Source organism: Symphalangus syndactylus, chromosome 7 (assembly GCF_028878055.3).
Source record: "Symphalangus syndactylus isolate Jambi chromosome 7, NHGRI_mSymSyn1-v2.1_pri, whole genome shotgun sequence".
Lineage (NCBI taxonomy): Eukaryota > Metazoa > Chordata > Mammalia > Primates > Hylobatidae > Symphalangus > Symphalangus syndactylus.
The window spans coordinates 11,173,944-11,246,032 of record NC_072429.2 but is presented as its reverse complement, the minus strand read 5'-3'; the positions used below and the strand labels follow the sequence as shown (position 1 = coordinate 11,246,032).

Genomic DNA, 72,089 nt, shown 5'->3' with positions numbered 1-72,089 from the left:
AGCCTCCAGAACTGCAAGACAATAAATTTCCGTTGCTTAATTCACTCAGTTCATGGTACTTTGTTAAGTCACCCTAGCAAACTAACACAAGGCTAGAAACAATGCTGCCTTGGACTGGGGTCATAGCACTGGAGGTGGTCAAAAAGCAGATGAATTCAAGGTTTTTTTGTTTTTTTTTTTTTTTTTGAGACACAGTTTTGCTCTGTTGCCCAGGCTGGAGTGCAGTGGCACTGTCTCGGCTCACTGGAATCTCCACATCTCCAGTTCAAGAAATTCTCCTGCTTCAGCTTCCCCAGTAGCTGGGATTACAGGTGCACACCACCATGCCCGGCTAATTTTTTGTATTTTTAGTAGAGACAGGGTTTCACCTTATTGGCCATGCTGGTCTAGAACTCCTGACCTCAAGTGATCTGTCCACCTTGGCCTCCCAAAGTGCTGAGCTTACAGGCGTGAGCCACCACATCCAGCCTCAAGGTACATTTTTGAAGGTGGAAATAATGGAAGTTTCTATTGGATTAGACATAGATTAAAATGGAAAGGGAGGAATTAAAGAGGAAATTCTCAAACTTGTGTATCATGCACTGTGTTCAACGCTTTCAAGGATTATTGCCTCATTTCATCTTCACCAAAGTCCCATGTATCAGTTGGGTCCCCTGGGATGCAGCCACTGAGACAGAATTAAGAATACAAGAAGTTTATTGGGGGTAATACCTGTGGATGATAAAAAGGAGAGGAAGCAGGATTGGGCAGGGAAAAGACTGCGATGCAGATGTGACAGAAGATTCAGCCATCCCGACCCAACAGGGATCTTCAGAGCAAAGATTTCCCATCACAAACATCGTGCATTGGCAGAAATAGGCCCTAGTGTTCCCACCATGCTTGGCCATTGGCTGGCAGGAACTGGAAACAGTGTGGCCTCTGCTCAAAAGTGAAGGTGGACCCTGAAGGCTCTGACAGCTAGAAGCTGTCAGCTAAATTCACTCCTAACAGTGAAACAGCAAGTTCTTATTTGAAGAGAGATCCAACCTGCTCACCATGCTCTGTAACGTACAATTTCTAAGCATATTTCTCAAATTAGGAAACGGAGGTTCAAAAATCAAACTTTGAAACGTTGCCTTGAGTGGGACAACACAGACTCTGGCTCTGCTCCTCTAACATCATGGTCTCTGCTGAATTATGGTGAGTACTTGTGGCAGAGACTGAAAGCTGGCTCACTCAGCACCCAGTCCAGTACCCTCGAAGCTTGCCTCACAGCACGATAGGGGATGAAGAGCTAAAAAAACAAAGTCGCAGATTCCTTTGCAGTGTGGGTGCAGGTGCGTGACCTGCTTTAGGCCTGTTTGATGTATCACTAGACTTGGTCATGACTGTCAGAAGTGAGAGGTAGGACTGTGGCAGCTAAGACGCTCACCTGGACAGCTCTGTGGCTGAGTCTCTAGACCCACAGGTGCTGAGTGGCAGGTGGTTAACAGCTGCATTGTTTTTGCCAAAACAACCCTTTATATGACTGACTGATTCTCCCAACTGTGCTGTGCCTGGTTCTTTAAACACTCCGGAGTTTTGCAAACTATCCAATATCCTTTAACAAATCACCTTCTGTTTACACTAGGAGGAAGGACCTCTGTTGTCTGCAATAGAAAGCCTTGAGATTCACGATACTGGCTAGAGTACACTGAACCATACAGACATAAATGCACTACTTAGCAGGGAAATTGAATTGCAATCCAAGTGCATTTTTCAAGCTCTGGCGTACTCCACTGCAGCATTTCTCCCAAATGAATCGAACACATTTTGGCCTTAGCCGCATGCAAACATGTCTAAAAAATCAAGTACCCACCTGGAAGGCAGTGTGTTGGTTAAAAGGGTCTCAGGTCTCCTAGAAATTGCTGTGCAAGAACCAGACTTTTTTCCAGTCGTATGCAAATTAACTATCAGCATCTTTAAACAAAGCAAAATACTAGCTGAAAAATCGAGGGCCTCAGCTACAACATAGAATAGGTGTTCACAGATTTTTGTTTAATACAAGGCCCTCTTAAAAAGTCCCATTTTTGTCTCTGATGTAATTCAAAGAATGTGTATGATTTTTTTCCTCCCTACCTGTCCATCAAAAGCAAATCAAAGGCCTTTTTCCTCAAGGAAGTTTCCACACTATGCAACAGCCAAGAATGTCAAGAGCTGATTTGCAGGCTGAGCTCAGTCACATTAGGGACTTCCTCCTATGCAAGTGGGGCTGTTGAAGGCAACAGTGAGATTAGTAAGGGTGATAGTCAAAAACCTGGACCCTCCTCACAGCCTGGCAAAACGACGCTGACTGAGTGGTGCAAGCTCTGCCTTCCCTGAGCCTCTCTGTCCTCCTCTGCAATCCTGCCTCAAGCGGTCATTTTCAGGATTGCACTGAAAATCTGACAAAGCAGGAAGCTGATACGGTCTACAGAGGTACTGAATAGAGGTAAACAGAAATTTCAGAGGCCACCTCTGCATGGAGAAGCCACAAGCAGAACCGCCCAGTGCACCACCACCTCGGACCACACCTCCCCAAGTCATCCAGTCCCCAGAGCCGCCTTTTTCTGTTGTTTTGTTTTCTCTTTAGAGATAGGATCTTTCTCTATTGCTCAGGCTGGAGTGCAGTGGCATGATTATGGCTCACTGCAGCCTTGAACTCCTGGGCTCAAGCCATCCTCCCACCTCAGCTTCCTAAGTAGCTAAGGCTACAGGCTCTCACCACCTTACCTGGCTAATTTCTTTCCTTCTTTTTTTTTTTTTCTTTTCATAGAGATAAGGTCTGGCTGTGTTGCCCAGGATGATCTCAAACCCCTGGACTCAAGTGATCCTCCCACCTTGACTTCCCAAAGTGCTGGGATTACAGGCATGAGCCACCGTACCTGGCAAAGCCTCTTGGCCAAAAGCCCCACTCCAGTGGCTCCCAAGGAGCTGGTCTCAAAAATCCTATCTGTTCAATGGATAAAAAAATCCAGCATCCTTATACAATGGAATACTACACGACAATGAAAAGGAACAATGCACTGATGCATGCACCAACGTGGAGGAATTTCACAGCCATTGTGATAAGCAGAACAAGACAGACACAAAAGACATGCTATAGGGATTCCATTCATTGGGCATGCTAGAAAAGGCTAAGCTAATTTAGAGTTACAGAAAGCAGACTAACGGTTGTTGGGGATGGGGGCTTGACTGCAAAGGGACACAAGGGAAACTTTTTTGGACACTGGATATATTCTAAATTTCAATTGTGATAGTAGATATGCAAATGTATATACCTTGGTCAAAACTCAATGAACTATACAACTTACCGTGAATTGTGCAGTGTGTGTTATATAAACTATGCCTCAATAAAGTCAACAAGAAGAATCCTGTCAGGATGACTAAGACTTTCTATGTGAAAACCCCCTTTCTATGTGTTCCTCTTTAAATACCTGCCCCCTTGTTCTCTCTGAGGGCATAGATAGTTCTGCTGCCAGTTAAACCTGAATTACAGTTATCCTCATCCCAAAATGTTGTCTGAGAAAAATATGTAGTCTCTGCACTTACTTTCTGTGTGACTTTGAGTGTAATACTTCACCTCTCTGTGACTCAGTTTCCACATGTGTACTATGGAAACAGCAGCACAAAGAGGGCTCAACAACACAGCTTACACAAGAGAGCCCAGCCCAGAGCTGGGCATATGCTGTGTGCTCAACAAAGCCTGGTTTCCTGTCTTCATGCCATCAGTTACGGCTCTTTAAATTGCATATAACAGAACATCTGGCCCAATTTATTCAGAGGCGAGACTAATGGCAGAAGAGCCCAGAGCTTGTACTGACTCTAGAAGGTCAGCATTGAGGCCAGGCTCTGGATTTCTCTCCCTCTCTCTGCCATGCACTTGGGCACGTCAGCATAATCCTCTGGCCCCATGTGGTGCACTCCCTCCCAGCAGCACCCACCTCTCCCTTTGAGCCTCCAGAGCTCTCTGCCTCCCGTGCCATCCTGGAGGCCCTCTCTCTGTCCCCAGTTGGGACACACACCTTTTGTCTTAGCCAAGAACTGCAGCTACGGGCATGTAACATGCTAGTAGGATTAAGCAAATCATCCTGGAGCTGAAATCTGGATTCTACACTCCCCAACCAAGTGGCTGCTACAAAATGGGGTACAAGTGACTGCTTCTCTCAGCAGAAGAAGGGGAGTAATGATATGGGAAGATAATCAACAAATGTCCATCCAACACTTTCTGTCTGTCCGGGAGTTCATCAGGAAACAGAAAATACAGAAGTTATTTTAATAGAGGATTGAATCTAAAGAATTGTTTGAACAGGTGACAGAACACTGAAGCCATCACAGCGTAGCAACTGCAGGAATCAGCTACCATTCCTAATATCAGGGGAATGAAGAGGAGAGGCTGGGATTATGAAATCAGAGAGACTCGGGGAAAAGAGAGCACTCTTTGGCTGGTGCTCCTGGCCCTGAGCTTAGAGGAGAGGCCCTTTGGTTCCAGGACCCAGAACCCTGAGGAGAGGTGCTGGGATCTCTAAAGGGGTGTAATGGGGCTGAATCAGGGTGTGTGGAAAAAACCTAGCTCTTGGATGAAGAAGCAAGGCTGGAGTGATGCCAACAAGAATAAGATGCAAACAGGAAGGGACCTGTCTCTCCTTCTGCTTTCAGTCTTTCCCCCCTCCCTAGGCCTGCATTAGGGCCAGCTGGCAAAGCACAAATGTGGCTTACAGAGTCGTAGAATCACAAAGCATTGTACAAAAAATTGAGTTTGGAGCAGAGAGACGATTACTTAACAACTAGCCCCCAAACTATTCCACAATCAGGGTATCAGTGAGGACATTTTCGCTGCAAGAAGTAGAAACTCCAACTTAATTAGCTTAAGCAATGAAAACATTTTCTTCCCCAGGAAGAGCTACTCCAGATTTGCTTAATAATTCCACTGTTCAACATTGCTGTTAAAGACAAGGTTCTTTCCATCTTGGAGGAGACGCTTCTTGGTTCTGGAACCCAGAACACTAAGGGGGAGTGCTGGGGTCCACACTGTGGATATGTGTGTGGATATATCACATATGTGGATATGCATATGGGCACCTCAGGAGGTTTGCTGTCATGCATATACATATATACTATATGTGTATATATATGCTGTATACATGTGTGTGTATAGAGAGAGGGAAAATTTATTTTATTTTTTAATTTTTATTTTTAGTTCTGCGGTACAAGTCCAGGATGTGCAGGTTTGTTACATAGGTAAATGTGTGCTGTGGTGATTTGCTGCACCTATCAAGCAAATTTATTACAAATATACTGACATAAAGGAAGTGTAGAGCAAAATTTACAAATGATAATAAATTATACAATACTCTTCATTCTAAGTTTCATGTAGGCAACTGGTTCTCACAGGATGCTTTCATTGATTTTTGCCAAACTCTTGGATTCTTTTTTTTTTTTTTTTTTTTTTTGAGACGGAGTCTCGCTCTGTCACCCAGGCTGGAGTGCAGTGGTGCAATCTCGGCTCACTACAAGCTCAGCCTCCCGGGTTCACGCCATTCTCCTGCCTCAGCCTCTCCGAGTAGCTGGGACTACAGGCGCCCGCCACCAAGCCCGGCTAATTTTTTTTTTGTATTTTTAGTAGAGACGAGGTTTCACCATGGTCTCGATCTCCTGACCTTGTGATCCGCCCGCCTCGGTCTCCCAAAGTGCTAGGATTACAAGCGTGAGCCACCGCGCCCGGCCTAAACTCTTGGATTCTTAGCCAACCTATGGTTGCAACTGATCAAGTTTAGTTCAGGCATGACCTTGCTTGATGTAGTAAGACAAACTGAAACCATAAAGAGGTATGTGTGAACTTCACTTATTAGCCAATAACATGAGCATCTCCCATAATTGGGCTAAAAAAAATAATCTCTATCTGGAGCCCTCCTTCCACCGGGGTGATTGAATGTTCATCTTAGTTAATTCAAAGTTTACCTATCTCCTCATTTTCTAGGGATTACATCCGATTTCCAGGACATAGTGGGAGGGCCCATGTGATCTTGCAACAGTTCAAAGAGCTCACTGTTGACATAGTTGCTCATCTGTCTGTCAGTACTTGTGTTTACACATCCCTCATTCCCGTCCGTGGGACGCTTTGGATCTGCTCATTCTGTTTCCATATCCCACACTGAGAGCCCAAGAATCTCCACAAAGCAAAGTCCCCATCTCCCAAGACTCATCAGCATGCTCTGTCAGGGAAGCAGGATGCAGATTCCTTCTCCCTGGAGCACATTAATATCTGAGTTTTCCACATTTTCCCTCTGCTCTCCTCTTCCTTCAGACTGATGAAATCATTTCCATTCTGTGGGAGCAGTAAATCCCTACATGCCTTAAATGCCCTGATCCAGTTTAGCTGAGAGTGCAAGGGAAACTGGCTCACTCTTTGAAGAAAAATAAAGCTGAATCCCTACCTCTCATACTGCATACAAACTCTAGACAGATTTTAGATTACATTTTACCTTCTAGATGAATGAAAGACCAAAATGTGAGGTGTAAATTATACAACTAAAGCATTAAACATTAGAGCAAACCTTTTAAGCCCAGTGTTGAGGGAGACCTTCTCTAATAAGACGTCAAAAGGCCAAAACAAAAGAAAAACAAATTGATGGATTTAATTACACCGATGTTCCAAATAATCTGTTCAACAAATGTACACTGTTGACAAAATTCACAGCAGGATGACAGGTTGGGGGAAGATATTCACAATGTTTTTGGCAGACTTGGAACACTTACAAAGATATAAAGAAAAGGAAAAAGAGGCAACAAATATAAAGAGGTGCTAATAAGTAGAGGAGAAGATTCTCAATTTTTTAATAACCAAAGAAATACAAATTAAAATGACAATATAGCACTTTATTCCCATCAGATTGGCAAAACTTAGAAAGAAGAATAACACCAAGTCTTGGTGAGACATGAAAAAAACAGGAGCATTTTTGACTCATCTGGAATGATATTCCAGAAATATCATTCTGGAAAGTCCTCTGGCAGTGCTATCTAAATTGGACATGCAGGTATCTACAGAAATTTCACCCTTGGATGTGTTTCTGGAGTCCTTATTAAACAAGACCATAATTGGCTATATGTTAATAAGTTTTTGCAGGGTTTATGTTACTGAGAAGTACCATAACACATCCTAGGTAGTAGATAAGTAAGATGCATCCTAGGTAGTAGATAAGTAAAACGTGGTGGCTCTACACCGGGGAATTTTATCAGGAGTTAGAAAGAACAAACTAGATCTATACAAAACAACATAAACAGATCCCAAGCACTCAGCAGTGAGTGACAAGTGAGAAAGCAAATGGGATCTCCAAAAGAACACCATTTTTATAACTTAAAACCATATGCCCAAAGCATTACATATTCTGCAAAGATGTTTTGTAACGTGTTAGAGCTGTTGCCTACAGAGGACAGGAAAACAGAAATGGAGGGCGGGAATAAAGTGAATGATTTCTTTCAAACATCTTGTCTCCATTCAGGCTTTCTCCATCCCCCTAAGGATTCAGATTTATTGGCCCTAGAGTTCTGAGTCTAGAGCCTTTCTTTCTGCCTTGATGCAGCTTATCATTGAGAAAATTAGCCCAGAACAGCTCAGTCATTGGATGAGGAAGGAGAGGAATAGCAAAGGGAGTTGGGCGTTGGATCAGCTAATCAGCTAACCAGCCAAAATCTCGATGTATCATCCCACCACGAATGTTTCAGGGTTCTTGGTGAGAGTTTTCAAATCCATAACAAAATAACCAGAAAAAGAATGTCTACTCTATGTTGCAATTTGCCTATGACTTGGGTGAGTCTGTTTCAAATGACCCTCCATGAGGACTGCCACATTCAGTTGTGCAGCCTGTGCACTGCACAAAGATGCTCCTGCCCAGGGGAGCAGGAGGAAGCTGGAATTCACCAGAGACTCTGTTTAGGAGCTGGGCCTGCCTGGGGCTCTTTCAATCATAGCCTGGGGCTCTTTCAATCATAGAGAGGAGCCTCAGGAAGTCTGCTGTAACTTGTCTGCCAGAAAGGGTAACCTTGCGAAATTCCTACGATGGTGCTGTATGTACTTGCTGGAGCCCTGACTTAGATTACCCTCAGTCTCCCCACGCCTCAGTCTGGTCAATATCCTTATCAGAAATTCACACTAGCTTCCTTTACAGTCTGCCTTTAGGACAGTCCTGAGGCAAATTTCACTCGTTCTTCCCTCTGCCTGGAATGCTCTTCCCCAGATAGCCACATGGCTCACTCTCTTCCTTCACTCAGGCCTCTGCTCCAAAATCACCTCAACAGAGAGGCCTTCCCTCCACATCTCCTCTAAAATAGGCCCCCATCCTGCCTTGCTCTCGCCTCTCATCCCACATTCTTCATCCTGCTTATCACCCACGGAATGTGTATGTATTCGTTTATTGCAAGCTTCTCAAAAGGAGGGACTCAGTCTCACTTACTAATTGGTGCCTGTCCTGCTCTGGCACAGAGTAGGTGCTCAGCAAATACATGTTAGATGAATGCATGGATTGGATCTAAACAGCAAGCAGAGTATGGTATTCCTCTCCAAAGAGTGCAGGAAATAGAACAGCAAGTGCTGAACGAGGGCAAAAAGAAATGTGAAGTATTACTTCTTCCTTAATTCTGCCCTATTACATATAATAAGATTAATTTGACTAATGAACCAGTTCCTTAAAACCCATAATGGAGTGGCTCAGTTTTCTTGGAATGATAAACATTGTCTTTAGCCTCTAGGAACTATTTCAAAGACATAATTGGCTTCTAAGCGATGCTTAGCACGCTTTATTTTTAAACAAAGAGCCAATTCATGATGTGTTCTTCAGATGCTTTGTATGTGAGGCTTGCTGGGCTTTCACTCTAAAACAAGAAATGCTGGCCAGGGGGATGTGAGAGGGGTAACATTAGGACAAATACCTAACGTAAATGACGAACTAATGGGTACAGCAAACCAACGTGGCACATGTATACATATTTAACAAACCTGCACGTTGTGCACATGTACCCTTGAACTTAAAGTATAATAAATAAATTAATTTTTTTAAAAAGTTTGTGCTTGAATGTTCTTGGCTGCTTTATTCATAATAGCCCCAAACTGGAAATACTGTAAAGGTCCAACAATTGAAAAACGGATACAAAAGGAAATGTGATATATAACAGAATTCTATGCCACAATGGGAAAAAAATCCAACACTGTGGATAAATCTCAAAAACATGCTGCGTGAAAGAAGCCAGACATATATACACACATAAGTGTAGCCGTATGATTCCATTTATATGAATAATAAATGTTTCAGAGCATGAATGAGTTCCAGAACAGGCAAAAGTATTAGCTTGGTGCAAACGTAATTGTGGTTTTTGCCATTGAAAGTAATGACAAACAACGCAATTACTCTTTTTTTGTTTGTTTTTTGGTTTTTGGTTTTTTTGAGACGGAGTCTCGCTCTGTCGCCCAGGCTGGGGTGCAGTGGTGCAATCTCGGCTCACTGCAAGCTCCGCCTCCCGGGTTCATGCCATTCTCCTGCCTCAGCCTCTCCGAGTAGCTGGGACTACAGGCGCCCGCCACCACGCCCGGCTAATTTTTTTGTATTTTTAGTAGAAACGGGGTTTCACCGTGGTCTCGATCTCCTGACCTCGTGATCCGCCCGCCTCAGCCTCCCAAAGTGCTGGGATTACAAGCGTGAGCCACCGCACCCGGCCCGCAATTACTCTTGGCTACTCCAGACAAGTGGTTAGGGAAGGCACCTCTGAGGAAGGTGACACTAATAACTGAAAATTAGTGTCAGAAATTATGGAAAGCCGGTGACAGAAAACAGGATAATGTGATGTCAGGAGTGCGGGTATCCTGACTGAGAAAGGGCAGGAGGGGACTTCTGCGTCTGAGTGGGAGGCAGGCGTCATTGGCCTCTACAGGAAAGGTCTGATGTTGCCTGGCATGTGACCTCAGCTCAGCCAATCAGATGCTCCTGCCCAGACACTGGAGACTCCATTCTGGTAGTGGCTGCAGCAACCAGTTTCAGGAGAGGAGTGACTTTCATCCAGTGTTCAGGGGTGGAGACCACAGAGTCCTCGCCACAATGGTTCCGTGGCATAATCTGGGCTGTGACAGTAACTGCAGGCACTTTTCAAGGAGCTGAGAATATAGCAGGGGATAAAGAAGACAGGATTCCTGCCCTTATGGTAGAAAATTCTAGCTGAAAACATAGAGAAGAAACAAATCAAAAATAAGTAAACAAGTTGATTTTTTGTTTAGTTTGTTTTTGGTTTTGTTTTGAGAAAGAATCTTGCTCTATTGCCCAGGGTGGAGTATAGTAGCGTGATCTCACCACACTTCAGCCTCAACCTCCCAGGCTCAAGTGATCCTCCCACCTCAGCCTCCCAACTAGCTGGGACTACAAGTGTGCCACACCATGCTCAGCTAATTTTTTAATTTTTTGTGGAGATAGGGTTTTACTATGTTGCCCAGGCTGGTCTTGAACTCCTGGGCTCAAGTGATCCTCCCACCTCAGCCTCCCAAAGCACTGGGATTACAGACATGAGCCACCATACCTGGCCTAAAGGAGGTAATTCTGAATAGCGACAGTATGACAAAAGAAATAAACAAGCAATGAGCTCCAGTGTGAGTGAGAGGGGCTACTCCAGGTAGGTGACCAGGGAAGACATCCCTGAAGAAGTGACATTGGACCTGAGAGCATTCCAGGCAGCGGGAACAGCATATGCAAAGGCCCTGTGGTAGGTAAAGTTGCCCTGTGGAGCCAGCATTACCATGAGCATGGGGAGCAGTGGTATATGGTAAAACTGGAGAACTGGAACAGGACAGATCATAAGGGTCCATAGGCCACAGTAAAGAGTTCAAATTTTATCATAAGTATAACTGGAAGCTGTTGATGATTTAAAAGCAGAGGGAGCATGATTTTATTTACCTTTCCAAGAGATCAGGGACTGAACACTTAGAGGCAAGAGTAGAAATGGAGATGTAAAATCAGGGGTAGATTAGTGTGACGGTTGCTTTTATGTGCCAGCCTGGCTAGTCTATAGAGTGAATTAATCAAACACCGATCTAGGTGTTGCTGCGAAGGAGTTTTGTAGATGTGGTTGATATCTACAACCAACTGACTTTAAACAAAAAAGATTACCCTCAGTAATGTGGGTGGACCTCATTCAATTGGTTGAAGGCCCTAAGAGGAAAACCTGATTTTCCCGGTGAAGTTCAGCCTCAAGACTACGGCATCAATTCTTGCCTGAGTTTCCAGCCTGCTGACCTGCCCTAGAGATTTCAGACTTGCCAATCACCACAATTATGTCAGCCAGTTTCTTAAAGTAAATCATTCTAGACAAATAGATGGAGAGAGAGAGATGGATGGAGATATAGTATATAGAGAGAGATATAGATATAGTGTATTGGTCCATTTCTCTAGAGAAGCCTGACTGATATAAGTAGTTAACCCCTCAGGGTTCCAGTGAAGACAAGAGAAGATATTTGTGCAAGTGGTTAGGGTATGTGTTGCCTGCCCTGCTCACAGTGGACACTCAGTTACTGGCATTCCTCTCCCTCCTTTCTGTTAGGCTCTGCTGAGTTTCTGGACCCAGAATCTCCAGGTCTTCCCACACCTGAGAAGAAACCACACTGAATCCAGTGTGCATGAGTGGGTAGTACAAAAAGACTTTTTTCGACAGGTGGGGTGGACGCTGACACACCTGCTCCATGAAATGTTCTACAGCCATTCAAACAAGAAAGGGCACCTTCCCCTAGGTCTTCCCTGACCTCGCTCCCTGTCACCCCCAGACCCCCTTCTTTGTTTACTTATAGGACTTACCACCTTCTAACATGCTATATATTCTACTTTTTTTTTGGAGACAGAGTTTTGCTCTTGTTGCCCAGGCTGGAGTGCAATGGTGTGATCTCAGCTGGCCACAACCTCCGCCTCCCAGGTTCAAGCGATTCTCCTGCCTCAGCCTCCCAAGTAGCTGGGATTACAGGCGTGCACCACCACACCTGGTTAATACTGTATTTTTAGTAGAGACGGGGTTTCTCCGTGTTAGTCAGGCTGGTCTCAAACTCCCAACTTCATGTGATCTGCCCGCCTTGGCCTCCCAAAGTGCGGGGATTACAGGCGTGATCCACCACGCCCGGCCTTATATATTCTACTTATTCATTGTGTTTATTGTCTGTCTTCATTTCCTACACAGTCAACTGCGTGAGGGCAAGGGGCTACATGTGTTCCATTCACTGTAGACTCCTTAGCACTTAGAATAACGACTTATGTAGAATCAGTCAGTGTTCAATAGGCATTTAGTGAATAAAAAGCATGAAAGAATGAATAATGAAGATTACGATGTGACTTGAGAACATGTTTATAAAATATAACTTTGAGTAAAGAAAGCAAAACATAAAACACATGGACCAGGATTCTCACCACATATTTAACAAACAAATACAGCATTCACTGGATGTCCTGCTAGACACTGGGGACAGAAAGTTGAATGACACCGAGTTTCTTGTTTGAAAGAGTTCATGGTCTAGAGAGAAGACAGGACTGTAAAACTATGCAGAGAGAGTTTATGAAGCCGCAGGAGCCATGAGGCTGGAACTCTAAGAAAAACAGCTCTCAATTATCAAGGCTCACCATTGACCAGGCACCCTGCTCATCTCTGCACATATGTAATCTCAGGTAGTGGTCACGATGGCCCCAGGTAAGTGTTAGTCTTACCCCATTTAGACATAAACCAATGCACAGCAAGATCAAGGAACTAATTTGTGTAGGGTCTCACACCCGATCCAGGCAGAGGTGGAATCAGAACCCAGGCAGACCCGTCTGCAGATCCTGTGTGCTTAAGCACTGTGCCACGTGCTTCTGGGCTTCTGCATACAGAGAGCTGAAACTCAAGCATGGGATGAACAGAAGTTTGATGGGTCAGAAAAGGAATGAAAATATTGGAAGGGAATACACTAAAAATCTAGCAGGGAGATTTCTGGGGAGTAGCATTGAGTGTACAGTTGTACTTTTCTGTACTTTCAAATTCATTTGATTACATATTTCTTTTATAATCAAAAACAACGTGGCGGCCAGGCGCAGAGGCTCATGCCTGTATTCCCAGCACTTTGGGAGGCTGAGGCAGGCAGATCACGAGGTCAAGAGATCGAGACCATCCTGGCCAACATGGTGAAACCCCGTCTCTACTAAAAATACAAAAATTAGCTGGGCATGGTGGCGTGCAACTGTAGTCCCAGCTACTCCGGAGGCTGAGGCAGGAGAATCACTTGAACCAGGGAGTCAGAGGTTGCAGTGAGCCGAGATCCCACCACTGCACTCCAGCCTGGCGACAGAGTGAGGCTCCAGGAAAACAAAAGAAAAAAAAAAAAAAAAAATCATGGCTAATATCATCTGGAATTTAAAGTTTTCATTAAAGAGTTCATTTAAACAAACAACAAAAAATATGGTTCTCACTTTTACACTGTTGGTGGGACTGTAAACTAGTTCAACCATTGTGGAAGTCAGTGTGGCGATTCCTCAGGGATCTAGAACTAGAAATACCATTTGACCCAGCCATCCCATTACTGGGTATATACCCAAAGGACTATAAATCATGCTGCTATAAAGACACATGCACACGTATGTTTATTGCGGCACTATTCACAATAGCAAAGAATTGGAACCAACCCAAATGTCCAACAACGATAGACTGGATTAAGAAAATGTGGCACATATACACCATGGAATACTATGCAGCCATAAAAAATGATGAGTTCGTGTCCTTTGTAGGGACATGGATGAAACTGGAAAACATCATTCTCAGTAAACTATCGCAAGGACAAAAAACCAAACATCGCATGTTCTCACTCATAGGTGGGAATTGAACAATGAGAACTCATGGACACAGGAAGGGGAGCATCACACTCCGGGGACTGTTGTGGGGTGGGGGGAGGGGGGAGGGACAGCATTAGGAGATACACCTAATGCTAAATGACGAGTTAATGGGTGCAGGAAATCAACATGGCACATGGATACATATGTAACAAACCTGCACATTGTGCACATGTACCCTAAAACCCTAAAGTATAATAAAAAAAAAAAAAAATATGGTTCTCATTGGATTACCTGTCCTGTCCTGATGAAAACTTCACTTTGTGATACATTCAGCAAGATCTTTCCTCAGCTCCCTGAACTTTTGCTATGCTCAGAAATGCCCCTAACCTTTGCTGATTTAAGCATTGTTTTGTTTTTGCTGTTCCCTGAATGGTCAAAGTCCGTATTAAAATGCAGGGGTTTTGCAACTTTTGTTGATGCAAGCCTAGCAAGAATTCCCAAGCATTCATTTTCTGAATCAAAGAGAAATGTCATTTTAGCTTTATGGAAGCTGTTTCTGAAAGGGTTGTAATTGAAACAATGACTGGAAATCATATAAACCCTTTCTTTCCACTTTTAATTCCCTCTCATTTTTCTTCCTTCATCCATCTGCTTTTCCCGCTTTTTCAAATCTGGTCGCACTAGCTCGGATGTCACCACCTCTATGAATATCTCCTCTCCCCAGTTAGTCAGGGATGGAAATTCAACTCACAAGAGCTTAAGATTTTAAAAAGAAGGAAAAAAGAAAAGGAAGGGAAAAGAGTTGGGGCAGGGGATGGGGGTTACTGACTCCCATAGCGGGAAGCCCAGGCGGTAGACCAGGAGGCAGATCTAGCCTCGGGCTTGGCTGAGTTTGGGGCCTGATATGATGTCATCTGACCTCTGTCTCTCTCACATCTTTTAGCCTGGCTTCACTTCCACAGCTCTAGCAGCCCTTAATCCACATTCTCTTAGATTAACTGTCCCAATATATGTGTGTGGTGGGGAAGGGAGGCGGGGAGGAGAGGTTACTTCTCTTCCCCAGCGCCTACATATAAATTCAGGGCAGAATTCTGTTTGGCCCAGCTTGGGCCATGTACCCATGATTGTGGCAGGCAGGAGGAGATCAAGTACCATGATTGATAATCGGACAAGATCAAATGAAATGCGGGAGGGGAATTCCCCAAGAGAAATTGAGATGCTGGAAAGACAAAAACTACACGTGACAGAATTTTTGAAGAAAAAAAAAATCCACAATTCTCCACGAGTCTATATGTCTACACCTGCTTACCGTGTTGCTTGGCAGCTCCTCTCATCAAAAGATAAAGTCTATTTCACCCTGAATAGGGGCTGGCCTTGTTGACCTGCTTTGACCAATAGGATGCCTTGGAAATGAAGGTTTGCAAGTTTCAAGCCTTGGCCTCCAGAGGCCTTGAGTGCATCTACTCTCTCCTTTCTCTGCCTTTGCCATGTGAACATGTCCAGGCCAGCCTACTGGAGGAATGAGAAATGGAGCAGAGCCATCCCGACCCAGTTATCCCAGCTGAGGCCCCAGACACATATGAGAGAGCACTGCCAAGATCGGCAATGCCACTGATGGCCCAAAGGTGACCACAGACACATGAGCAAGCTCTGCAGAGCCCAGCTCAGGTCAGCAGAACCTCCCAGCCAACCCATACACTCAAGAACGAAACTAAATGTTTACTGTTGCATAGTCCCAAGGTTTTGTGGTTGTCATATAGCATTACTGTGGCAACAGACAACTGATACATTTGTATCTACTAAACCTCTTCCACATGCCCATTCTGCAGGCAACTAGTCAATCCCTTCTCTGTGTTCTCATGGCTCTTAGTTATACAATATATTCCACATTCTACTGTTGCAAGTTTTCTATTGAATTGTTAACCATTTATTTTAAACAATTATTTACACGTTTATCTCCTTGCTCATAAGCTCTTTGGAGAAACTGGTTTTGGTTTTTTCTTTTGTAATTTCTTTTATAATTGTTAGTTTTCTTTTGTGTGTGTGAGAGAGAGAGAGACAGGGTCTCACTCTATCACCTAGGCTGGAGTGCAGTGGCACAATCTCAGCCTACTGCAACCTCCACATCCCAGGCTCTGGCAATCCTCCTACCTCAGCCTCCTGAGTAGCTGGGACCATACGCCACCATGCCCAGGTACTTTTTTGTATTTCTCGTAGAGATGGGGTTTTACCATGTTGTCCAGGCTTAAACTTCTGAGCTCAGGTGATCCACCCACTTCGGCCTCCCAAAGTGCTAAGATTATAGGCATGAGCCACAGTGCCCAGCCAAGAAGGGGCGATTTTATATATCTTTTTGAGCCGAGCACTTGGCACAGGGTATGGTACAGAGAAAAAGCTAGTTAAACATTCATAGGAATTTGGAGGATGAGGAATACCACTCAAAATATCTGGGACATATTGCTTAAGTTTTAGAAGTTTTGTTTTTCACGTTTGGATCATTAATCCACCTGGAGTTGAGTTTCATGTATTATACAAGTAGGGATTTGGCTATCCCGGTACTGCTTAATGAATATCTAACCTTTTTCCCCTGACCTGTGATGCCAACTCACAGCAGGTCTCTACATGTGCAGGTTTCTACATGGATGGCAACTCTATTTGGCTCTGCAAGGCTCTTTGTTGACCCCGGAGCAAACACACCACCTTTCTTACTTACCAATGTTTTATAACAAGTTTTGTATCTGTGGGACAAGCCACTCTGCCTTGCTCTTTTCTTAAAAGCTTGTTTGGCTATTTCTGGCTCTTTATTTTTTTCATATACATTTTGCAGTCCGCTTGTGCCGTTATAACACACACTCCACCATGCACACTAGTGTTGTCGAATTTTTTTTGTTGAATTGTCATAGGTCATTTGGGAGAGAATTTACATCTTTAAAAATGGAATCTTCCTATGTAATTTATGATGTAATTCACCATTTATTAGATTTCATTTGCCCTTTAAATATGCCCAGGTTACCCACCTGGTCCAAAACACCATGATTCCTCTCCTTGATAACCACAGCATCTCGCTAAACAGCCTCTCTGCCTGCACATCCCCTCCCACACAGTCTGTTCTCCGTAAAGAAGACAGAGTGCTGTTGTTGTTGCTGTTATTGTTGTTGTTGTTGTTGTTTAAGACATAAATCAGGTCGTGGCACTAAAGTCCTAAAATCGCCTTGTAGCGCCAGTCTTGCCAAGCTCCACACTTTAATTGGGTAAATGAGCGCGTGAATGGATGCTGGCTATGCCAAGGCCCTGGGAATAAAGAAATGATAAAGAAGCAGTCCCTTAAGGGAAACCCAAATGGAACATAGTGGCCCCAGCCCGCGCAGAGCCCCACACCACCGTGAGGATGGGCTTGGAGTTCCTCGTGGAGCCGGGGCGCGGTGGCTAAGCCAGAAGCGGAGAAGCGGGCGCGGGGCGGGGCCTGGACCCGGAGGGCGGGGCCCTGGGCCTCGTAGCTCCCGGGCCCGGACGCGCGCTCGCGGGCCCGCGCGAGGACGCGCTCCGGGGACGCGCGAGGACGCCGTGGCGGGAGAAGCGTTTCCGGTGGCGGCGGAGGCTGCACTGAGCGGGACCTGCGAGCAGCGCGGGCGGCAGCCCGGGGGAAGCGGTGAGTCGCGGGCGGCAGGCCCAGCCAGGTGGGTGGGAAACGCGCAGTGGGCCCGGCAGAGGCGCGCAGGCTCGGGCAGGCTCGGGCCGTGCACCCGCGGACCGGCTGCGGGGAGACCCCGGGCTCGGAGGTCGGAAGCCCCTTTGCGGACTAGGGATGCCTCGGGCCGGGGGGTCCCTGCACCTGGGGATCCCTGCCATCCTGCGGCCGGACAGCACCCCGCTTCCAGCATCCCGAAGCCCAGCATCCCGTGGGCCTCGTCCCCGGTGGGAAGGGCCCTCCGCCGCATCCCCGCGCGCCTGGCCGCGCTGTCTTCGGCGCCTGCGTGGCGAACTCGCCCCGGAGACACCAAGATGGCTGCCTCGGGGGCAGCGGCAGCCAGGTGGCCCGGTGCCTGGCCCAGCGCTCCGCTCTCTCGGCTTTGCCTCCTGGTGCTGGGGGTCGGAGGGGAGACCACCTGGTTCCTGCCCTAGAACTCGCAATCCAGTAGGGAGGTGATGTGCAAGGAAGTAGATTCTTGGAATAGTAGTTGGTCCTACAGGGACCTTGCGTTTTCACGCTTTTCTCCTGAACTTTCACATCTGTCACAGGTCTCTAACCTGCCCAGAATGACAATAAACAGTCTACTAAGTGCGTGCCAGGTGACTTAGGTCCATATACTTTTACACCCTTCCGGCCCTGCGAGGTACTGGGTGTTGGCTCTATAATCCAGATGAGAAAACTGGGGCTCAGAGAGGTTGAGTGCCCAAGGTCACACACCTGGCCATCCATAGTCCAAGGCCATCTGAGTCTCAGTCGTAAATGCTGCGTTCTCAAAGACGCTTTTCCTTGGCTATGCTGTCTAAAATTGCACCCCCCATCCCCACACACACCCTTTGTAACACAAACTCTGGGTTTTTTCTCTTTAGTGTCTTTTGTCACTAGTTGAAATTAAAGGTGTTTACTTGTTTTCTTCTCCTCATGTGAACAGGGCCTATTTTGTGTTGCTCAGCCTGTCTATCCCCTGCGCATAACAACTGCCTGCACCAAGAAGGTCCTCAGTGAATATTTGTTGACTGCCTGAATGAAAAAGCGTAGCTCTGCTTCACTCCAGAGCTTGGGCACTTAGCTGCTCCGTAGACAACTCTTTTCTGCGCCCCCATAGCTTTTTCCTTGTACATTTCTCACAGTCCTAGTCCCTCTTCTGCCCTGACTTCTAGGTTTTGACTTGGGTGCCTCTGGATTCTCCCTTCTTTGTCCATCCCCCTTTTACTGATCTGCTTCAATGTTCTAGGCATTGTTATAGGTGCCCAGGGAGGATGCAGGTAAATGAGGAGGTTTTGTAGCTCCTACTGCTTCAGACTTGATACAAAAGATGAGAGGGAACTGTTTGGGAGGATGAATGGGGTGGCTACCAAGAAGTTCTGGGACCTCAAGCAGGTCCTTTCTCTCCTCAGCACTGAGCAGGTGTCTTACTTTCAAAAATACAGTGTTTGGGCCGGGCGCAGTGGCTTACGCCTGTAATCCCAGCACCTTGGGTGGCCGAGGCGGGCGGATCACGAGATCAGGAGATCGAGACCATCCTGGCTAACCCGGTGAAACCCCGTCCCTACTAAAAATACAAAAAATTGGCTGGGCGTGGTTGCGGGCGCCTGTAGTCCCAGCTAGTCGGGAGGCTGAGGCAAGAGAATGGCGTGAACCCTGGAGGCGGAGCTTGCAGTGAGCCGAGATTGCTCCACTGCACTCCAGCCTGGGCGACAGAGCAAGACTCCGTCTTAAAAAAAAAAAAAAAATACAGTGTTTGGCAGGGAGGAGCTATCAGCTCCCATCTCAGCTCAGTACGTATTCAGAGGTTAGATTGAGGCTTTCAGGCCACATGGATGTTCAGAAAAGGGATGATATCTGTGGTTACAGTTGTCAGAGAGGAACATATATGGCAAGGGGTGTCATAATTCACGATCAGTGAAGTGTTTAGCATGTTCTTAATTTTCTGTAAAAGTTCTATGAAATCCCATGGGGATGGATACAGAAAGGCACCAACTGGCAGGGAATATCCCTTCCTGCTCCTCACTTCCTGCAGAGAAAGCTGAGAGGACAGCCAGGGCAGCAAAGGCGGTAAGAGCAGACCCGTCGTCAAACGTTGTTGTTCTGGAAGACTTACACTGAAGTCAGGCATCTGTATCCTGTTGTGTAGCAGTGGTGAGCTGCATTCAGTTAGAGTAGAACCATGAGTGTGACCAATTTTTCCTTTGTGGTTAAAGGTAAGAAATCAAAGTAGTGAATCCATTTTTTAAAAAGGGGGGAACAAAGGGCTGTTGTCCAGAAAGTGAAAAGTCATTAAATTAGACTGTATCAAACCTGCACTTAATTACACAAAGTTCAAAGTTACTAAGTTTTTCTTTAGCAGCTGTTAATTTGTAAAATAGTTCTATAGACTTTGGTATATGGCATCTCTGAGTTGATTCTTATAAATGGATGGTAAAACTTCATCCAAATATGTCTAAAATACTAGTTTGGTGGTGTTCATCATTTTTTGCAGGCTGATATCACCATCTCAAATAGAAATCAGTAGATTTTTTTTAACTGTAATAACATCACCCATCCTAAGATACTGCTTAAGAAATCCATGCCCATAGTTGATCTTGAGGACTAGAATATGAGCAATGGTTGTAATGTTACATCCGTGTTTTTGCTTTTTGTTGTTGTTGTTTGTTTGGTTTTTGAGATGGAGTCTCGCTCTGTGGCCCAGGCTGGAGTGCAGTGGCACGATCTCAGCTCACTGCAACCTCTGCCTCCCGGATTCAAGTGATTCTCCTGCCTGAACCTCCCGAGTAGCTGGGATTACAGGCGCGTGCCACCATGCCCGGCTAATTTTGTTGTATTTTTAGTAGAGACGGAGTTTCACAACGTTAGCCAGGATGGTCTCGATCTCCTGACCTCATGATCCGCCCACCTCAGCCTCCCAAAATGCTGGGATTACAGGTGTGAGCCACTGTGCCTGGCACATGGGTGTTTTAAAGTTAATAGAAGTGGGATCTGCATGGGAGGGGAGAACATGGCAGTGGGAAAGGCAAGGCCTTGATTCTCCATGTCTTCCTGATTCTAGGCAGGCCCCACATCTCCATGCAGAACTATCCTGAAACAGGGAAGCATATGCAACACAAATCCATTGCTGAGTGGAAATAGAATGAATCTAATGCTTTGCACAGAATTCAACTCTCTGATATATAATTCTATCTCCTGTGTGACCATGCCCATAAAAAAGGGATACTATATGCAGGTGACCAGCCCAACAGAAATCAGGGAATTTGGTTTTTAGGCTCCTTGAGTTAGTGTGATTGTCCTTGGCAGACACATCTTCTCTGGCCTCCAAAGAGTCAGAATTGAGTTTCAAAGTCAGATAGAACTGTGAAGGCTATGTCATCTTGGGCATGGTACTAAATTTCTCCAAGTGGCTCTATAAAACAGGGGAAAATATCTTGAAGGGCTGTCATAAGGATTTAGCAATCTAACAATGCATGGAAAGCCTAGTGTCTGAGTGCTCCATCATGTCCCCTGGACAGTGGACAGCAGTGACTGACGGGCTGTCTCACACCTGCCTGGCCCTAGCTAAACAAACTGGGTAATCAGACTCTTTCATAACTCTTTCAAAATACAGTAGTTTTAACCAACAGCTTTCCAGCTTAATAACGCAGTTATCATTGTTAATCTTTAGCCAAGATCAAAGGTCTTTGTACTAATTCCTAATAAAGCACATTCCCTGCTAACTTGTTTTCTACAAAATTTTGGAAAATTCTTTTTTTCTCCAGTAGTTAAGCATTTTCTTAGCATGCAGCTAAAAATTTGAAATAAAGTTTATCTTGGAGATAAATTCTTTTTCTTATATGTTTCTGATCATCTTCAGGAAGCTCAGGAGCCATTCCTGGCACCAGGAGCTGCATTTATGCACAGGACTGTGGCCAGTGAGGACAGGAGCTTCCACTCGTGGAAAGCCAGCTTGTTAATAATGATCCCACTTTTGTTTGGCACCTTAATGAAGATTAATAAAGGCCTCTTATACTCTTCAGTTTGCTGATCCTACCAACTCTATGAGCCAACTTTTATCTGTGTTTTATAGATGGCAGAAGTGAGGCTCAGAGATGTAAAGTAATTCACCCAGTCACATGTCTAGAAAGGAAATGACAGAATCAGGACTGAAATCTAGATTATATTTGCTTAAGTCCAGTTCTCATTCCATAGGTTATCAGGGTAGATGCCCAGGAAATTACGCCACAGGGCGGGGGGCCTCCATCAGCAGAAACCAGCCAGAAAAAAACAGCTGTGTTTGGTCTTTCCAAACCCAGGACCAAGCCAGTGTTGAGTACATAAGAGGCCTTCAGTGGATATGGAAGGCATAAGTTAATTTTGTTTGTGAATGAATAAATAAAAAGACTTTGAGAAATCTATTGGGATGAGGCTCCATGAAACTATAGTTACTCAAAACCTTAGTTAAAAGATTGAATTTAAACAGTTTTTAATTTCTCTGTGAAATTATTTCTGTCTCTTTTTAGGGGTAAAATAATTTTTCAACATATATCATCTCTAAAATAATCTGTTCACTTAAATGCAGTATAATGTCATAATTATTAACAGTTCCAGATAGCGAGCGTCATTGTGAGAATGTCTTTATGTGATAAAACCTTAAAGTCATTTTTCTTCTTAGCATAAGTGGCATCAGCCAAACACAGAATTTTTTTAAGTCCCACTTTTTTCTCATACCCCACCAAAATTTCTTAATACGGTTAAAATCCAAATATTTCTTTAAAATCATTCGTGAAAAAGATTCTTAGAATTAACACCTCAGTTGGCCAAGCACCAGGAAGCCACATTACAGCTATTGCAATACATGGAGACCGTCTGTCACCAATCATTTTCTTCTAGTGCATCTGTTCTAGCCCCTTTCTCTTCCCTCCACACCCCATTGCACCATTTCTTCAGTTCATGAAAACTGAGCTTGCTGGACATGAGAAACCTGCCAGTGTGGCGCTGTGTAAACCATAACATTTTGCTGCTGCCTTTCTGCAGTCCTGAAGCCAGCTAATAACTGCTCAGTAAGCGCCTCTTCCACAGCTTCCCTAGGTCCCTCTGTGTCTGTGGTGGGCTGGGTCCTGCTCCCCTGTCTCCTAGCCTCTCTGAGTGCCTGAAGGCACCACCCCAGCGCTTCTGCATAACTCTCAAAGCCTCAGGTGAACAGGGCAAAGAGAGCACGCTCCCCACTGACTGTCTCCTCACTCTCCCTGGCATCTTTCACTTGCTTCAGGTGCCGTGAAGCTGATGAACCCACACATTCTTGGAATGGAACACATTCTTTGGCGTCCTGTGCAGTCTGTCCCTCTGAGGGACATTCTTCATGATCCTTGCCGCATCTGCAGTGGGAACGCAAACATCTTGTTCTCCAAAACTTTCTTTTGAAGCATCTGTGGTTTCATGATTATTCACACCGTTCCCAGTGTCAGCACAAGGCTGTGCAGCATGACTTCCTCCAGCGCAGTCTGCAGAAATCCGGAGTCGAGAAGCCTCTGTCCTAGCACTGCCCCTATCCTAGGTCATGAAAGACTGTGATTGATGTTCAAGACACCTCTGTAACAAGATGTCTGATCTTTACCCGGTTTCAACCTTCCAGACAAGCCCAGGGGCCATAATTTGCCAGATGGATGGCTGCATAAGCCAGACCATAGAAAAACAAAGGCCGTTGCTGCACAGTCACCCCCACCCCAGGACCTCGTTCCCTCCCCACGATGGTGCCCGCGGCAGCCCCGCCCCACAACCGGCCCTGCTGACCCGTCAGTACCAGGTGTGCGGGGCACATGCCCTCAGCGCATCTCTGCCTTGCCCGGGGCCAGCAGGTGCACGCTGGAATGCTGCGGACCAACCAAGTGGCCCGGCCAGCCCTGACCCCGGCGGGTGGAAGGGGGTGCACCCTGGGGATCCCTTCATAGCGGCCAAGGCCTTAGGGATACCAGCATCTCGCTCCCTGAATAGACTCTAGACACAAAGTGAAGCCAGCCCAGGGCGCGCCTGGGAGCACCCTCCTCAGCCCAGGCCCCACGCATGAGGAGCGATCCATGTCAGCGCGCTTGCTAGACCCCACTGATTTTTAGAGACGGGTTTTACTGTGTTGCCCAGTTTGGTCTCCAACCTCCTAGGTTCAAGCAGTCCTTCCACCTCAGTCTCCCAAGTAGCTGGGATTACAGGCGCGCACCACCACGCTCAGTGCTGTTGACTTTAATGTGAATAGGAAATAGGTTTTGGTGTTTGTTTTTTTTAAGTGGGACTCCTGTTTTTTAAAAATGGATCAATTTATCTGGAGTGCAGGCTGCTCCTGTGCTTGAAGGTGGAAGTCAGTTCATGCGTGAAAGAAGTCTTGCCTAATTGAAACATGGCATCATGGTTAATAATTAAAATGTTATCTGATTTGAGATCAGCTGTTTTTATGAGAATGCTAATGTGGCATTCCTGATTAGTCTGTATGTTTGTTTGTTTGTTTTTAATTCTAGGGGCAGAGGAACACAGATTATCAAATCCAGTTGGTATTTCTTATGCCACTATAGTACAACTTGAAATCCTTTTTAAGTTGAGGAAACAGTGTTGTATTCATTTCCTATTGCTGTTATAACAAATTACTACATATTTAAGGAGCTTAAAACAACACAAATGTATTATCTCAGCGTTCTGGAGGTCGGAAGTCTAGAACAAGTGGGCCTTCCTTCAGGAAGCTCTAGGGCAGAGCCCCTTTCCCTGCCCTTTCCAGCCGCTAGGGGCTGCAGCTCACAGCCCAGCATCACTCCAACCTCTGCTTGTTCCCACATCTGTTTCTCTGGCTCTGCCTCTTCTACCTCCTTCCTTCCCTTATAGGGAGCCTTGTAATGACATTGGACCAACCAAATATTCCAGGATCATCTCCGCATCTCTCAAGATCCTTAACTTAATCATATCAGCAAAGTCCCTGCACCATGTAAGGTAACATATTCACAGTAGTAGGTGCTCAATAAATAGATATTAAAGATAGCAGTATTTTTTATTAGACCTTCTCACAGCTTCTGGGGATTAGAATGAGACATCTTTGGAAGCCATTATTCTCCCCATCACAGGTACATGCAGTAGGCGCTTCCAGTGCCAGGATTTTGGTGGGTTTAACTGGAGTGTGCAGATAAGTAGTTGGAGTCAAGAACTCCTGCTTCTTCCGTTGCTGGAAAGATGGGGTGGCTTTGAGTGACATCCCAGAATCTGATTCTTCTGTCTGAAAAATGTGTATAGGATGTCTGAATCACACTATTGTTATCAGAAATGAGGTAGAATATTCTCTAATGTGGCAAGCTTAGGCCAGCATCTAGCCCGATTCCTTGTATATAATGGAAATTCTTAAGATGTTAGGGTTGCCCTCTGCATCTCTCTCCTTTTTCCTTCCTACTAAGGAAGACATTTTTTGTGAGGCCTCCACAGCATTCTTATTCACTTGTACTGTAGAGTAACCTTAAGGTTATTGTAGTATAGAACTTCATAGTGTAAAGGTCAAGTTTTTATTTAAAGGAAACAAGGGGGGGCTTCCAAGATATCATTTCTCTGCAGACATCAATTGGTGTCATACTTCAAGAAAAATGGCTAGAAGAGAGTGGTGAGTGGAAAGCTGGCCAGTGCCCTGGAGGCTGGTCCTTGAGTTCTCCCAGACTTGTTTCTGCTACCAGCATCCGCCATGCAACCTGGGCAAGTTATTTCCCCTCTGGACCTCGGCTTCCACATAATAAGCACATTCGATAAATCATTTTTAAAAGCATCCAGCTCTTATACATGATAATACTTATATTTTATAGAGTAACCATATTTTTGGCTGGGTGCAGTGACTCACACCTGTAATCCCAGCATTTTGGGAGGCCAGGGTGGGCAGATCCACTTGAGCCCAGGAGTTCGAGACCAACCTGGGCAATATAGTGAAACCCTGTCTCTACAACCAGTACAAAAATTTAAAAAAACAAAAACTAGCTGGACATAGTGGCAGACGTCTGTAGTCCTAGCTACTCAGGAGGCTGAGGTGGGAGGATCACCTGAGCCAGGATGTCAAGGCTGCAGTGAGCTGTGATTGCACCACTGCACTCCAGCCTGGGTGACAGAGTAAGACCCTGTCTCAAAATAAATAAATAAATAATAAAGTAACCAATTCTAAAATGAGACCGTGATGGCAGCAACTTGCCCTAAAGGTTGCCTTATATTTAACAAATTAGGGATAGTTTGTTACTAGGAACTAGAATTCTATAAAAGCTACATATTAATTTTTGTTTTCATTATTTATGTTAAGCACAAAGGAAAAATAGTGATAGTGAGAATTATAGCTAAAAGGGAAGAGAGATTCCTTGGTATTCAATTTTCTGAGAAAAACCCATATCAGATCTCCACCGGGGAACATCACAGATCACCTAGGCCCGAGGGCAGGCACAGGAGGGTAGAGAAGGGTGCAGGGAAGGAAATGGCTCACGGCCTCACATACAGCCACAGCCTGGTGTCCGTCCAGCACGAGGTCCACACCCAGAGCGCATGCTGAGTCCCATGCCCAGCCGTATGCTGGACCTCCTGGATTAGAACCTCTAGAAGGAGGATAGTATTTGTCTTTATAAGAAGCTCTCCAGGTGATTTTGATGTGTTCCGTTGGTGCAGAACCATCAATCTACACCAGGAGCTTTGCAGGAATAAACGGTTTCCCAAGGAGGGGAGGTTTAACGTGTTGTTCCTCTTGCTACCACCATCATTGCCGTTAAATCCACCTCCTCCCGCTTCACTATCCAGAAATGGAAGTGACCAACTACCAAGGTGTCTTCCTTTTGGCCAGTCAGGCTACCAATAGATTTACCTCTCATCTTTCAGGATGCCACTCTCTCCTGGTTTTCCACCCACCAGTCACTCCCCAGCCCACTTTGCTGTGCCTTCAGTCCTTTCTGACCTCTTCACATCAGGGTCCTTGGATCTCTTCTCTATTTACCTTCGCTTCCCTGGTGATCTCATCACATCGCATGACTTTAAATATAATCTCTGTCTGACAACTCCCACGGATAATCTCCAGATTACACTTCTCCCCTGAACTTAGACCTACTTATTCTGCTGCCTGCTGGACATCTCCACTTGCTGCCTCCTAGGTGCCTCAGACTTACTCCGTGCAAATCTGAGCTTCCTGTCTTCTCCCTTGGCCCTCTCCTCCTCCAGTTTTTCCAACCAAATACCTTAGGAACCATGCTTTTTCTTTCTCTCACATCCCACATCTAAGATGTCAAGAAATCGTGCTGGCACCATTGAAGAAATACCCAGAATTCCAGTACCTCTTGCCACCTGCGCTGCCCCCCGGCTCTGTCTGGATCTCTGCAGTAACCTTGCCACTGGTTCCTCCTGTGTCCACTCTTATCTCCCCACTGTCTGTTCTCCACACAGTAGCCAGAGAGATCCTTTTAAATTGTGAGTCCGTTTATTGCAGTCCTCTGATCAGAACCTTCCAATGACTCCCATTTTTTGCAGAGTGAAATGCAAAGGCCTTACAGTGGCTACATGACCCATATCATCTGACTCCAACCTAAGCCATTACATCTCTTACCCCCCATCTCCCATCTCCCGCTTCCTCACTCCGCTCCAGCTCATGCCTTCTTGCTATTCTTTGAAGACACCAGATGCATTTCTTATTTATTTATTTATTTATTTTGAGATGGAGTTTCGCTCTTGTTGCCCAGGCTGGAGTGCAATGGCGCGATCTCGGCTCACCGCAACCTCCACCTCCCAGGTTCAAACAATTCTCCTGCCTCAGCCTCCCGAGTAGCTGGGATTACAGGCATGCACCACCATGCCTGGCTAATTTTGTATTTTTAGTAGAGACAGGGTTTCTCCATGTTGAGGCTGGTCTGGAACTCCTGACCTCAGGTGATCCTCCCGCCTCGGCCTCCCAAAGTGCTGGGATTACAGGCATGAGCCACCGCGCCCGGCCGACACCAGATGCATTTCTGCCTTAAGGTCTTGGCAATGCCTTTTCCCTCTGCCTGGAATGCTCTTCCCCCAGATATCCACATGATTCAATTCTTCACTTTCCTCTAATCTTGCTGCAGTATTACTTTCTCAATGAGACGTGCCTTGACTACCCTGGACATGATGGCAGACGCCTATAGTCCTAGCTACTCGGGAGGCTGAGGTGGGAGGATCACCTGAGCCCAGGACGTCAAGGCCCTGCCCATGATCCTTCTTATCCTGTTCTGGGGTATTTTTGCTTGTTGTTTGTTTGTTTTCCCTAACCATTTACTGCCTTCTAATATAATGAATAGTTTACCTATCTTTTGTGTTTTTTGTTTATTGCCTGTTTTCCTTTCACTCTGCCATCCCAGTGTCAGCACCAATAGGGCAGGAATTTTTGTCTTTGTTCACCAATGCAGCCCAAGAGTCTGTCATGTAGTAGGTGCTCAATAAATAGATATTAAAGATAGCAGCATTTTTAAGACCTTTTGGAAAAAAACAAAGCTAACAGATTTTTTTTCTCCTGAGTATTTATTCTGTTATGCATTTAAACTATGGTCTACTTGAAGGTAGGAATTGTATCTTTTATTGGCACATTCAGAAATGGGAGGAAATTAGGCCAGATTATCTGTCTTATTCAGTTGTATGATTATGTATGGCATTTATTTGATGACCTCTAAGAATAGAAACAAATGCTGAGTGATACACGTAATTGTAACTTCAAAATGTGGCTCATGGACAGGGGCCAGCGTGTGAACCCACCTGCCTGAATTCCCCTGCACGCCCTGCAGGTTGCTAAGATGCCTCAGCAGAGCCCAAGCCTCTGTAGACGAGTCTGAAGAGTGATGCTTTTCAGAATAGGAACTGGACTCTGCTTTTTGTAATACACTTGATATATTCTAATTCAAAATTTAGTCATGTCTCCATACAATGACATACATTTCTTGTATCCCCATGATGGTGGTAGCAAGAAGGAAGACACTACACAACACACTCAACTCCCCTCCTCGGGGAACTGTCTATTCCTGCGAAGCTGCTGGTGCAGATCGATGGTTCTGAACCAGTGGAACACATCAAAATCATCTGGAGAGCTTTTTAAAAAGACAAATGTTATCCTCCTTCTAGAGATTCTGACCCAGGAGGTCCAGCACAAGGCTGGGCATGGTATTGAGCCTGCACTCTGGGTGTGGACCTCATGCTGATGGGTACCAGGCTTTGGCTGTACATGAGACCATGAGCCATTTCCTTCCCCGCACCCTTCACTACCCTCCTGTGCCTGCCCTTGGGCCCAAGTGGACTGTGATGTTCCCCGGTGGAGATCTGATACAGATTTTTCTCAGAAAATCAAATACAAAGTAATCTGTCTTCCCTTCGGCCGGGCGCAGTGGCTCATGCTTGTAATCCCAGCACTTTGGGAGGCCAAGGCGGGCGGATCACGAGGTCAGGAGATCGAGACCACGGTGAAACCCCGTCTCTACTAAAAATACAAAAAAATTAGCCGGGCGTGGTGGTGGGCGCCTGTAGTCCCAGCTACTCGGAGAGGCTGAGGCAGGAGAATGGCGTGAATCCAGGAGGCAGAGCTTGCAGTGAGCCGAGATCGCGCCACTGCACTCCAGCCTGGGCGACAGAGCGAGACTCCGTCTCAAAAAAAAAAAAAAAAAAAAAAAAAACTGTAATTCTCACTATCACTACCACATCCCTGTTTCCTTGGAAACTACATAGTTAAGATGGACTTGCAATGTTGTGTCCAAAAGTTTCCTAATCTGAAACTCTGCACCTGGGCTGGAAATCCTGGCCAGCTTCCTATGTCAAGAGTGGGATGTTTCACTCTTCACGTTATGATTTCAGGTAGCAAAGTTTCTGACCCTCGTGATGACAGAACAAGGTTTCTCAGTGAGATAAGAAACAGTGGTCACAAAAAAAGAACTGTTAGGACACCGTATAGCTGCATTCTGACCTTGGGGAAATAGGCTTCCTGTTAGCTTTGTAGCTGGCCTTCTCTGTTTGTTACCCCAGCCTGCTCTAGGAATAGCCGGGCTGATTTTTACCCTCTCACGAGATTCCTCACATCTGCAGACCTAACATGCTCAGTTTTGATCCTGTGGTCCATGATATGTGTTAATTGGAGATTTTGAGAAAGTATACAAGAATGCCCAGCATTCACATCCGACATCTTAATATACCTCCAAACCTGTAAAGCACTAAGAAAGTAACTTAAGCCAGCCTGCCTGCCTGCCTGCCTGCCTGCCTGCCTTCCCTCCCTCCTTTCTTTCTCTTTCTTTTTCTTTCCTTCCTTCCTTCTTCTTTCTCTCTCTCTCTCTCTCTCTTTCTCTTTCTCTCTTTCTCTCTTTTCTCTCTCTCTCTTTCTCTTTCTCTTTCTTTTTCTTTCTTTCTTTCACACGGTCTCACTCTGTTGCCCAGGCTGGATTGAAGCAGCTTGGTCTCAGCTCGCTGTAGACTCCCTGCCTCGGGCTCCCGTGATTCTCCTGCCTCGGCCTGCCGGGTGGCTGGGATTGCGGGTGGGTGGCTGGGATTGCGGGCACGCACCACCACGCCTGGCTGGTTTTGGTATTTTTGGTAGAGGCGGGGTTTTGCCATGTTGGCCAGGCTGGTCTCCAGCTCCTGGCCTCGAGTGGTCTACCCGCTTCGGCCTCCCAAGGTGCTGGGACTGCAGATGGAGTCTCTCACTCGGTGCTCGGTGTTGCCCCGGCTGGAGTGCGGTGGCATGGTCTCGGCTCGCTGCAGCCTCCGCCTCCCAGCCGCCTGCCTTGGCCTCCCAGGGTGCTAGGATTGCAGCCTCTGCCCGGGCCGCCGCCCCGTCTGGGGGGTGGGGAGCATCTCTGCCTGGCCGCCCATCTGGGATTGTGAGGAGCACCTCTGCCCGGCCACCCATCGTCTGGGAGGTAAGGAGCGCCTCTGCCCGGCCGCCCCGTCTGGGAAGTGAGGAGCGCCCCTGCCCGGCCGCCTCGTCTGGGAAGTGAGGAGCGCCTCTGCCTGGCCGCCCATCGTATGGGATGTGAGGAGTGCCTCTGCCCGGCCACCCCGTCTGGGATGTGAGGAGCGCTTCTGCCCGGCCGCCCATCGTCTGGGATGTGAGGAGCGCCTCTGCCCCGCCACCATCCCGTCTGGGAAATGAGGAGCGCCTCTGCCCGGCCACCCATCGTCTGGGAGGTGAGGAGCACCTCTGCCCGGCTGCCCATCGTCTGGGAAGTGAGGAGCGCCTCTGCCCGGCCGCGCCGTCTGGGAAGTGAGGAGCGCCTCTGCCCGGCCGCCCCGTCTGGGAAGTGAGGAGCTCCTCTGCCCGGCCGCCCATCGTCTGGGAAGTGAGGAGCGCCTCTGCCCGGCCACCCCGTCTGGGAAGTGAGGAGCGCCTCTGCCCAGCCGCCCATAGTCTGGGAAGTGAGGAGCGCCTCTGCCCGGCCGCCCATAGTCTGGGATGTGAGGAGCGCCTCTGCCCGACCACCCATAGTCTGGGATGTGAGGAGCACCTCTGCCCGGCCGCCCCGTCTGGGAAGTGAGGAGCGCCTCTGCCCGGCCGCCCCGTCTGGGATGTGAGGAGCGCCTCTGCCTGGCCGCCCCTTCTGGGAAGTGAGGAGCGCCTCTGCCCGGCTGCCCCGTCTGGGAAGTGAGGAGCGCCTCTGCCCGGCCGCCCCGTCTGGGAAGTGAGGTGCGCCTCTGCCCGGCCGCCCCGTCTGGGAAGTGAGGAGTGCCTCTGCCCTGCCGCCCCCTCTGGGAAGTGAGGCGCGCCTCTGCCCTGCCGCCCCGTCTGGGAAGTGAGGAGTGCCTCTGCCCGGCCGCCCCGTCTGGGAAGTGAGGAGCGCCTCTGCCCGGCCGCCCATAGTCTGGGATGTGAGGAGCGCCTCTGCCCGGCCGCCCCGTCTGGGAAGTGAGGAGCGCCTCTGCCCGGCCGCCCCGTCTGGGAAGTGAGGAGCGCCTCTGCCCGGCCGCCCCGTCTGGGATGTGAGGAGCGCCTCTGCCCGGCCGCCCCTTCTGGGAAGTGAGGAGCGCCTCTGCCCAGCCGCCCTGTCTGGGATGTGAGGAGCGCCTCTGCCCGGCCGCCCCGTCTGGGAAGTGAGGAGCGCCTCTGCCCGGCCGCCCCGTCTGGGATGTGAGGAGCGCCTCTGCCCGGCCGCCCCTTCTGGGAAGTGAGGAGCGCCTCTGCCCGGCCGCCCTGTCTGGGATGTGAGGAGCGCCTCTGCCCGGCCGCCCCCTCTGGGAAGTGAGGCGCGCCTCTGCCCTGCCACCCCGTCTGGGAAGTGAGGAGCACCTCTGCCCGGCCGCCCCGTCTGGGAAGTGAGGAGCGCCTCTGCCCGGCCGCCCATAGTCTGGGATGTGAGGAGCGCCTCTGCCCGACCACCCATCGTCTGGGATGTGAGGAGCGCCTCTGACCAGCCGCCCCATCTGGGAAGTGAGGAGCGCCTCTGCCCGGCCGCCCATAGTCTGGGATGTGAGGAGCGCCTCTGCCCGGCCGCCCCGTCTGGGAAGTGAGGAGCGCCTCTGCCCGGCCGCCCCGTCTGGGATGTGAGGAGCGCCTCTGCCCGGCCGCCCCTTCTGGGAAGTGAGGAGCGCCTCTGCCCGGCCGCCCTGTCTGGGAAGTGAGGAGCGCCTCTGCCCAGCACCCATCGTCTGGGATGTGAGGAGCGCCTCTGCCCGGCCTCCCATCGTCTGGGAAGTGAGGAGCGCCTCTGCCTGGCCGCCCCATCTGGGAAGTGAGGAGCACCTCTGCCCGGCCGCCCATCGTCTGAGATGTGGGGGGCGCCTCTGCCCGGCCGCCCCGTCTGGGAGGTCTACCACAGAGGCCAGACGCAGTGTGGGGGCTGGACGTGGTGGCTCACACCTGTAGTCCCAGCACTCTGGGAGGCCGAGGCGGGTTGGTCACTTGAGGCTAGGAGTTCGAGACCAGCTTGGCCAACATGGCGAAACATATGAAAAATACAACAAACCAACCAACCAACCAACCCAGCAACAACAAAACAGGTCTACCCTGGAGTCATACTCTAATTTTTTCTATTTTCCTCCCTTTCTGATCCTTTATCCCACTTTCTTTTTCCTCCTCTTCCTTCTCCTTCTTCTTTGTCAAAGACATAGAGGATTGAGTTATTATCATTGATCCATACAAAGTCCCTCTCTCGTTTATTTTCTTTCATTCCCACCCATTTCTATTCCCGCTCTTCCCATGTGCAACCTTCCTAATATGTTTGATATGCATCTTTTTGTTTGTATGTATTTTTAGAAAATGTTTATTGTTTTGTGTGGAAAAAAAGAAAAAAATTAATAAAAAAAAAAAAAAAAAAGAAAATAACTTAAGGAAAAGTGACCTGAAAAGAGAATTAAAATTAAAACTGCTATTAGAAATGTAGGGAAGGGAAACAGGTATAAGGAAGCAATGATTTGAAGCCTTTATAGTGGTTAAAATCCTTTGGCCTGCTAATATCATGCAAAGAGAGCTAGTCTGAGGAAATCACTAGCTATAAGGACAAAGATGCATAGACAAGGATAAGCATTATATGTCATGGTGAAAAACCAAAAACCACTTAAACATTAAAGGTGTAGTTATATATCCAAAATGAACAGCGGCCACAAGGATGCTCATGAAATAAGTGTAAAAAAATCAGGATCTTAAAATATACAGTATAATATCAACTAATTTTTTTCAATTGTATAATAACATGTATAGAAAATGTCTATAAGGAAATGTACCAAAACAGTAACGATGATTTCAGAGTGCCTGGATTATGGGAGATTTTGTTTCTTTATTCTTTATTTTCTATAATAAGCTTGTATTTTTCGGAATACCACAGTAAGCATCTATTACAACAATACAAGGCAGTTCTAAAATAAACATGTATTACTCAGAGAAAGAAATTAATTACTTTTGGAAAAAAAGTAATGGCTCTTTAGCCAGAAAATAAAAATGTTATGAGGATAATTACATGCTACAGAGTTATTCCTATTCATGGGACTGTGCAAATGTGTTTTTCCCGCTATGTTCCTGGTAGATTGGAGAACATAATTTTTAATTTTTGATTGGTGGTTTATTCAAGGCTGAATGAATCTGCATCCTTTTTAGTTGTGTAATTTTTAGCATTTAAACCTTTTTTTAATCATTAGTCATTTCTCCTAGTAGGAATAACAACTTTAGTAGGCGTTTGACGTTGGTTGTTTCACTCAGAAAAATGGGTTCAAACTTCAGACCTTGTTACTGTTACTATTTTTAAACTTTTTTTTTTTTTTTTTTTTTTTTAGAGACATGGTCTTGCTTTGTCACCCAGGCTGGAGTGCAGTGGCATGATGATAGCTCACCACCACCTCCAACTCTTGGGCTCAAGCGATCCCCACACCCCACTGCCACCTCAGCCTCCTGAGTAGCTGGAACTATAGGCATGCACCACCATGCCCGGATAAGTGTTTAAAATTTTTTGTAGAGATGGGGTCTTGCTGTGATGTCCAGGCTGGTCTCAAACACCTGGGCTCAAGGGATCTTCCCTCTTCGACCTCCCAAAGTGCTGGGAATGTAGGTGTGAGCCACCGCACCCATCCTAAAACTTTTCATACCTTTATTTTCTCCAGAGTAATTCTAGATATCCAACAAGTAAATATTAAAATACTATGTACTTATAAAGAGAAATATGTAGGAAACTATTGAAATTTAGTTAAGATCAATTGAGATTTATAGACAAACTTAGCTTTGAATTTAGGTGGCCTTTTTGCCATTTATAGCAAAATTCTTTTTATAAATAGGAAGAGTATGTAAATCTTTACTTGAAAATTTAAGGTGACCGTAAAGTTTCTAAATATGTAGTGACATTGTAAGCCTTACGCGAACTTGCCTTTCTGACTCTTTGCAGTCCGGGACCATGTCTGGAGAACTACCACCAAACATTAACATCAAGGAACCTCGATGGGATCAAAGCACTTTCATTGGACGAGCCAATCATTTCTTCACTGTAACTGACCCCAGGAACATTCTGTTAACCAACGAACAACTAGAGAGTGCGAGAAAAATAGTACATGATTACAGGTAACATTAATTATTGTTTTTTGGTTTAATGTATAAATAGATCATCATGTTAGGCTGCTATCTTTAAACCTTCACTTAGTGATTTTACAACTTTTTTTTTTTGCAATGGAATTCTTTTGACCAAAAAAAAAAGAAAAGGAAGAAAAGAGTAAAAAGACCTGTTCTATCCCCCATTGCTCGCCCTTAACACAGATATCTAGGGTTCATATTAACCTGACAATGAGAGTCATCCCTCTTAGTTGTAGATACCAATCCCTTTTTCCTGGCAGCTTGCCTCTGTTCTCCGATAGCACCACCACCTCCGCTCCGACAGCCACAACCCCTCCATGCATTTTTCTGTCTCTGGACAGAAACAGCATTATGCAAAAACAAGTTGCCAAGAATCGGGTAGGTTGGTTCCTTCAGAGTTATAGGCCCAGGAAGTAAAATCCTGTAGGTAGGAGCTCAGATGGGAAGGGTGCTGGTGGCAATGCCTACAGGGAATGCAGATGTGGGATGCACACCATTAGCTGAGAGAACCATGCAGGAGGGAGGAGAAGATGCTACCGGTGTAGAGATATTCCAAGGCAGCAGTTGGCCACTTTTTCTGTAAAAGATCATATGGGAACTATTTCAGCCTTTGTGGGTCTCTGTCACATATTATTCTTAATTTTTTATTTGTGTTTTTTTGTTGTTGTTGTTTAACAATCCTTTTAAAAAATGTAAAAACCACTGGGCGCGGTGGCTCACGCCTGTAATCCCAGCACTTTGGGAGGCTGAGGCGGGTGGATCACGAGGTCAGGAGATCGAGACCATCCTGGCTAACATGGTGAAACCTCGTCTCTACTAAAAATACAAAAAATTAGCCAGGCGTGGTGGCAGACGCCTGTAGTCCCAGTTACTCGGGAGGCTGAGGCAGGAGAAGAGTGTGAACCCGGGAGGCGGAGCTGGCAGTGAGCCGAGACCGCACCACTGCACCCCAGCCCGGGCAACAGAGTGAGACTCCATCTCAAAAAAAAAAAAAAAAATGTAAATACCACTCTTACCTGGCAGGGCACACAGGCCACGACCAGTGGTTTGCTGACTCCCGCACTGGGGGAAAGTCAATCGAAAGCTGGGGATTGGATCGTTAGAAGCTTTGTGCCTAAACGTGCCCAGAAGTGATACATCAGAAGCAGGTCCTTAACCATCATCTAGGTAGAGAGAGAACCAACGACAGTCAATAAACACTGAGTCTGGCCAAGTTCTGCCGTGTGCCAATGTGTGTAAAGAGGGAAAACTATACAAGCAGCAGATATACAAGCAGCAGAACACCCTGGAGCCTTACGAGAAAGCAGTGAAGATAGGCAAAAGCCGTAGAAAGCGGAGAGGCTGAGATGAGAAGACAACTACGTGGTTGAAAAGAAGATGGCATAAGGAAGACTGCCAAGAACATACAAATGTAATCGAAATTGAAATGTTTACTGGAGGCAGTGGTAAAGGACCAACCTCAGAAATCGCACGTAAGAAAAAGTAGAATTACCGATGGAGAGAATGAACCTGAGAAGCTTCCCGGGGTGAAGACCAGAGGTCGGCAAACTTTTCCCATAAAGGGCCAGACGACAAGTATTTTAGGCTTTACAGGCCGTGCATTCTTTGTCACATATTCTTGTTTGTTTTTACAACCCTCTAAAACCATAAAAGCTATTCTGAGCTCACAGGCATAGAGAAACAGGCCAGGCCATGGACTGGTGTTTGCCAATCCCTGATACAGATGGAAAAGAAGGGTATGAAAAAGACTCTATAAGAGGAAAAGAGAATGGAGACTGAAGATAAAATTAATTGGTGCTCCTAAAAGAGAAACTAGAAAAAATGCAAATAAGCAATATTAAATATATTTCATAGCAACAGAAAGTAAAATGGAATTTTCCTCAGGTGAGGAAAACCGTTTCTCTAATTAAAGAGACCTGCCCTATTTCAAGCAGAGACACCCACACATGGCAATTTTTTTCCTTTTGTGTTTTCTATAAACTTTTAAAACTTCCAAAAGCATCTATGAACAGGAAAACAACAAAAAGCTATTAAAAAGGAACGTGTCAGAAAGGGCTCAATCTTTTCATCTCTATATACTGAACGCCCAAAGATGGTAAGCAATGTGTGCAAAGTTCTCAGGAGAAAGAGTTGTCACTTGGGAATTTTAGAGCAGATCGTCTTTATTTGCGACAGCAACAGAAAATATGCAAGTGCGGCTGGGCACAGTGACTCATGCCTATAATCCCAGCACTTTGGGAGGCCAAGGCGGGCAGATCGCCTCAGGTCAGGAGTTCAAGACCACCCTGACCAACATGGTGAAACCCCATCTCTACTAAAAATACAAAAATTAGTCAAGCATGGTGATGCCTGCCTATAATACCAGCTACTTGGGAGGCTGAGGCAGGAGAATCGCTAGAACCCGGGAGACGGAGGTTGCAGTGAGTTGAGATCGCACCACTGCACTCTAGCCTGGGCAACAGAGCAAGACTTCATCTCAAAAAAAAAAAAAGGGGGTTAAAATGGTAAATTTTATGTTATGAATCTTTTACTACAATAAAAAAAGAAAAATATAAGAAAGTCATATAAATAGACAAGTGATGAATGTTGAAACACATAGAAATAGCTGTATCTCTAGTATGAAATACTGTATAGAATAAAAGAAATTAAAAGTGGCTTTTTTTTTTTTTTGTGACGGAGTTTCACTCTTGTTGCCCAGGCTGGAGTGTAGTGACGCGATCTCGGTTCACTGCAACCTCCGCCTCCCAGGTTCAAGCGATTCTTCTGCCTCAGCCTCCCAAGTAGCTGGGATTACAGGCATGTGCCACCACACATGGCTAATTTTGTATTTTTAGTAGAGACAGGCTTTCTCCATGTTGGTCAGGCTGGTCTCAAACTCCTGACCTCAAGTGATCCGCCCTCCTCAGCCTCCCAAAGTAGTGGGGTTACAGGCATGAGCCACCGTGCCGTGCCTGGCCTTAAAAGTGTTTTATAAAAAATTGTAATAGATAGCCAGGCATGGTGATGCACACCTGTAATCCCAGCTCAGGAGGCTGAGGCAGGAGAATCACTTGAACCCGGGAGGCGGAGGTTGCAGTGAGCCAAGATTGCTCCCTGCACTCCAGCCTGGGCAAGAGTGAGACTCCGTCTCAAAAAAAAAAAAAAATAGTAATAGCTATCTGAATCTAAAGCCCTAGATTGCAGTGTCAAAAAACAAAAAGGAAATGGAAGAATTAAAACGTCTTGTCTCAAATAGGAACAAAACTCAGAAATATACACGGTTTTGCTCCTTACTGTATTCAATAAATGCATTAACATGTTTCATTTTAAAGTTAGTAGAATATGCATGAACAGAAAATTGTAAGCCTTAATAATTTACTAACATAACAAATTAAAAATTTTAAAAATCAAATCAAAGACTTTAAAATTGGGTGGAAACACTTAAAAAGCTCAGTGATGACATGACACCCCACTTAGAATACCTGAAGCTTGCATGATGTAATTGTACTTACGAAATTACAATACATTTTTCCAAGAATCCCTAAATGTCTCCCTTTTTTTTTTTCTTTTCACCTTTTTAAAGCATATAGACCCTTAAAGTCTGGGTGGTAAACTGCCTAGGCCTGTTCCAAATTAGCTTTGGGATATTTGTTAGGTTCTGTGCTGATATATACTCTTTTTTTTTTTTTTTTTTTTTTTTTTTTTTTTTTTTTTTTGTGATGAGTCTTGCTCTGTTGCCCAGGGTGGATTGCAGTGGCGCGCCAGCTCACCGCAACCTCCACCTCCCGGGTTCAAGCAATTCTCCCTGCCTCAGCCTCCCAAGTAGCTGGAATTACAGGCTCCTGCCACCATGCCCAGCTAATTTTCATGTTTTTAGTACAGCTGGTGTTTCACCATGTTGTTGGCCAGGCTGGTTTTGAACTCCTGGACTCAAGTGATCTGCCCACCTCAGCCTCCCAAAGTGCTGGAATTACAGGCATGAGCCACCATGCCTCACCTATATACTTTTATATATATAAATTAGTAAGCCAGTTGTTGAATCAATATGTAAGAAATAACTCAGAGTTTCCTACCTCCCCATCAAGAGATAAATCAGCCATGAGCCTTCAGGGGAAATTAGTTCAAGGGCTAGTTAGGGTTGAAGAGAACATTTTTTAAGTATGACTGCCAATATATAGTTCTAATGGGATACCCACAATGCTATTTGAACAATGCTATAAGAATCAAAAAGAAAGTAATAAAAATGGCTAACATTAAAAAGCAGGACAAAGGTAATTGCAAATAAAAAGTAAGAAATTACAATTCTGGGCAAATAGATGCAAATATTTTGATACTGGTAAAGATATAGTGAATGCCAAACAGACAGTATTCATGAGCCAGTGGTGTTCCATCAAAATATACAAAGAAAGGGTGGTTAGCAATACAAATAGAACTTGATTAAAACACAATCATAGGGCCGGGCGCAGTGACTCATGCCTGTAATCCCAGCACTTTTTGAGGCCGAGTCAGGTTAGGAGTTCGAGACCAGCCTGGCCAACATGGTGAAACCCTGTCTGTACTAAAAACATGAAAAGTTAGCTGGGTGTGGTGGTGGGCACCTGTAATCCCAGCTACTCGGGAGGCTGAGGCAGGAGAATTGCTTGAACCCAGGTGGCAGAGGTTGTAGTGAGCCGAGATCGTGCCACTGCACTCCAGCCCAGGTGACAAGAGCAAAACTCCGTCTTAAAAAGAAAAAAAAAAACAACAACAACAATTGCAGTAGGAAATTCTAACATACCTTTTATTATCTTTGATAGATCATCTAATCACATTAGAATTTTTATGCTATTTTAATTCTTTGATCACAAAAATAAAATTACAAAGTAAAAACAATGAGAAAATTAATAAGAAACCTTAAGGAATTGTACTCAGGGGAAAGTTTATAGCTTTACGTATCTCTGTGATTAAACAATAAAACCAACAATGAATGAACTGAGAATCCAGCCTAAGAAATTAGAGAACAACAGAATAATAAGAAAATAGTAAACCCTGCAAGGTGCTTCCTGGGTGCTGGATACTGTTTTAATCATTTCGCATTTACTAATTTAACCCTCACAACCTTTGAAGGTAGAGAATGTTATTTCCATTTTTCAGATTAAGAAACGGAGGCATTAACAGAATCCTGCTGCAGTAGGTGGTAGAGCCAGGATTAAAACCCAGACGATCTGACCACAGAGTTCATGCTGTTAACTACTATATACACTGCTTTTCAAAACAGAGAGGAGTGAATTTTAAAAGTCAGAAATTAATTAATAGGGTTAAAAAATAAATGTCAGAAATTGTCCTTTGATAAATCCGGAAAAGGATAAGCCTCTGGTAAGTCTAACCAATCTAAAGAAAACAAATAAAACTCAAAATATATAACAAAAGGAGTAAGAAAGCTACCTAAAAGAGAAATAGAATATAAAAATAAAGCCTACTGTGTAACATTTTTGCTAAAGATTTTAAAAATCTTAGTGAAATATATAACATTCTATGAATACAATATATAGATTACCAAAACTGACTAGATCCAAAAGAAGGCAGGGAAAGGGGGAAAAAAAGGAATGAGGAGGAGATGAGACAAACAGAAAACAAATAGCAAGATGGTAATAAAACAAAAATCTTTCCCACAAAAATCTCAAAGGCCAGGTGGCTTTACACAGGTAAAGAAAGAATTTTTTCACAGGAAGAATATCAAACCAGCCAGGCACAGTGGCTCATGCCTGTAATCCCAGTACTTTGGGAGGCTGAGGCAGGCGAATCTCCTGAGGCCAGGAGTTCGAGACCAGCCTGGCCAACATGGTGAAACCCCGTCTCTACTAAAAATACAAAAATTAGCCGAGTGTGGTGGCTCATGCCTGTTATCCCAGCTACTCAGGAGGCTGAGGCAGGAGAATTGTTTATACCCAGGAGGCGGAAGTTGCAGTGAGCCGAGATGGCACCACTGCACTCCAGCCTGGGCGACAGAGTGAGACTCTATCTCAAGAAAAAAAAAAAAAGATATCAAACCACAAACTCCAGTAGAAAGCATAAGAGTCAGGAAAGACTTCATCATTCATGAAGCTACAAATACCCTGATGCAAAACCAGAAAAAGGGATCAGAGGAAAAATGACTAATACCCCTCATAAACATAGACACAAAAATTCTTAACAGAATTTAACAAATCTACCCAGAAAGGGCAATACCCAAAATAAGCAGAACTCAAGTGGAGTTATGACAAGAATGCGAGATTGGTTTAACATTTAAAAATCACTCTATCAGTAGACTAAAACAGAAAACCATATTATCATATCAATAGATGCAGAAAAAGCAGACAAAATCCAACCTCCATTCATGATACAGCTGTCAGCAAACTAGGAATAGAAGGGGAAGGTACAGCTACAAAAACCCTACAACTAACATCAACCCTAATGGTGAAAGTATGAGCACGTTCCGCCTAAGACTGGGGGCAAGGCAATTTCTGCTCTCATTACTTTTCTTCAGCGTTGTGCTACAGGTTCTAACTAGGGCAATAAGAGAAAATTTAAACTTTTTTTTCAAAAAAGACAAAGGTGGGAAATGAAAAAGTAAAACTTTCCTTATTCACAGAAAACGTAATCATCTATATAGAAAGAATTTACCAGGCCAGGCACAGTGGCTCATGCCTGTAATCCCAGCACTCTGGGAGGCCAAGGCGGGTGGATCACCTGAGGTCAGGAGTTCAAGACCAGCCTGGCCAACATGGTGAAACTTTGTCTCCACTAAAAATACAAAATTAGCCAGGCCTGGTGGCACACGCCTGTAATCCCAGCTACTTGGGATGCTGAGGCAGGAGAATCACTTGAACCTGGGAGGTGGAGGTTGCAGTGAGCTGAGATTGCACCATTGTGCAATAGCCTGGGTGACAAGAGCAAAACTTTGTCTTAAAAAAAAAAAAAAAAATTTACAAAAAAACCAACTAGGATAAATGAGTTTAGTAAGGTTACAAGATACAAGATCAATGTACAAAAATCAATTTCATTTCTATCTAGTAGCAATTAACAACTGTAATTTTGAAATTTTTTAAATAATACCATTTTCAGTAGCAACAAAAATATTAAGTATTTGGAGATCACTTTAACAAAATATATAAAATGCCTGTACACCAACACACACACACACACAAATTACAGAGAAAAAAACAGAGCTTGGGTTTTTTTAAAAATGGAGAGATATACAGTGTTCCTGCATTGGAAGATTCAATATTGTTAAGATATCATCTCTTCCCAAATTGATGTAAGATTCATTGTAATCATCAAAACCCCAGCAGGCTCTTTTTAGACACTGAAAAGCTACTTCTGACGTTTACGTGGAAATACAGGGAGCCTAGAATATTGGAAACGATTTTGAAAAAGAACGAAGCTGAGAAACTCACACTACCTGGTCTTAAGACTGACTGTAAAGCTCTCGTAGTAACGACAGCTTAGCATTGTTGTAAGGAGACACATTTAGATCCATGTAACAGAAGAGAATCCTGAAATAGGCACAAATGTGTATAGTTAACTGATTTTACGTAAAGGAGCCAAGATAATTCAATGAGGAAAGGATACTCTGTTCAATGAATAGTTCTGGAAAAATTAGATTGTTATATAAAAAATGGATCTTGATCCTTAACTCTTCCTATAAACAAAATTTAACTTGAAATGGATAGTAGACCTAAATATACTAGCTAACTATTCAACTTGTAGAGAAAACGGGAGAAAATCTTTATGACTTTGAGATGGGCAAAAATTTTTTTTTTTTTTTTGGAGACAGAGTCTCGCTCTGTTGCCCAGGCTGGAGTGCAGTGGCACGATCTCAGCTCACTGCAACCTCCGCCTCCCAGGTTCAAGCTGTTCTCCTGCCTGTGCCTCCTGAGTAGCTGGAATTACAGGCACGTGCCACCACGCCCAGCTAATTTTTTGTATTTTTAATAGAGACAGCGTTTCACCATGTTAGCCAGGATGGTCTCGATCTCCTGACCTCGTGATCCGCCCACCTCGGCCCCCCAAAGTGCTGGGATTACAGGCATGAGCCACCACGCCCGGCAGTATTGGCAGAAATTTCTTAGATAAGACATAATGAACAATGATCAGTTGAAATGGAAAGAAGAGAAAAACACTGATAAATTGGACTTTATCAAAAGTAAAGTCTTTTTATGACAGAAGACACTGTTTAGAAAATAAAAATGCAGTTCACAGACTGAAGGAAAATATTTGCAAAACTTATATCTCATGAAGAATTTGTATCCAGAAGATACAAAGAACTCTATCAATATTGAACTATATCATTTGAACTACGTCCATCCAGTAATTACTCAACCCAATTTTTTTAAATGGACAAAAGATTTGAGTAGAGTGAGGACACTTCACCGTAGAAAATACAGGAATAGCAAGTAAGCATATGGAACTATGCTCAGCATATTAGTTACTAGGGAAATGCAAATCCACAAGATGCTACTTCACACCTACTTCATAACCACCCAGTGGGTTCACCTTACCTGCTGCCTAGACAGAACCGATTTATCAAGACGGGAATTGCAATGGAGAAAGAGTAATTCACGCAGAGCCGGCTGTGAGGGAGACCGGAGTTTTATTATTGTTCAAGTCAGTCTCCCCGAGCATTCGGCGATCAGAGTTTTTAAAGAAAATTTGGCGGATAGGGGCTTGGGAAGTGGGGGGTGCTGATTGGTCAGGTTGGAGATGGAATAATAAGGGTCAAAGCAAGGTTTTTTAATGTCTTCTCTTCCTGGGTGCGGTGGCAGAACTTGTTGGACCAGATTACCGGTCTGGATGGTGTCAGCTGATCCAAAGGGCAAAATATCTCAAGCACTGATCTTAGGTTTTACAATATAGTGATGTTAGCCCCAGGAGCAATTTGGGGAGGTTCAGATTCTTGGAGCCAGAGATTGCATGACCTCTAAACTGTAAGTTCTAATCTTGTAGCTAATTTGGTAGTCCTGCAAAGACAGACTGGACCCCAGGCAAGACGGGGGTTTTGGGGGGTGTTACCAATTTTGTTTCAGAGTCAGACCATGAACTGAATTCCTTCCCAAGGTTAGTTCAGCCTACGCCCAGGAATGAACAAGGACAGCTTAAGGATTACAAGCAAGATAGAGTTGGTTAGTTCTGATTTCTTTCACTGTCATAATTTCCTTAGTTATAATTTTGCAAAAGCAGTTTCAGAATAACTAAAAAGAGAATTGATAAATAACTGGTACTGGCCGGGCACAGTGACTCATGCCTGTAATCCCAGCACTTTGGGAGGCGGAGGCGGGAGGATCGCCTGAGCTCAGGAGTTCAAGACCAGCCTGGACAACATGGAGAAACCCTGTCTCTACTAAAAATATAAAAAATTAGCCGGGCGTGGTGGCACATGCCTGTAATCCCAGCTACTTGGGAGCTGAGGCAGGAGAATCTCTTGAACCGCGGAAGCGAAGGTTGCGGTGAGCCGAGATCACGCCATTGCACTCCAGCCTGGGCAACAAGAGTGAAATTCCATCTCAAAAATAATAACAATAATAATAATAATAATAATAAATAAATAAATAACTGGTACATCCATCCATGTAATGGATTAACCAACTCACATAAACAACAGGGTGCATCTCAAAAGCATTATGCAAAGTGAAAGAGGTCAGACACAAAATACACAAAATATCTGCTCACTGTATGATTCCACTTGTGTGAAATTCTTGGAAAGGTAATACAGTGTTAGAAAATAGATCCATTGGTTGGCAGGAAGTGAGGAAATAACTCCAGAGGGGCCCAAGGGAACTGCTGGAGACAGAAATATCCTGTACCACAATTCTGGGGCGGTTACACCACTGAGTACATTTTTTCAAAACTTACCAATTGGACACTTAAAGTGGATGACTTTTATGGTATTTAAATTATACCTCAATAAAGCTGATTTAATTTTAAAATGTTACGAGATCATAGAAAAAAAGGAAATGCTTCCCAATTCGTTGCAACCCTGATACAATAAATGATAAAAAAAAAAATACAAAAAGAAGCAATGGCCTGTCTTACAAATCGATAATGCAAAAATCCAAAATAAAACACCGACACATAGCATCCAACCTTGTGTTAAAACATGAACTGGTAGAATTTATTCCAAGAATGAAAAGGTGATTTATATTTAGGACATTTATTAGTGTAATTTATCACATCAATATGTCAGAGCAAAAAAGCCACATCTTGATAGATGCCCAAAAGAAGGTAAAATTATATATCTATTTCCCATAAAATAATTAATCAGCTAGGAATAATGGGTAGTACTTCTTTAATTATTAAGAATGCATATCCCACATCAGTAGTGAGCAATGCACGAAATTATGGAACACTAGAGCTGAACTTCCCAAAAAGACCTCTAAAGAAAAGGAACCCTGGCCGGGCATGGTGGCTCACACCTGTAATCCCAACACTTTGGGAGGCCGAGGCAGGTGGATCACCAGAGGTCAGGAATTCGAGACCAGCCTGGCTAACATGGTGAAACCCTGTTTCTACTAAAAATACAAAAAATTATCCAGGCATGTGGCACACACCTGTAATCCCAGCCACTCGGGAGGCTGAGGCAGGAGAATTGCTTGAACCTGGGAGGCAGAGGCTGCAGTGGGCCGAGATTGTGCCATTGCACTCCAGCTCGGGAAACAAGAGTGACACTCCATCTCAAAAAAAAAAAGGAATCCTACGGAATACTTAGAGAAAGAAAAGAGCGGAGCAGAGGAAGGGAGAGAGGGATCAACGGAGGCAGAGAGAAAAAGGGAGAGGGTTTTGGTAGTTAAATTTGAGAAAGTTTGCATTCCACTCTTGAGAATGTCACATTCTATTAACTGTCCAAAGTCTCCAAAAAGTCCAGGAGTGAAAATAAAGATGCTTAATCATTTTTCCCAAACTTGGACATGAGCCCTTTCTTTTTTTTCCGTAATGTATGTAATATGTATGAGAATACTCAGCCAGGCGAGGTGGCTCACGCCTGTAATCCCAACACTTTGGGAGGCCAGGGCAGGCAAATCACCTGAGGTCAGGAGTTCAACACCAGCCTGGCAAACGTGGTGAAACCCTATGTCTACTATAAATACAAAAACTAGCCGGGCGTGGTGGCGCACACCTGTAGTCCCAGGTACTCCAGAGGCTGAGGCAGGAAAATCGCTTGAACCTGGGAGGTAAAGGTTGCAGTGAGCCAACGTTGCATGACGGCACTCCAGTCTGGAAACAGAGCAAGACTCCATCTCAAAAAAAAAAAAAAAAAGAAGTGACCATAACCAACTGAAAAACCATAGAACAAATTAAAATACAATGAGGGGGCTACTTATAATAGACAGAAAACAACAGTAGTTTCCTATATACCAGCAACAAACAATTAGATATTGTTTTTTATTCACTTCATAAGAACAATTTTTTTTTTTTGAGATGGAGTCTTGCTCTGTCACCCAGGCTGGAGTGCAGTGGCGCAATCTCGGCTCACTGCAAGCTCCGCCTCCCGGGTTCACGCCATTCTCCTGCCTCAGCCTCCTGAGTAGCTGGGACTACAGGCACCCGCCACCACGCCCAGCTGATTTTTTGTATTTTTAGTAGAGACGAGGTTTCACCGTGTTAGCCAGGATGGTCTCGATCTCCTGACCTCATGATCCACCTGCCTCGGTCTCCCAAAGTACTGGGATTACAGGCGTGAGCCATCGTGCCCGGCCAGAACAATTTTTTAAAAATGTAAAGTACGTGGGAGGAAACGTACCCAGAAATTTGCGTCAATGATGAAAACATTTGGAATCATGTTGAGTTTGAATAAATGGAGAAATGTGCAGTAGGCCTAGGTAGAAAGGCTGGAGATTGTAGAGGTGTCAGTTTTCTCCAGATTAATACAATTTCAGCCAAATTACAATTGTGATCACCTGTAAAATTGATAAAATAATTCTGTCCGGGTGCAGTGACTCATGCCTGTTATCCCAGCACTTTGGGAGGCCAAGGCAGGGGCATCACCTGAGGTCAAGAGTTCAAGACCAGCCTGGCCAACCTGGCCAACATGGTGAAACCCCGTCTCTACTAAAAATACAAAAAAAAAAAAGCTGAATTTGGTGGCAGGTGCCTGTAATCCCAGTTATCCGGGTGGCTGGGGCAGGAGAATCGCTTGAACCCGGGAGGCGGAGGTTGCAGTGAGCCAAGATCGCGCCATTGCACTCCAGCCTGGGCGTCAAGAGCACAACTCCATCTCAATAATAATAATAATAATAATAATAATAATAATAATTCTAAGGTTTATCTGGGAGAATAAATTAGTATAAGGCATTTTAGAAAAAGAAAAAGAAGAATAGCATGTAGGACGATTGCTCTACCCAACATTAAAATTGACTGTCAAGTTAAAATGGTGGGTGTTGGCATCAGAATGTGTAGATAAGTGGAAACACAATAGAAAGTCTAGAAATCAAGGCTATTTTTCACAAATTCTCAACTGATGCAGGCCAGCCAAAAGAGAAAGTTGAGAACGTTTCACATTTTCTTTTCTTTTGAGACTTAGTTTCATTCTTGTTGCCCAGGCTGGAGTGCAGTGGCACTGTCTTGACTCACTGCAGTCTCCGCCTCCTGGGTTCAAGCAATTCTGCCTCAGCCTTCTGAGTAGCTGGGATTATAGGCGCCTGCCACCATGCCCGGCTAAGTTTTGTATTTTTTAGTAGAAATGGGATTTCACCATGTTGGCCAGGCTGGTGTCAAACTCCTGACCTCAGGTGATCTGCCCGCCTCGGCCTCCCAAAGTGCTGGGATTACAGGCATGAGCCATCGTGCTCGGTCCACATTTTTGTATTAAGATAAATTCCAAATTCATTAAAAACCTAAATGACAAAAAGAAAACAACTATTCTGAGAATGCTAGAAATATGGGTGAACATTTGTATAATCTTTCTAGATAGAAACTTTATTTGTTCCTACCTGATTACATAAAAATAATAATTTTCAGGACAGCAGATAACACAACAAAAAAAATAAAAATTGGGGTTAATTGCAGTGTATAAAGTATGCATACAAATTACATAAATAACCATGATGCTGCTGTGGATGGTGATTTTTTTAAAAAAAGACGTAGTCAAGTAGAGAAAAGGGATGGAAGACATAGCCAAAGTTTTAATGTTGTACATAGCTTTTGTTCCAGCAAATTTACTCATTTCTTTCAGAATAATCTTGGATGTGGGGATAGATTTATGTATGAGGGTTTATTTACTTCCTCATCCTTTACAAATGGAGTAAAATTAGAAGCAATTAATATGCCCAACACTAGGAGATTGGTATGTGTTACAGTATCTTATAATCGTATAGGAGAATACTATAAAGTACTTAAAAAGATGGTGTATTCATTTCTTTTTTTTTTTTTTTGAGACAGAGTCTCACTCTGTTGCCCAGGCTGGAGTGCAGTAGCGCATTCTCGGCTTACTGCAACCTCCGCCCCCCAGGTTCAAGTGATTCTCCTGCCTCAGCCTCCTGAGCAGCTGGGATTACAGGTGCCTGCCACTGCACCTGGCTAATTTCTATATTTTTAGTAGAGACGGGTTTTCACCATGTTGGCCAAGCTGGTCTTGAACTCCTGACCTCGTGATCCACCCACCTTGGCCTCCCGAAGTGCTGGGATTACAGGCGTGAGCCACCACGCCCAGCCTATTAATTTCTTAAGGTTGCCATAACAAATTGCCACCAACTTGAGCCTCACACTTACAGAGGCTCGAGGTCTGATATCAAGGTGTCAACAGGGCCGTGCTCCCTCTAAGAATCATTCCTTGGGGCTTCCAAGGTTCTAGAGGCTCTAGGAATGTGTTGGTGCACCTTGGCTCATGGGTACATCGCTGTCATCTCTGCCTCCTTCATTACTTGGCCTTTTTCTGTGTCTGATTGCACATGGCCTTCCTATAAGGACACCATTCATTGGATTTAGGGACCACTCTAATCCAGTATGCCATCATCTGAACTAATTGCATCTGCAAAGACCCCATTTCCAAATAGGGTCACATTCTGAGGTAGCAGGTGGATATGAATTTTGGGGGAGACATTGTTCAATCCAGTATAGATTATATAGAAGAATATCTGAAGACACAGAGAAATGTTTACAGTATATTACTGAATAAAGAAGGTGGTTATAAAGCAGCAGGTCTGGTGTGATGCCTTTAAGAAAACACATCACATTTAGATTCTAGAAGAGAGACTGAAAATATACGCATGAAAACGTTACCAGTGGAGATGAGTAGGTAAAGACTTGAGTGATTTTAATTGCTCTAATGGATTCCTGTATTTTCTCAATTTGGGGCAATGAATATGTGCTTCTTTGATAAAGGGAAGAAGTAAAGAATGATGTACCTAATTTTTTTTTTTCATCAAGAGTCTTCTGAGGCTGGGCATGGTGGCTCACGCCTGTAATCCAGCACTTTGGAGGCCATGGCAGGCAGATCACCTAAGCCTAAGAGTTCAGAACCAGCCTGGGCAACATGGTGAAATCCTGTGTCTACAAAAAATGCAAAAAAATTAACCAGGCATGGTGGCGCATGCCTATAGTCCCAGCTACTCGGGAAACTGAGGTGGGAGGATCACTTGAGCTCAGCAGTTCAAGGCTGCGGTGAGCTGAGATTGCACTCCAGCCTGGGTGACAGAGTGAGACCCTGTCTTAAAAAAAAAAAAAAAAAAAAAATTCTTCCTGAACTAGATTTTCATTCTATAGGTACAAAAATGAATTAATATCCTTGATTACCATAACTTTTGTCTAATTGTTTAAAGTATTTTAGAGTTTACAAATTCAAAATACGTTATAAAATATGTCACTTAAAGAATATTTCAAAATTGAATGCTTTCCTGTTCCCTATATATAATTTCTTTCCTGGCTTTTCCAAACTACAGATAATTTGAGATGAATAGGTTTGATTTTTTTTTTTTTTTTTTTTGAGAGGGTCTTTCTCCGCCCAGGCTGGAGTACAGTGGTATGATCACTGCTCACTGCAGCCTCAACCTCCTGGGCTCAAGTGATCCTCTTGCCTCAGCCTCCCAGGTAGCTGGGACCACAGGCATATGCCACAATGCCTGACTAGTTTTTATTTATTTTTATTTTTTTGTAGAGACAGAGTCTCACCATGTTGCTCAGGCTGGTTTTGAACTCCTGGGCTCAAGCAGTCCTCCTGCCTCAGCCTCCCAAAGTGCTGAGATTACAGGCATAAGCCACCACGCCCAGCCTGAAATGTTCATTTTAAGTGTTTATTGTCCTGTATGTCTTGAAATTTTTACTGACTGTATGTAACAAATTTGTCACTCCATCTAGGCACAAGTGTTGGAGGTGAGCATAAACTTTTTTTTTTTTTTTTTCTGAGACAGAGTCTCGCTGTGTCACCAGGCTGGAGTGCAATGGTGTGATCTCGGCTCACTGCAACGTCTGCCTCCCAGATTCAAGCAATTCTCTTGCCTTAGCCTCCTGAGTAGCTGGGATTGCAGGCGGGCGCCACCACACCCGGCTAATTTTTGTATCTTTAGTAGAGACGGGTTTCACCATCTTGGCCAGGATGATCTCGATCTCTTGACCTTGTGATCCACCTGCCTCAGCCTCCCAAAGTGCTGGGATTACAGGTGTAAGCCACCACACCCGGCCAGAGCATAAACTTTTAAAACCTTGTAGCCACTTGTCTCTAGGGCACTGGGTAGATATTTGAAATGAGCAATTGCCATATTATTTGTTGTTTTCTTAGGCAAGGAATTGTTCCTCCTGGTCTTACAGAAAATGAATTGTGGAGAGCAAAGTACATCTATGATTCAGCTTTTCATCCTGACACTGGTGAGAAGATGATTTTGATAGGAAGAATGTCAGCCCAGGTTCCCATGAACATGACCATCACAGGTTGTATGATGACATTTTACAGGTATGTTATGAATATGTAGCAACAGTGTGTTTACCATTACAGAAGCTCAAAGTATATTTTTGTATGTAAATAATTTTGTTGAAATAAGTATTATTTCATAAATATATGAAGTGACAAACAAGGTAATTAGCTTGATTGAATCGTTCCATAATGTACTTATGAATCAAAACATCATGTTGCATGTTGAACTCCTTTAGTATATACAATAAAAAATAAAATTGAACACAATAAAAAACAAAAAATGGGGTATTATTGATGTAAAAAAAAAGTCATTTCACTTTTAGTTCCATTATGTTTGAATGTTGCTACTCTGGGACTCTTTTTTTTTTTAACCCTTCCCCTCTGCTAAATAGCATCTTCTTAGTTGTTCAAGAGGAGGTTGAATTTTTTTTCTAAATCTTAGCCCCAAAAGAGAATGAAGTGGAGAAAGAAAATAAAGAGTCTGCAGGCAAATTCTCCTTTGACTCCATTCACATAGATATAGGTATAGGTATAAGTGTAGATATAGGCACATTAAAGGTGTATGTGTAGACATAGACATATAGCATTGCACATGCTGTTGGGAGGGCCCAGGACCGCTTAGCCTACAAATTGTGTCTTTTTTCCCCAAGAGAAGGGATCTGGCATTTATTGAATGTCTATTCTGTACCAGGCTCTCTACAAATTTTATCTTACTTCATCCTCATAGTAACCCTCTGAGCTTGGTGTTATCTGTATCTATGGAACAAGGAAACTGATGATCCCAGAGGATAAAAGCTTGCCCAGCACACAGATCCTAAGCCTGTGGCCTTGTGGATTTCTCCCTTCCCCAGTACGTCTCCTCTCTGGTTACTGGTGTTCACGTTTTCTGTTCCGTGCAGCGGCTGGGCCCAGTGATGGTGGGTATGTGATGGATGGCTCTGTTTTAGGACTACGCCGGCTGTGCTGTTCTGGCAGTGGATTAACCAGTCCTTCAATGCTGTCGTCAATTACACCAACAGAAGTGGAGACGCGCCCCTCACTGTCAAGTAAGGCTACGAGATTTGACCACTCTCTGCAGTTCTCCAACCTTCCTTTTATTAAGTGGTGATACTCTCCTATTTAAAAAAGCATATGTGTACACATTTTTATATTGTTCAGAATATTATGTAGCATCTTTTTTTGTAGCTTTTTTTTTTTTTTAAGTGTTTCTTTCTCTCTCTCTCTATCAAGAAAACTGTCTTCTTCCAGCCTGCCTTCTCAGACATTACTCATGGCTTTGGAGGTACTGGTAGGATGATACCTCCTTCTCACCCTGGAGCTCATGGCCCTGTAGAACCTACATGGCAGGCAGCACTGGCCTGGCCTCCAGTAACAGGCTGTTCCCCCATCTACCCTGCCTGAGTCAACAGACACCAACGTTAAAAGTAGAGGAGACAAAGTGTGGTCTCTGCAGAAATCAAGGGGAGACCATGGTGGTGTGACCTTTATATCTGATATGTTTTTAAAATAGCTCATCTGTGGAGTCCAAAAGAAAGCAGTGAGTTTAATTTTTTGTCACCCTGTTAAAAAAAGAATAGGCTCACAAGATTAGTTAACCAAAAATGTTCATTAGCATAATTGTATTACACTTGAAAGAAAAGTGTTTCTCTTTTTTATTACTTAAAATTGCTTTTGACAACCCATATTCTTCTACTATTGTTATATGGAACAAAGGATCTTGAAGTCTGCAACCCAGTGGTGTTTATCGCAATTAAAATTTCTTTTAAAAGAAGAGAGAATTGCTTGGGCTTTATAGTTTTTGGACGATAAGACTTAGTATTTTTATGCAGTTCAGATATCATTTTTTAAATGGCAGCACTTCATTTTTGCTTTCAGTGTGTATATTAATATTTTGAGAAATATTTTTAAGCAAATATGCTCCAAACATTTAGCCCAATATGCATTCCCCTGTATTGATAGCTTCCTGCACACAGCTCCCCTCCTTCCCACGAATACAAAATCTGTATGTTTGTTTATTTATTTATTTTAACCAACTCACTTCAAAGAATACATGTCTACTTTTTTGGAGTTATAGTCAAGACACGTGTGAAGAATCCCATTTTTTATGGATCTGCTTGTTTTTTCTCTAGATTCCCCTATTCGTGGAGTGATAGTGAATGTTGTTTTGTAGACTCTTAATTCTGAATCATGCTCTTTTATGTTTCTCTTTTATTTCTTCAAATAATGTTGCACCAGAGTTTGCTGACATGCCCTCGTCGTCTACATGATACCCTTTTTTCTTTTCAGTGAGTTGGGAACAGCTTACGTTTCTGCAACAACTGGTGCTGTAGCAACAGCTCTAGGACTCAATGCATTGACCAAGGTACTCAGATTTTTATTTCCATAATAAAGCTGCTTAATTTGTTATCACCTTTCTGGCTCTAAATCCCTCTATTATTTCTTAAAATAGTTCAAGTCATATAGCTTTCTTGTTATAGTCCTTATCTTCAGCTGCATATTTTAGTTATATCTTCCGATAAGTTTGGGAAGAGTTGTCACCAATGACACCTACCAGGACTGTGGTCTGTGCCTGACTCTGTGTACGAAGTGCTAAATGTTCACCCATCCTGACAGCCCCCCAGAGGCATTGCAGAGGGCAGTGTGCCTCAGGCCACAGCTCTGAAAAGACTCAAGAGCATCTCTATCTCTCTCTCTCTCTCTCCACTCCAAAGCCCATACACTCCTCCAACCACACTAAACTATGATACCTTAGAAGCTTGCATGGTCCCAGCACACCCACGTGGAAAATATACAAATACTGCTAGGAAAAGATTTGAAAGTATTCTTGGCCTGAGTTTCTATGCAAATAGGACTCTGCATTTTTCAGAGTTTTCAAGAAGAAATAAGTTATTTCCATTCACTAGTGCAGGAAAAATAAGATAAAGCTTTTGAAATTTTCTCCTCTGCAGCATGTGTCACCACTGATAGGACGTTTTGTTCCCTTTGCTGCCGTAGCTGCTGCTAATTGCATTAATATTCCATTAATGAGGCAAAGGTAAGACGAATATGCACTCTTAGTAGGGACGTGTACTTGACAGGAGAGTCTCTTGTAATAATTAGCTTTGTTGAAACTGTCAAATGTTTGTTTTAATACGTATAGGTGAAATTATATGAGATCTTGGATTTCTTTCAAAATACTCTGGAGTTGGGGATGAGAATGGGCATATTGATAAAACAAGCTTAGCCATGAGTTACTGATTATTGAAGCAGACTGAGGAGTGCGGGGAGGGGGCTGATGCTGGAATAGTCTTTCTGTGTCTGTATAATAAAAAATTTAAAAGATATATCTCAAGCTTACATTGAGTTGTGCTTGGGTTGGACAAAGTCTATCCAAAGAAAGTTTATTCTCTAAAATAGATTCCTTTTTTTTTCCTCCAGAATTTTCTTTTGGGGCTTAAAGTACATTATTCTATATCTTTGGAAGTATTGTTTTAGAACTGGCAAAAATTAAAGGAGAAGAAAGAACAACAAAAGCATTTTGGAATGGATAATGAAAAACAGGGGTAACGGTAGAAGTTATACTTAGTGTTAGTAAATGTAGTTAATAAACATACAGTAGGGCCATGTGCGAGTGACTGTTTCCATGTCTGCATATTAAGTTTGTTGACTTAATAATGCTGTGTATTGTATCTGTTTCTCATTTGGAAAGTTGCTCAAATTTGCACATGAGCATAGATTGAAGTTAGCATATCCACCCTTCAAATCGTATTGTTACTGAAAAAGGTACACCCTGTTTTAAAAGTTTACTAGTGTTGTTTTACTTTTATTTCTATCAAAGGAGGATTAAACTTGTCCATGGTATTTAAAAATAGATGTGTCTGCTGGGCGCAGTGGCTCACGCCTGTAATTTCAGCACTTTGGGAGGCCGAGGCGAGTGGATCACCTGAGATCAGGAGTTCAAGACCAGCCTGGCCAACATGGCAAAACCCTGTCTCTACTAAAAATACAAAAATTGGCCAGCACACTGGCACACGCCTGTAGTTCTAGCTACTCGGGAGACTGAGGCAGGAGAATCGCTTTGAACCCGGGAGGTGGAGGTTGCAGTCAGTGGAGATAGCACCACTACACTCCAGCCTGGGCAACAGAGTGAGACTGTAAAAAAAGAAAGAAAAAATAGATGTGTCAGTACCAAAAATGACACTTGAGTGGGTATTTGAATTAAGTAGAGGCTTGATCTTTCCCAACATAGCACTATTTCAAGACGTTTATTGAAGGCATTGGTGGAGCTCTCTGTGTTTTGCTCTGCAGGGAACTCAAAGTTGGCATTCCTGTCACGGATGAGAATGGGAACCGCTTGGGGGAGTCGGCAAACGCTGCGAAACAAGCCATCACGCAAGTTGTCGTGTCCAGAATTCTCATGGCAGCCCCTGGCATGGGTTAGCAGGACTTTGTCATTTATTCCATAAATACAGGTTGAACCAGCATTCATGGATCTGTGAACCAGGAAACAAAGACAAATATCGCACCTCTTAGTGGAAATTGCCTTCCAGTGGGGGTGGCAGAAAATAAGTAAATAAAGTATATAGTATGTGCAGTGGTGATGAGGGCAAGGGGGCAAGGGGGCTAGGGCGTGTGGGTAGGGCAGCCGGGGAAGAGCACTGGATGGAGGTGTGGGAGTGAGCCAAGTGGGTATCGATGATGAATATTCTGGCAGAGGGAACCACAGGCAGGAGTTTGCCTGGTGTGTTGCAGGCATTATGGGTGCAGGTGCAGCTGGGGCACAGTGGGAGGAGTGGGGAGCAGTAGGAAGGGAGTCAGGAGGCCACAGACGGCAGAGCGTGGATGGCAGCCCTGGCATTTCACACTTGGGTTTTAGTCTGAGAGGTAAGAAGCCAGGCAGGGTTTTGAATACAGGAGCAGCACAGTCTGACTTAGGTTTTTTCTGTGTGACTCTGGGTGGTGGGTTGAGAATAGGCTGAAGGAGAACGAGAATGTTCAGTGGAGGCTGCCTCAGTAATCCAGGCAAGAGGCGGTGATGGGCTGGACCAGGGCCATACAGTGGGAATTTGACCAGAAGGAACTGATGGAGCAAATTGGAATGGTTAGAGCAGGTACTGATAAAATGTGTGCCAAGCAACTACTCAGTTTTCCCTAAAGGGACTGGGGTCAGCATGACCAAAAATAGAAAGTCTATATTGTATTTAGTTCTGCTGAGAATCTCTAGTCCACCCTAAGGCTGCTTAGAGCTACCTTCAGACCAGGGGCCTAAAGAAAGTTCTCAGACTGAGAAATCAGAGGGCCTGGGAGTTAGAGTGCTCTTCACAGAAAAAAAACAGAAATTAGTATGTTTAATTTTCATCATCTAAACTGAATGCAAACAGCACTTGGCAATTAAAATGAAGCTCTCCAATGAAGTATATACTTCATCAGCTGCTGTCAAGTCATCCATTAATACTTTTTTGCAGTTTTTAAATTCCTTTTGTCACTGTGACTGCTCATCAGCAGGCAAGGAAGAGCAGGCAACAAAAGTTGAAGAAAAGTGCATGAAGGAAAACTTTGAGGAACAGTATATTCACATTCCAGCAAATTGGGGAAAAACTGCTATTATCTGATTTAACACAGGAGTGCCTTCTTGGTGCCCTGTCTGAGGCTAATGTGTTCTGTAGGGGTGGCTGCACAGCCATGGTCCTGAGACACGGGAAAGCATCCCCGGAGTCCAGGGACCAGCACGTTTATCACTAACCTAAGAGGAGGCTATGGGGCCCACCCCGGTGTGCCTACTGAGCCCTGATTTCCAGATTTGCTGAAATCGAGGTTGCAGCTCCAGCTTCTGCCCTGGGTTTGTTTTGTTGTTGTCGTCGTCGTTGTTTTTGAGACAGGATATTGCCCTGTCCCTCAGGCTGGAGTGCAGTGCTGTGATCATGGCTCACTGCAGCCTCAACTTCTCTGGGCTCAAGTGATCCTCCTACCTCAGCCTCCCAAGTAGCTGGGACTACAGGCATGCGCCACCACACCCAGCTGATTTTTATATATTTTGTAGAAACAGGGTTTTGGCATATTGCCCAATCTGTCTAGAACTCCTGGGCTCAAATGATCCACCTACCCCAGCCTCCCAAAATGTGAGGTTTACAATTGTGAACCGCCATGTCCGGCCCTGGGTTTGCTTTTGATAGTGGTCTTTTCTATTTTGAATTGCCTTACTCCTCTTAGAGTTCAGCCAGCCCAGGCGGACAAATCCATTTCTAGTGATTTGGTTATTTTAAACACTATTTAGTCCCCGGAGAAGAAATACAATCTTTCTGTCCTAGTGCAATTTATAAGAGTAATTGACATATTGAAGTAGTGGATATGACAGTTTAGCCTGATGAAAGTTGTCAGCAAATGAACGAATGCTGTCCACCACATACCCAGTGTTTTACATGCATTATTGTGTCCAATTTCCTCCATTTTATAGAAAAAGAAAACAGAAAGCTGAGGCTCAGAGAAGTTAGGTAACTTCTCCAGGGTCACCCAGCTAGCAAGTGGTCTAGCCCAGCAGTCCCAAACCTTTTTAGCACCAGGGACCCATTTCATGGAAGACAATTTTTTCATGGACCAGGGGTCAGGGGGATGGTTTCAGGATGATTCAAGCACATTAAATGTATTATGCACTTTAGTTCTATTATTATTACATTGTAATATATAATGAAATAATTAGACAACTCACCACCATGTCGAATCAGTGGGAGCCCTGAGCTTGTTTTCCTGCAGCTAGACAGTCCTATCTGGGGGTGATGGGAGACAGTGACAGATCATCAGGCACTAGATTCTCATAAGGAGCGGGCAACCTAGATCCCTTGTATGTGCAGTTCTCAATGGAGTCCAGGCTCCTGTGAGAATGTAATGCGGTGGCTGATCTGACAGGAGGCAGGGCTCAGCCGTAATGCAAGCAATGGGGAGCAGCTGTAAATACAGCTAAAGCTTCGTTCACTTGCCCGCTGCCTTCCTCCTGCTGTGCCTATTCCTAACAGGCCACAGATCCGTACCAGTCCATGGCCCAGGTGTTGGGGCCCCTGGTCTAGCCTGTACGGAAGTAGTTTCTGCCTGACTCCAAGGCAGGATTCTTTACACCGTCCTCCCTGCCTTGTGCCCTTTGTTTTATTAATATAGGAAGAAAAAGTTCCTGATATTTTTATTTTTGCCTACTTAAACTTAAAAGTAAAGTTCTTTCCAAGATTATAAAACTTTCTGGCTGGCAGAGAATGTGATATTACTTTTCAAAAATTTAGAAAATCGGAACAGTTTTCAATTTACTGAATTCAAGTGTAATAATTCAAAGAATTGCTACCAACTGTTTTTACTGTGACAGTGGAAATAGCCTAAAAGTTACAGAAGCTTTCTGTCAAATGGTTGAAAAAAAAAAGTAAGCTGAAAATTGGCATTAAATAAAGATTTAAGTGGATCTATCTTTATTTCCAGCCATCCCTCCATTCATTATGAACACTTTGGAAAAGAAAGCCTTTTTGAAGGTAAGCTGTGGTTCTTTTGTCATTTTCTCAACCCTTTTTATTTCTTTTCAGATTTCAAACTGTACAGACTATTTCCTACCTAAACAGTAAAGAAATTGAAGGCCAGTTTCCTGGGCACTTATGTAAATAAAAAGATGTTCCCAGGAAGATTTTATTTCTAATCTCAGATATTTAAAAAAGCTTTTTGTAAATAAAGACTGCTACTATTGAGAGGTTGTAACTCAGTTACACACACAGTCATCTGTTGGATGCCTGGCTGGGTAAAAATGAAGAGATGATGTGAATTTAGAATGACATGTGTACAAGTCAGTAGTCATCCTATCAGGAATGAAAAAATCATTTGGAGTAGCAGCTTCAGGGGGTCTCAGTTTGGGAACAGTTACCACAGTTCCTCTCAGTGACAAACACTGAACAGAAGACATAGTTGGGCATGTTGCATAAGTTTCTTGCTGTGACAGATGGAAATTTCTGTAGATGTACCCTGGCATTTTCTCATGCGAAGGAGCTGGCAAATGATAAAAGCAGTTAGCCCCATCTTAGCCCACCATTGCCGAATTGTTCCAGGCTGTTACACAATGACAAGATGATTAACTATTGTGTTCTCCCCACTTTCATCTTAAGTTGTGGTTTTTTTAGCTTTGCTTGATATTGTACCCTTTGATCATCATTTGGAAGTGTGCCACCATGCCTACTCTTCCCACCGAAGCCCCCTACCTGCCCCACTCCCCACATGGAAGGGCCCACTGGTTTCAGAACCCCATTGTGAAGGTCCAGAGAGATGATCAGGACAGCTCATGGCTCAGTCCTGGCACCTCACTGGCTACAAGGGGGCCTGGTTGTAGCTGTACTCCTTCAGACCTCAATGAGAGATACTGCTCTGAAAAAGTAATGGCTAAATACCATTAAGGTACCCATACATACCTACCATTCCCCAAGTTCACGGTTGCTGGTATATGTCAGTGTTGCATTTCACCCATGTAGAGAGGACCATAGGACAGAAATGATAGTATAGTCATTGCTAAAATAGACACAGAGGCAGCTTATATTAAAATCCCTACTTTTCCACAATCAAAACACTTTCACACTCTATTGTGAAGGCGGGCTTCACCATGCCTCTTCTGCAAAGGCTGAAGAGGTCACTTCCTTGGCAGCTCATGATGCCCATGCGGTGGTGTTCACCTTGGTTGGCCTTCCGCTTGTTCCCATTGCCCCAGGGCCAGGTGTGCCTCCTCTGCAAGGAGGTACTTCTCTGGGCTTTTACCTTAGAAATGACCAGACTCCTCCGCAAACATGAAACTAATTGAACATTCTGGGCTTTTTTAAACAGTGATGTTTGGGGAGCATTCAGCATGACTCATCCATCCCCCCACGCCTTATCTCTCCCCAAGTGGAGAGCTGGAAAAAAGGCGTCAGCTGTGGGCAGGTGACTCACGGAAATTTTTGCAGTAAACCAAAAAGTTCACCGCCTAAAATCTGGTGCTTCTGTGAACGGTTTTCTTGAAGAATAGTTCCTGTTGTCTCTTTAAACTTGGGTCATTCTTGATGGCACTTTCATTGGGAGTGAAATTGATATGGTTTGGGTCCTATGCTAGTTCTTATTCCTTAAGTTGTAATTCTTTTATATTCCCTTTTATAAAAGTAGACTGCTGTGTCTACTCAGTAGGCTTTCAGGACTGCTAATTGAATGGGAATGTAACATTTATTTGTTCATTCATGTTTTTTTCAGCAGCCCTTTGCTGAATGCTTGTTTATGCCAAGCAATATGGTAGACAACTAGAGTCCCAGAAAGAGGATATGACCCCTGCTCTCAGGGAGCATGTAGCATGGTATGGGGAAGAGGCGCAAGACACATTGTTAAAATACACAGTGTTTAAAGTTTGGGGCACAGAGGGAGCGCATAGGAGGTATCTTACCCAACTGGTGTAGGTGAGCAGAGACTTCTTTGATGAGGACTGGCTGAGGGCCACATGCTCTACAGAAGCTCGGCAAGTACACAGAGCGTGAATTGTTGGAGATTTGTGGATGGTTAGGTTGGCTGGGTTGTAGGCAATGTGTAAGGAATTGACTACACCATATGTAAAAATTAGCTCTCAGTGGTTCATAGAATCTAAATGTAAAAGTCTACAACTATAAAACTTCTAGAAGAAAATACAATAGAACACTAGGGCTAGGCAAAGACTTATTAGACTGCACACAAAAAGCACAGTCCATAAAAGAAAAATTGATAAATTGGACTTCATTGGATTTTTAAAATTCTGTTCTTTAAAACAATATGGAAAATGAAAAGAGAAGAAACAGCATGGGAAAAACTGTTTACAAGGCATGTATGTGATAAAGGACTTGTGTCCAGAATACATAAAGGACCCTCAACACTTAAGCTGGGCAAAAGGTTTGAACAGACACTCTACCAAGTACATACAGTTCTCAAGCACCTAAAAAATGCTTAGTATCTTTAGTCGTTGGGAAATCTAAATTAAAACCACAGGAGCTGCCACTAAACGCCTATTAGAATGTCAAAAACTAAAAAGATTGATCAGAGCAAGTGTTGGTGAGGAAATGGAAGAACTGAAACCCTCCCCACTGCTGGTAAGAATTAATGTGGTACAGTCATGTGAGAAAATAGTGAGGCAGCTTCTTACAAAGTTAAACAGATGCTGCCCTATGATCCAGCCATTTCCTTCCTAGATCTTTACCTAGGAAAAATAGAAGCACGTGTCCATAAAAGACAAATGTTCATAGCAGCTTTATTTGTAATAGCCAAAAACTAGAAACAGCTCAAATGCCAATAAAAGGAAAATGGATAAATAAATACCTTGTGAATACAAGGGAATACTTAGCAATAAAAAGTAACAAACTAATGCTACACACAACATGAAGGAGTCTCAAAGTAATTACACAAAAGAACAGATACTGTATGTCGAGTCCTAGAGAATGCAAACTAATATCTAGTGACAGAAAGATGAGAGGTTGCCATATAATGGGATGCAGGGTTTATGGAAGAGCGAGGAACTGCAAAGTGGTACAAGGAACAAGAAAAACATTCGGGGTGGTGAATAGTTTCATTATTTTGATTGTGTTTATGGCTTCACAGCCACATATGTATGTCAGAACTTACACACATTAAATATGGGCAGTTGTATGTCAATAAAGCTATTAGGAAAAGATCACTGGGGAGAAAGAATTTAGAGTCATTAACTTTTGAGGAGATTTTTGCTTTTTTTTTTTTTTTTGAGACCGAGTCTTGCTCTGTCACCAGGCTGGAGTGCAATGACACAACCTCGGCTCACTGCAAACTCCGCCTCCCGGGTTCAAGCGATTCTCCTGCCTCAGCCTCCCGAGTAGCTGGAACTACAGGCATGTACCACCATGCCTAGCTAATTTTTGTATTTTTAAGAGAGACGGGGTTTCATCATGTTAGCCAGGATGGTCTCGATCTCTTGACCTTGTGATCCGCCTGCCTCAGCCTCCCAAAGTGTTGGGATTACAGGCATGAGCCACCATACCCAGCCTAACTTTTAAGCTTTTTACTTCATTGACTATATATATGTACATATGAATATATATATGTGTATATATATATATATATATATACACACACACACATATATATGTATTTATATATCTTTTAAACATACAATTACTCTCTTTAATTCGTTTGGACTTTTCATCTAAACATCCTCTGTTTGCACAGTCCTGTTAGGTAAGATATGTTCCTACCTTGAGAAATGTTGTGAATATCTAGTGAAACACCAAACATCCTCAGCTGACTAATGTAGTATCAGACTCTAGTTGTGAGGTAGGGGTGAATAAGGCAGGATGGGGTGCTGGGGTAGGAGCTGGAAGAAGACATGGCATCAGGTTGGGTTTTGCAGGATACTGAAATTGTCTAGGAGCCTTGTCTGTGTGAGGAGCCTTTCCATCAAAACCCTCTGCATGAGCCACAGTCAGCACGTAGTTTGCACATGCCCACCTCCAAGGTGGCACACAGCTGCTCTCTTTTGGGTAACAGGTTAGCCCAGTTTGCTGCAGACCAGAGTCTACTTACAATGAGGAGGCTGCTCTCACAGGGTCAAGTTCATCCATGCACAGGCTCTCACTAAGTACTATGTTTACTCTCCCATCACCAAATCTGTCCTGGCCCAGATGTCACCTGGCTAGGAAGTGCTGGGGAGTATTTAGCATCTCCTTATGACAATCCTTCATCATCAAACAGAGACAGTTGCCAAAGATAGTGTTTTCCTTTTCATTCTATCTTTTGAGGAGAGGGGCCCCTCTGTGTAACCTGTGAGGACCAGTTTCCTTGATGATGCTTCTCCCTTCCTCTCTAATGCATCCCTTTCCCCCCTTATGCCAACCCTCCTGATGAACCTTTTCTCCAGAGTAGTCTCTTTGGGGACAAGGGTACGCCTCCCGTGCACGTTGTCTTCTAACAGCTTGTGTTGACTCCTCACTAAGCTGGCTGATTTCATTACAACCAGCTCACACCTTGGTTGCAGTGATTTCTGTGGCCTTATTTATATAACCATATATCTCATCACTCTTTATATTGTGTATTTAAGTACCACTCCGTTTTTAAAACTAAAAATCTAACAGCATTTATTCTCCAGAAGACCAACCAACTTGTTCATTTCCATTAAAAAAAAAAAAGTGTGACTAGCAAGAATGTTTTATGCCAGAAATAGTTTTAACCATACTGACAGCAACTAAAACCAAGAAAGACGAGGTGCAAAGTAGGGTGAGGGATGGTAAGCATTTGTTGGGTTTCTGATATGTTCCAGCCAACATACTAGGTGCTTTATGAATGTGATCTGGCATATCTTCATCCACACACTTTTAGGAAGCTGTTAATGATGTTCATTTTGTACCATAACAAGGAAACGGAAGCTTGGAGAGGCTAGGCTCTGCCTGTGGTTCCCCACAGTCGGGAACTAACCAGAAAGGTGGAGACTTGAGACCTTGGCCCCAGGCTATCCTACCTCCCCAGCCAGGGGATTCATTAGAATTAAATGGCAGCTACTTCTCCACCTCCATTATATACCCAAGCAGTGCTCAGATTAAATGGGCGACTGGGGGAAAAAATAGAAGCTACTTGATCTTTGCGTGTGTGCTGATTTACAGATCAAAGAAGGCTACAGGAAGTTAGGCTGACACCCTTGTTGCAGCGTTTCCCCCAAATTTCACTAACCACATTCTATCTGGATCTTGAAATGTGGCGAGAGGTTCCTTCCAGTTAATCAGAAGAAATTGCCTCCAAGACCCTGTATAAAAAGTATTCAAAGTCATTTATTTCTCAACACAGAGGTTCCCATGGATGAGTGCACCCATTCAAGTTGGGTTAGTTGGCTTCTGGTGAGTAGAAATTACTTTTACATAATTAATTTCTTTTTAAAATATAAATACACAGCGTATGAAAGGTGACTGGGTAATATGGGATATAAATTTTGAAAATGAGGCCATCTCAGAACGTCTGGAATGCATGGCCCCAAATAATTAAATAGAAGTAAACTGTCTTTAGAGAAACCTACAACATGGGGGCTATTCATGTGATTCTTTTTTAAATTGTTATCTCTGTGACTTTTTCATTATTTTGGCAATCCTAGGTAATAAAACTTACACAAACAGGACTTATTTTTGTTAGACAACACAGAACGTAATGCTCTGAAGAAAGAAGGGATTGTTATAAAAGTAAAATAGAAAAATAGGCTGAAAAATTAACCATTTAAAATGGTCTTTTTTTTGTATTTTTTTTAAGTTTGGTGTTTGCTACACCCCTGTGTTGTGCCCTGTTTCCTCAGAAAAGGTATGTATTTGTTATTCTTTAGAATAATCATGAGTTTTAATCCTAAAAACCAATTGAAGGCACAGGTGCCATTATTCCATTTCATTGGCAGGGAAGTTGAGACTCAAAAGATACTGAAGCCAGGATCCCTTAAAAGGAAGGGATGGAGGCAGAAATCAAACCCACATCTGTCTAATTTCAGATGTACCCAGCTCTTTTCTACCCCCTTCCATTAAATTTGAAAATGCTTTATTCTTTTGTAGGAATCAGATAAACTCTGATGCAAGTTTGCTTTTATGAAAATTTAAAATATGGTCCAATCCACTGGCAAATGCATCTGTAATACAGATATGATAGGATGCAAGTTCCACCTCCAGGGACAGCAATTATATGCACTTAGCTTAGGTGGTTGGTATATTTGCTTCCCTTCTTCCCACTTACTTTTTTGCCTTAAAAGCTTTCTTGTGCATGCCTTTCATCGCAAACTGCCCTTGAATCCTGCTTTTGATGTGAGAACAGGACTAACTGGCATTAAATCGGCATTTTCTACATCAGGTCTCCAGCCTGCTCTTGACCTGACACCAACACACAAAGCAGCAGCATTTTGTTGTCTGTCATTTTCTGTAAGTGTTACCAGGCCCCTTTGCCTTGGTAATACCCTCTCCTTTGTGGGCCGGTAGGTCCCGAACATACGGTCTTTAATCCCCTAGCCTTGCAGAGTTGGTTGTGGATGAGGTGTTCTGTTCTAGAACAATGCTGTCAGATCCCTCTACCTGATCTTGAACTCCACCTTGTATCTGCTCTCCCACTGTGTCTCCGACCCTGCTGTTCTTGAATAGAAATTTAAGCCTCATGGACGGGAGCCCTTCATCACCTTGGGGCCTACTGAGGAGCCCGCCTTGAAGAGGGCAGGACCTTCAGAACTTGCTCTGGGAGCCTGATTCAGATGAATTTCCTCATCTCTACAGTGGGATAATGATACCTGTTTAATTGTACAAACCCCAGAGTCTCGGGGCTCAACCTGAGAAGGTCCATTTCTGTAGTATGTGGCTTATGAACACTGGTGTTCAGCAGCTGACCTTGATTTAGTAATTTAGACTTTGAGCACATAAAATGCCAAGGGGTGTGCCTGATACCAAGGAAACACCTAAGAAATGTCGCTGTAATTATTTTCAGATTGAAAGGATTTTAGATTTGAAAACCTGTAGAGAAACTTTCTACTTTGGCCTTGATTTTCTTTGAGTGCTGCGAGAAAAAAAAATATAGTCCAACATTTACTTTTTATGATTCTCTAGGGGTAGAAATGAAAAGCTTTCTGTAACTACTAGTGTCCTTAGGTCAAGGCCCTCAGAGAGCGTGTGGTTTTACATTTGGGAAACCAATCCTCTTTGGTTTCACTGTATTTTAAAATAGCTTCTCACTCTGCTTTGTTGTTTACACGTTGTTTGTATGTTTGGCTTCTTGAGGTCTCTGGCTCCTCAGTTTTTCCTTGGCTCGTAACATAGTATCCTCACTGATCCCAGCATGCCCCTGTTTTGCTTATTTTTATTTTACTTATACTAATAATATAATTAATATCCACAAATTCAGTGCCCAATGAGGCAGGAGAAGCGCTAGAACCCAGTAGGCAGAGGCTGTGGTGAGCCAAGATCACGCTACTACATTCCAGCCTGGGCAACAGGGCGAGATTCCGTCTCAAAAAAAAAATATATATATATATATATATATCCAATAAGTTACATCTTATAGGCTCCTCCCAACCTGTGTCCCTGCCTCCCCTGCAGATTTAACCACTATGCTGAATTTCATGCTCTTGGCAGTTTATATTTGTGTATATATCTTTGTCTTAGGAACTTTTTAGACAAGGGTGTCACACTGTCATAAGATGTATAGTCTTCTAGTACTTGTTCTTTTTATTCAGTATCAGAACTAAGATTCATCTACATTATTGCATGTACCTATAGTCCATTCATTGCTATTGTTGTATAATAGTGCATTGTATGAATGCACCACAGTTTCCCGTCTCCTATGTGAACAAGTGATAATGAAAACATTCTTTATTAACATTTTTGAGAAGTAGCAAATGTGTTGCTTTGAGAGATATTTATAGCTTTAAATGTTTATATTGTGAAGAATAGGTGAAAATCAATGCACTAAAAGTCCCAACTTAAAAAAAAAAAGCACAAAAGAATAAACATCAGAAAAGAAGGAAGGAAGGAGATTAAGATCAGAAATCAATAAAATAAATAACAGAGTAGAGGATCAACAAAGTGAAAACTTGGTTCTTTGAAAATAGAAACAAAATAGACAGTTGTCTGGTGAGATTAATCAAAACACAAAGAAAGAGAAAAGCACAAATAATATGAATGAAAAAGAGGTATAACTGTAGATTCAGCAGTGATTAAAAATAATATCAACATTATACCAACAGATTTGAAAACAGGCAAAATAGACAAATTTCTGGAAAAAATATTAGCAAAGCTGAAAAATTAGAAAGTCAGAATAGGCCAGATAGTCATTAAGGAAGCTGAAGCAGCATTTAATCTTCCTCCTACAAAGAAAACACAAGAAACAGGTAGTTTTACAGGTAAGTTTCTCCCAACTGTCAAGAAACAGATTATTCCAATTTTAAACAAACTCTCCTGGAAGATAAAAAAGAGAATACTCCCCATCATCCACCAAGGTTTGAATAACTTTAATTCCAAGATCAGACTTGGGCCTTTAACATACATTCATAGTAATTACAGCTACTTAGGGATCAATGGCAAAACAGAAAGACCAAGAGGTGGCGTAACAGGGCTTTGGGATCAAGAAAGATCTGCCTTCAACATCCCAGTTGCACCTCAGGTTTCCTTATCTGTGCAATTATAATACTGGACTTCTAGAGTTTTCATAAGGATTAAAATGCATAATGTCTGGCCCAGCAAATGAGCAATAAGTCATAGCCATTATCATTACCATCATCAGTGTCATCATCATCATTTAAAATTACTCAAAGGCCCATTACACAAACAATAGCCATCGTGGGATTTTTTTTCCTACCTTTTTTCTGTATTCGTAATTTTTAATATTTGTTTTGCATATTTTAAATATAAACTTATATCCTGACTTTTAACCTTACAGTCTATCACACGTCAACTATATTAATCAATTTTTTGATTGCTTTTTAGAGATAGGGTCTCACTCTCTTGCCCAGGCTGGAGTGCAGTGGCACAGTCATAGCTCACTACAGCCTTGAACTTCTGGGCTCAAGCAATCCTCATGCCTCAGCATCCTAAGTAGCTGGGGCCACAGGCATACACCAACACACCTGTCTTATTTTTTATTTTTATAGATAGAAAAATTTGGGTCTCACTAGGTTGCCCAGGCTGGTCTCAAACTCCTGGCCTCAAGAAATCCTCCTGCTTCAGCCTCACAAAGCTCTGAGATTACAGGTGTGAGCCACTGCACCCAGCCTCAGATATTTTTTTTAAACTAATTACATATCAAAATATTAGCAGTTTTTCTGGTAGGTATTCTGGACAATTTTTCTTTATACTTTAATGAGTGTCAGTTTCTCTTAAAGAAGAAGCTTTAATATATATACACCCATAATACCTTCAAATACATTTTTAATCACTTAAAGACTAACAGTGGTTATCTCTCAGTGGGATTATGAATGTTTTGGGGGGTTTTTTTGTACATTTTAGTATTTTCTGAAATTTTTTTAATAAGCATGTATTATATACAGTAAACGAAAGCACATTAATGTAGGCAAATTATCAGTGTTATTTCACTGACTGCATATCTCTTTTTTTATCAATGGTGAACATTGCAATGATTGATATGTTTTTCTTAGGAAGTGGCATTGCCACAAATGGTTTTTCCAACACCAGCAGGGTCTGAGAGTGTCATCACCATACACTCTTGCCAGCAATAAGAGATTTCACCTTTTAATAATATGAGAGGGAAAAGTTGGGTGTTGGATTCTCCAATGCATTTCTTTCATTATGAGTGACATTTTTCTGAAAGGAACATGATCTCGTTTTCTAGCTGCATGAAGCATTTCTCCAACAAGACCCACTGTACCAGTCCTGGGATCTCCACACCTGTGCCTTCTCCCTGCTCTTTCTAGGTCCTGATTCTCACCTCTGTCTGTGTAATAACCCTGTCATTTCTCCCTTATCCCAGTTCCATGTCTGTGACAAGCTTGGAGGCCGAGTTGCAAGCTAAGATCCAAGAGAGCCACCCTGAATTGCGACGTGTGTACTTTAATAAGGGACTGTAAAGCAGGGAGGAGACCTCTGCAGCTCATTCTGCCACTGCAAAGCTGGTGTAGCCTTGCTGGTGAGAAAAATCCTGTTCACCCTGGGTTCTCCCAGTTACAGAAACCTTTTAAAGATCCACATTAGCCTTTTAGAATAAAGCTGCTACTTTAACAGAGCACCTGGCGTGGGCCAAGTGCCTGATACTTCCTTACATGGAATCATGTTATGATTTATAGAAATACCCTTCTTGTAGCTTTTATAGTCATTGTTTTTCAAAGACAATATACCAGCCCTCACCCCGAGTTTTAAAAAAAGCACTGGTAGACATAGAATAGGTGCTCAGTATATGGTCAGTAAATGTTCTATTGATTATCAATCCGTGAAAAGAGAAATCTGTTGAAAATACTGAATTTTCATCTCACTCCTATTGCAAATCAAGGAGATCTCAGCAGTGAACTGGGAAAATACAAAAGCTCTGGGCTAATCTATAAAAACTTACCCCAAAATGTTAAGAGCAGTTTGCTTCTAGTTTGGGGACTGTGCTGGCCCAATGAAGGTGATGAAGTTTTTGTATTTGGAGGGTAAAAGCTCCTTCACACCCCTTCCAAAAGTCAGTCACAGACCTCTGCAACATGCCTTCCCCGCTGGGTCATTATATACATTCAGATTGTGGGTGGATTGCCTTGGTTGACTTTTAATTTACTGTTTCATGTTCTTATAAAGATGATAATCTTACCTTGCAGTTATTGACTTTATATTCAGTTATTTACATCAAATAATGAAATAACTGAAATGTACAAATGTCAAATTTTGGAAGTATATTCAATACCAATGCTGTATGAGTGGGCTGAATCCAGTTCATTGGTTTTTTGGTAAGAAGTGAGACTACAGTTCCAGCTACCTACATGTCTTTTCTTGTCATCCTTATAGATCTCTTTGGCTTTCAAAGATACAGCGATAATGTGTATATGAATCAGTCACAGTGAATTTTACTTGAATATTGTATGTTGCATTCCACTTCATTTGAAAATAATGAAACCATGTACCACTGTTTACATCATCTGTAGTGATTTCACAGATAATATATTTAATATAACAGATTATGTTTCAAGTCTGTAGATGTTTAACGTCATAGACAGTCGGCCCTCTGTATCCGTGAGCTCTACATCTGTGAATTCAACCAAGTTTGGATGGAAAATATTTTTTAAAAAGATAAAAAATAGCCGGGCGCGGTGGCTCACGCTTGTAATCCCAGCACTTTGGGAGGCCGAGGCGGGCGGATCACGAGGTCAGGAGATCGAGACCACGGTGAAACCCCGTCTCTACTAAAAATACAAAAAATTAGCCAGGCGTGGTGGCGGGTGCCTGTAGTCCCAGCTACTTGGAGAGGCTGAGGCAGGAGAATGGCGTGAACCCGGGAGGCAGAGCTTGCAGTGAGCTGAGATCGCGCCACTGCACTCCAGCCTGGGTGACAGAGCGAGACTCCGTCTCAAAAAAAAAAAAAAAAAAAAAAGATTAAAAAATATACATAACAATGAAAAATAATACAAATTTAAAAACCAATACAGTATAACAACTATTTACATAGTGCTTACATTGTATTAGGTGTTATAAGCAATCTAGAGATGATTTAGCAAGTATACAGGAGGATGTGCCTAGGTTATATGCAAATACTGTGCCATTTTATATCAGGAACTTGAGCATCTGCAGATATTGGTATCGGAGGGCGGTCCTGGAACCAAGCACCCACGGATACTGAGGGGTGACGTTTCATGAAGTGTAGATCATTGTAGTCAGAGATTGTAAGTGAAAAAAATATAGAAACTATTTAGTTTTGGCAGATTTTTTTTCTGACAATGTGACCAGACTGAATTTCCTCATAAAGAAAAAATGGCCTGCCTTGTGTCTGTGTTTCTCTTTTCTCTGAAAGGATTAATAGATCTGAAGCTTTGGGCCACTCGGAGCCTTCCTTGATGCCGCCAGAATCTTCTCATTTAGATTTTCTGTCTTAAACCATTGGAAGCAAAACGGTTTTCCCGTGACATTCTGGCCTTGGACAGATTCTGTTGTCCTCGACGCGTCTCTTTATAAAGTGGTAAAAGCCTGAAATTCAGGGCAGATCTCCATGAGATGCTGAAGGGCTCTTTTCATAAGAAGCTAAGGCACTGCTGCCTGCCCCAGGTGTCCCGCTCCTCTCAGAGTCCTCCCCCTTCCAGGTAATCTGTAGTTCCGTTTCAGAATGTTAACCTCCAGTGAAGAACTAATGACAAACTAACCAAAATTTTACACACTCCGGTTATGTGTGTTAAAGGTTATAAAAGGAATGGCCGGGTGCAGTGGCTCACCCCTGTAATCTCAGCACTTTAGGAGGCCGAGGCGGGTGGATCACCTGAGGTCAGGAGTTTGAGACCAGCCTGGCCAACATGGAGAAACCCCGTCTCTACTAAAAATGCAAAAAATTAGCCAGGCTTGGTGGCGCATGCCTGTAATCCCAGCTACTTGGGAGGCTGAGGCAGGAGAATGGCTTGAACCCGGGAGGTGGAGGTTGCAGTGAGCGGAGATTGCACTATTGCACTCCAGCCTGGGCAACAAAAGCACAACTCCATCTCAAAAAAAAAAAAAAAAAAAAAAAAAAGATTATAAAAGGGATGATGAACATGGAGCTGCATCTTTTTAAACGTTGTTTTTTGATGCTTCAGACTCTTAATGCTTTTATATAAAGCTATCAACTGTGTATGTTAATCACGGTTTATAACAAAGAACAAATAAACCAAGATTGGCAATCTTTGCCGATCTTTTAGAAATACCTTTTCTGTAGAAAAAAATCCACATGAAGTGCAATAAGCTTGTAAAGCTAAGTAGTTATTAATATTTCTATTAACATGATATAAAGGATTATGATTGTAAGTGTTTACTGACTGGCAGTTTTTATTTCAGTATTAGCACAGCGTCTTGCCAGTGTTGGAGGCCATGTATTATTTCAGTTCAACTGGATGAAATGTTAAATAAACTCACAATGAAAATAAATTCTCTCTTTTATTTGTACATAAAGGATAAAGCAGTTTATATGTTACAATTGATGGTACTTTTCATTCAAATTTAATACCTACAGTACCATCAGCAACTCCTGATGAAAAGATATTTTTGTATTATGCCTTTAACAAGAAATATATTTCTATTTTGGGCTACCAGTCTTCCACCTTTTTGAACCTCATATACATAGAGGCACACCCACCCACCCCCCAAACCCCTATGACAGTGTGATTCCAGGAATATTAATGATAGGCGTGGGGGATGGATTTCGGCTTTAAACGTTGATGGCCAACACCACTGCACATGACGGTGATGTAAACTTGCTTCTATCTTATTGATCTGATTCTAACCTGGAACTGGCATTTACTAACAGAGAAAGTCTAAATTAACCTAAGTTTGAGGAGTGCCTTAATAAAAGACTTGATACAGAGCTGAGCATTTTAACTTCCTTGGCCATGTTTCTGCATTTGTTTTGCTACAGTAACTCTGTTGTCACTGAAATTATTTAAATATATGCAAGAGCGTGGGTCTAGAAGTCAGACAGAGCCAGGTCCAATCTTCATGGCTCCTATTTATAAAATACGCTTTTGGGCCAATGACATTCTCTGTGACCTTCAGTTTTGTGGGTTTTGTTTTGACCGTTTGGAGAAATCATTGAATCATAGAGTTGTTATAAAGATTAAATGAGCTAATCCCTGCACAGCAGTCACCATATTGCCTGGCACTTAGTAAACATTCAATGAATGGTTGCCTCTTGTATATTTGCTCTAGAGACAGTGGGTGTGCATTCAAAATGCCAGTATATCATTGCTAAAGGTAAGATTTCAGAACCCTGGCAACTTTGCCAAAGATAGCACGCAACTAAAAATAACAGATTAAGCCGGGCACAGTGGCTCATGCTTGTAATCCCAGCACTTTGGGAGGCCGAGGCAGGCGGATCACGAGGTCAGGAGATCGAGACCACGGTGAAACCCTGTCTCTACTAAAAACACAAAAAATTAGCGGGTGTGGTGGCGGGCGCCTGTAGTCCCAGCTACTCGGAGAGGCTGAGGCAGGAGAATGGCGTGAACCCGGGAGGCGGAGCTTGCAGTGAGCCGAGATCGCGCCACTGCACTCCAGCCTGGGCGACAGAGTGAGACTCCGTCTCAAAAAAAAATAAAAATAACAGATTAAAATGGTCAAGTGGAGACTTCAAATCCATCCCTTAAAAATG

At 43.6% G+C, this 72,089-nt stretch overlaps 1 protein-coding gene across 4 annotated transcripts; it reads left to right on the top strand.

Annotated features, from left to right (window-relative positions):
* The first annotated feature begins 17,344 nt into the window (after positions 1-17,344).
* Positions 17,345-69,742, top strand: SFXN1 (sideroflexin 1). Of its 4 annotated transcripts, XM_063642602.1 has the most exons (12): positions 17,345-17,466; positions 22,745-24,444; positions 34,311-34,483; positions 50,199-50,369; positions 51,278-51,376; positions 52,617-52,692; positions 53,279-53,364; positions 54,618-54,745; positions 57,768-57,817; positions 63,117-63,166; positions 63,570-63,617; positions 67,767-69,742. In XM_063642602.1, exons 3-12 carry the CDS (start codon positions 34,320-34,322, stop codon positions 67,861-67,863), a joined length of 969 nt encoding a protein of 322 aa, XP_063498672.1. In that variant the 5' UTR covers positions 17,345-17,466; positions 22,745-24,444; positions 34,311-34,319; the 3' UTR covers positions 67,864-69,742. The 4 variants fall into 4 exon arrangements, with proteins under 4 accessions (XP_063498672.1, XP_055141175.1, XP_063498674.1 ...); XM_055285200.2 differs by lacking the exon at positions 22,745-24,444 and having other exon boundaries at positions 17,429-17,466; XM_063642603.1 differs by lacking the exons at positions 17,345-17,466; positions 22,745-24,444 and adding an exon at positions 32,308-32,439.
* Positions 69,743-72,089: the final 2,347 nt, after the last annotated feature.

What these genes read in the sequence shown, in the direction of transcription:
- SFXN1 (XM_063642602.1), top strand. Translation starts at nt 34,320, where the DNA reads ATGTCTGGAGAACTACCACCAAACATTAACATCAAGGAACCTCGATGG. An exon ending in CATGGCAGCCCCTGGCATGG is followed by an intron (nt 54,746 to 57,767) that starts GTTAGCAGGACT and finishes CTTTATTTCCAG; the next exon opens with CCATCCCTCCATTCATTATG. An exon ending in GCCCTGTTTCCTCAGAAAAG is followed by an intron (nt 63,618 to 67,766) that starts GTATGTATTTGT and finishes CCCTTATCCCAG; the next exon opens with TTCCATGTCTGTGACAAGCT.